The sequence below is a fragment of the Gossypium raimondii genome, chromosome 5 (assembly GCF_025698545.1).
Source record: "Gossypium raimondii isolate GPD5lz chromosome 5, ASM2569854v1, whole genome shotgun sequence".
NCBI lineage: Eukaryota > Viridiplantae > Streptophyta > Magnoliopsida > Malvales > Malvaceae > Gossypium > Gossypium raimondii.
The window spans coordinates 28,322,641-28,378,318 of record NC_068569.1 but is presented as its reverse complement, the minus strand read 5'-3'; the positions used below and the strand labels follow the sequence as shown (position 1 = coordinate 28,378,318).

At 32.0% G+C, this 55,678-nt stretch overlaps 3 protein-coding genes across 4 annotated transcripts; 1 reads left to right on the top strand and 2 right to left on the bottom strand.

Annotated features, from left to right (window-relative positions):
* Positions 1-25,703: 25,703 nt before the first annotated feature.
* LOC105770798 (cold-responsive protein kinase 1) lies at positions 25,704-28,640 on the bottom strand. Of its 2 annotated transcripts, none has more exons than XM_012592140.2 (7): positions 28,400-28,640; positions 28,148-28,288; positions 27,928-28,035; positions 27,188-27,278; positions 27,011-27,069; positions 26,438-26,873; positions 25,704-26,359 (listed from the first exon to the last, which is right to left on the bottom strand). In XM_012592140.2, exons 6-7 carry the CDS (start codon positions 26,841-26,843, stop codon positions 25,878-25,880), a joined length of 888 nt encoding a protein of 295 aa, XP_012447594.1. In that variant the 5' UTR covers positions 26,844-26,873; positions 27,011-27,069; positions 27,188-27,278; positions 27,928-28,035; positions 28,148-28,288; positions 28,400-28,640; the 3' UTR covers positions 25,704-25,877. The 2 variants fall into 2 exon arrangements, with proteins under 2 accessions (XP_012447594.1, XP_052487415.1); XM_052631455.1 differs by having other exon boundaries at positions 27,011-27,064.
* Positions 27,863-29,758, bottom strand: LOC128041022 (putative E3 ubiquitin-protein ligase XBAT31). Its single transcript, XM_052630305.1, has 5 exons — positions 29,667-29,758; positions 28,400-28,543; positions 28,148-28,288; positions 27,928-28,035; positions 27,863-27,869 (listed from the first exon to the last, which is right to left on the bottom strand). The coding sequence occupies exons 1-5, from the start codon at positions 29,756-29,758 to the stop codon at positions 27,863-27,865; spliced, it is 492 nt and encodes a 163-aa protein (XP_052486265.1).
* On the top strand, positions 29,683-32,547 carry LOC105770797 (probable phytol kinase 1, chloroplastic). Its single transcript, XM_012592139.2, has 6 exons — positions 29,683-30,073; positions 30,173-30,240; positions 30,370-30,501; positions 31,449-31,564; positions 31,729-31,843; positions 32,325-32,547. The coding sequence occupies exons 1-6, from the start codon at positions 29,795-29,797 to the stop codon at positions 32,509-32,511; spliced, it is 897 nt and encodes a 298-aa protein (XP_012447593.2). The 5' UTR covers positions 29,683-29,794; the 3' UTR covers positions 32,512-32,547.
* Positions 32,548-55,678: the final 23,131 nt, after the last annotated feature.

Here is a 55,678-nt window from a genome sequence, read left to right as displayed (position 1 = left end):
TAATTGAATTAATCGAGCTTTTTAATCTTTTAACTGTTAACTGAATCGAAATTTTTTCAAAAAAAAATTAACTGAACCAAAATATTTCAGTTAACCGATTAATCAAAATTTATATGGTTTTTTTTGTTAAAACAAGTATATAAAACATATAAAAAAATGATAATGTTCATTTGACCGAATTAACTGAATTAGTAATAGTCTAATACATATAATATAATATATAATATTATTTATTAAATTTGGTTAATTATCCGGTTTCAAACTGAATTAACCATTAACCAAAATTCCAAAAAATCTTTAACCGACCTCCAACCGAACTAGATCGACTAACCAACCGATTAACCGAATTAGACCGGTTCGATTGATTAATTCAATTTTAACCGAAATTTGAACACCCCTACCCCTACATATGGTTTTAGGTTTAAATTTATCCCTTTAAGTCGAAATTGAAAATAATTTAATTTGTGTAATAATACAATATTTATATTTTATATAATAATTGTTGTAAAATCAATTAGCATATTAGTGAAATATGCTGTTTTAATTATTTTTAATTATATAAAATTATTATCATATTAATAAAAATATAAGTATGTGTCTATAAACAACTCAATTTTATAAAATTAAAAGGAATATTGAAAAGAAAGATAAAGACACAACTTCCCCTTAACTGGGTGGTTCTATTATGTTAGACATACATTCCAAATGCACCATTATAACATTTCTAAGTTAACTATAAGAAAAACACTTATACATAATTTTGTAATGCGTATGCTTAAATCATATTTTTTAGTTTTTTCCTTATTTTTATTGATCACTTTTCTTTTCAAACTGTACTCTATTTTAATTATTTTTATTAATAATTTTGTTGGTAAGATTTAAAGTAGAGGTGCTTATGGTATTATTATTATTATTATATTTGAGTCAGTCAATTTTATTATCAAAACTAAAATATTGAAAAATATTATTTTATATTTTATAATTAAATTTTAATAAATGTATTAATTTTAGTGTTAAAATTTTAATTCAAGGCAGACCGATACAAAATGAAAATCAATTTATCCATGGCCAATCCGAATGGGCTAGGCCTACTGGAATAGGCGGTGTTGAGAAAAACGTTGACTTACTTACCTTTCTCTCTATAATTTACTCTTTCAAATTTCTTCCCACATAAAATAATAAATTTGACAATTCATGTATTCTTTGTGTTATAATCAGGCCCAGCCTTGGGTCTATGTAAGTACGGTCGCCCAGTATCTAAGGTTGAAATGGGTCTAAAATATTATTTTTTAATTTTTAAGGGGTTCTTTTTTTAATTTTTAAGGGCTCAAAAACTTTTTTTTACCAACTTTTAAAAGATTTAAAAAATTCTCTAACTTTTAAGAAATCTAAAACTCATTTTATTGTTTTACCTAGGGCCCAAAAATGTTAAGAACGAATATGATTATAACCAAGAGTTGAGAGATTTTATATTAATATAACTTTTACACAACATTAAAATGTTGGTTTCATATTGAGTTTTAAAAAATTGTGTAATCCTAGAACTTTTAAAGGTTAGTTATTTCTCAATTTGAAATATACGAGAGTTTGGATAAAAATATGAGATGCAAACATTAAGTTTACGTAAGATATTGTAACATTTTTATTCGAGCGAGCTTTGAATAAAATAATCTCAATCTAGGTCCATTCCAACTTGGTTATATATATTGATTATCAGTGTAGTAAAAGAGTTACACAAGTATGAAGTCATTTGTTTTTAACGTATAATAAAATAATTGAAAATAACATTTGGTTTCATCTTAAATCTAATTTTAATTTTTAATAGATAAAAGAGCGGTGAATAACACTCGATTCGATTCAAAAAATCAAAATTTCTTTTTAAATTTTGAGTTAATTGAATTGAGTTATTTAATTTATTTGATTTTTTCGAGTCAATTTGAATAAGTAATTTGAGTTTTGATTTCGAGTTGAGTTGATTTTTACAATTCGAACAACAGATTAGTATAAATACCCCTTTGGTCATTGTCAATTTTGAAAATTAGCCAATTGGTCTCTATCTCAACAAAAATTACAAAAAATAAAATAAAATGATTTTAAAAATCAAAATATTTATAAATTCCAAAATTTATATATTTTTAAAAATCATTAAAATTTTAAAAAATCTAAAGAATATTAAGAAAGTTAAAATTTTAAAATTTTTAAAATAATAATTTTGGGACCTAAATAAGTTAATTAATGATTTAAGTTTATCATACTAAAATATCTTATTTATTATTATTATTTTGCTTTGAAAAGGTTTTCAAATATATATGGTTTCAAATTTATGTACTCTAACATGAAATTAGTTATATTGTAACAAAATTTAATTTTTAAAAAAATTCAAATTGAGTTAAGATGATAAAATAGGACTTGTCAACTCAATTAACTCAAAATTTTTTCACTCCATTCGATTGAACGCTCCTAAGATAAAATATTAATTTTTAAATATATCAATATAGTTAAAGAATTATAAATAAAAACTAACTCTATTATCTTTAAATCAAAACCTTAATGTGCTGTTTGGTTCAAGTCATTCCAAGTGTATTCAACCCGCCACAACGAAGCAAGTGTTTAGTTGATTGAATGGACATTTAACCAAATAGCTTAATTCGGGGCCAAGCGGCAAACTCTTGTAGTCACCATTCAATACACCCACCTCTGAATGGGTTATTCAGTAATTCCCAGAATAGATTTTTTTTACCCAATTTACCCATGCAGAAAATCATCTAAAACTCTAAAATAAAACAAAGAAAATCAATTAACATATCCCAAGTGATCATCCAGCAAAACAACGTTTTAATTTGAATATTGCAGCAAGTAAACCATAGTAGAAAAAAATAACAAAATTTTATAACATTTATCTTTAAGAAAGGAGACTCAATCATGTCAATCTCAAACACTCAAACAAAATAGAAAGAAAAGAAACAAGAACCCATCTATAGAAATACCTAAAGGAACTAAATCTGCTTAAATTTTCAAAGTAAGTACCTTGCATCTTTCTTCATCTTTGTTATTGTTTGGTCTTTAAGGCAAAAAACTATGGTTAGTTGCTCTCTGTGAATTTTTTTTGGAATCCAAAATTTCCAAGCATAACAAGTAGATAAGAATCGAAGGGTAAATATTTTATCATTTTAGATAAAATAAAAATGTTGGAATGAAGCAATTTTAAGAACAATTATTGATGAGAAATTTGGGTGAAAGGAAAAGAATTATCGTGAACTGAAAATGGGAAAGAAAGTGATGATGGCTGGTAGGTTTTGGGATTTTGGTGTGCGAGTGGGCTTGGGTATTTGGTGGGTTTTTATAGGTAAACTACACCCAAATTCATTAAACTATTAGTAAATTTACATTTTGGTCATTTAATTTCAAAAAATTATAAAATAATCACTAAATTTAATTAAAGGGTATATTTGTTATTTTAGCATTTAACGTTGTTGGGTTTTTAATATTTTTACAAAAATAAAAACGCAATTTAATTTATTAAATGGCATATTCATCATTTAAGTATTTTTTTTGCTATTTTATATCTATTTCCTCTCAACAAAATACATGAATACTATTACAATATTCATTCCATCCTATCCAACCAAACCATTGTTATACCTATTCAATTCTATTACAGTCCTATTTCATTCTTATAGAATAACTATTTTATTATAATTATATTCCATTCCAATGAACCAAACGTTCCAAAAGTCCATTGACTTAAAAACCCAAACTCAAACTCAAATCCCAATACTTAAAACTTTAATATCACGTTTGCTTCACTAAATGGGTTAAACGGTAGAATAATTATTACTGCCTTATTATTTAACAGCCTATTTAGTTGAATGGAATGAGCCATTCATTTAGGCCTAAGTCAGTGGGCCCACTACAATGCACATGTTTGGTTCATTGTAATATGTTATTACAACCTAGTCTATTTAGCTTATTATTCCCCAAAAGCATCGAATGTCATTTGTAATAACTAATTTTTGTCCGGGCCCAACAAGCAGATACCAAAACCCAAACAGCAAACCCAAACTATTACCCAGCCCAAATGAAATTACAATAGCCCAAAACCTAGCCCAATACCCAACTAAACCCTACAGCAGCCCAACACCAAATCAAAAAAAAAGAAAAAAGAAAAAGAAGAAACCCTAGCCACCTAGGTCTTCTGCCGCCGTCGCATCTTCTGACCCTTCTGCTGCCACCACCTCTGGCAACCACCAACTCTGCCACCTACTCCATCAACATCAATCCCTCTGCAAATAAGAAGAAAACACGCAAGAGCAAAAAAGCAAACAGTGTATGGCTAAAAAAAGAAAAAGAGAAAGAAAGGATTGTCATATTGGCTAGGGGTGAGCATTCGATCGAATCGAATTGAATCGAAAATTTTCGAGTTAATCGAGTTTTCGAATCTCATTTTATCATCCTAACTTTATTTGAAGTTTTCTCGAATCGAGTCGAGTGAGATGGAATTCGAATCGAATCGAATATATTTGTTCTAGTTAAATTTTAAAAAATAATTTTGGGTCCTTGTAACCATTGTCATTCATCGTAATAAAATTTGTCCACTTTAATCAAATTTTTTATTAACTTTCATCACCTCATAATTTATTTATTAATTTTTTATATCTTGGTTAGCTTATTTGTTTGCTTAGTTGTTTCAATTATCTTGATTCTTGTCACTATGTATTTTGGAATTAAAAATATATTAAATATAAAATATGATTTTTAATAAAAGTTATTTTAAAAATAAAATGTGAAATTGATACCAATATAAAATTTTAACACAAATATTTTATGGCGTAATTAAGAATTCAATTTTAATATAAATATTCAATATGACAAAACAATTCAATAATATAAATAATATAAAATGTGAAATTTAATTTAATAATATAAATAGTATATATAAATAAAATTATTACTATTTATGTTTAGTGATATTTTTTTGGATAATTTTGATTTTTTATTTGAGAGTAAATGGTGAGAAGTAAAAGTTTAGGGGGAAAATAAAAATTTTTGGGGAATAAAAGTTTGAGAGAAAGTAAATAGGGGGAGTAAAATTTTAGAGGGAAAATATTAAAAAAAAAATTTGGAGGGGGGAGGGTTTGGGGTAGATGGGAGGTGGGATGGGAAGAGAATAAAAGTTTTAGGGGAAAAGTGGGAGGGAGTAAAAATTTTAGGGGAAAATAAAAGGTTTTGAAGGTTTTTAGGAGTAAAATTTTGAGAAAAAGTAAATTGAAGAGTAAAATTTTGGTGGGAAATGGATTTTGGGTAGATTGGGGGGTGGGAGGGGGGAGTAAAAGTTTTGGGAGGAAAGTGGGAAGGAGTAAAAGTTTTGAGGGAAAAGTAAAAAAGTTTGGGAGTTTAGGGTAAAAATGTAAAATATTATAGTTTGATATTCGAATTATTCGAATTATTCGAGTTATTCGAATTCGAAAACTCAACTCGATTCGAACTCGAAATTCGAAAAAAAAATTCGAGTTGATTCGAATAACTCGATTAACTCGAATAACTCGATTCGTTTAACTCGAAATTCGAATTTGTTTTCGATTTTTTCGAGTCGAATCAAGTTTTGCTCACCCCTAATATTGGTTATAAAGCCACAACCAAATGTAATTTTTGGGGAGGATGGAAATAAAAAAAAAGGTTCAAACAGATTAAAAAAAAAGAGGTGCTTTCCTTATTTTATTTTTTATTTCGAAATAAATAAACAAATAGTAAAAAAAATGAATAAAGGGGCGAATTTTATTACATTGGAAGCCATAGTCGGAGGTTTTCTCCGGTCTTGAGGGCGGTTGAGCCAATGGGTTCACTGAAAGCCCCACCGGCGGCAGTGGGAAATCAGAAAGTCCCTAACTTTTTCTTTTTTTTCTTCGTTGTTTTTGAATTCGGAGGGTCTTTGGACTTTTTTAACCCCAAATCGGGGCTTTACTCAAAAAAATGAGCAAAAAGGGGTATTTTTATTTTTTCCGGCCACCACACACGGCGGCGCCGTCGCTGGCGACCAAAGGCCGGCACGGTGGCCATCGGCCGGAGCAAAGATCGGAGGGAGGGGGGCTTGAGAGAGTTTTTAGTGTTTTTTTTTAGGAATGGTTGAAGAATGAAATTTTTTTAAAAAATTTTAACTTATATATATATAATTTTTATATTTTATAATTTATATATATATATATATATATCTTTTTACATTTTTATATTTTATTCATTTTCTTTATTTATTTATTTATTTACATTTTCATTATTATTTTGAGAGAATGTTTTAATTTTATTTGTTTATATACTTGTTATCTTGCACAATATTGATTTATCATTTTATTTATTTTATTTTATTGCTAGTGCTCGTATTATTTATGCTCACATTATCGTATCCATAATTGTCATTTATTAATGCGACATTTATTCATATATCAAATTTAACATTGCATTAATTTTTACCCAAATTCATAAAAAGAGAAAATTTTGAAAAATAAAGGCAATACTTGATATTTGGGATTTTCGAAAGGATTGAGCCCTAACGTATTGGGTTTCAATTTTCTTCGTTGAATCTAAATAATTGAGAATGCTCTTTAATAAAAAAAATATAAATAAAAAGCTCATTATCGAGAATTCAATACGTTATGTCCTAACGCATTGGATATGACACGTTTTCTCGAGATGAAGATTTTTCTAAAAAATAATAAAGGCAATATTCAATGTTTAGAATTTTGAGAAATTGTGCCCTAACGTATTGGGCTACGATTTCTTCATCTGACTTAAACAATTGAATATCCTTTTGAATTTTATTGCATGAGTTTTTTAAGGACATGCTCATTTTTGAAGATGTAAAATATCATGCCTTAACTCATTGGGTATGACATTTTCTCGCTCTGAAATGAGATGGTCTTAACATATAATTTGATTTATACAAGTTTTTAATATAAGGACCGTATTTCAAATCTCTTTAAAGTTTTCAATCTTCGACACTAAGACATTAATTAATCAACTAGGTACCAATTTTGGGCGTTACGAGTGCGCTAATCCTTCCTTGTACGTAACCGACTCCCGAACCCTTTTTTCTAAATTTCGTGGACCAAAATCGTCAATTTAATAAAGTTAAATTGTTTATTAAAAACAACCACTTTTCAAGGTGGCCCGATCACATCTTATCAAAAAGGATTGGTGGCGACTCTCGTGTTCGTTTTCGTTTTTAAAATTCAAGTCGACCCCATTTTATCAAAAAAATGGTGTCAACAGTTTGGCGACTCCACTGGGGACCAAAATAAGAGAGTCAAGCCGTAAAGTAATTAATTTTTGTCTTTTTTTTGTCGAAAGTTGAAATTTTGGTTTTTAACATATAATCCTCTCATTGCTTTTGGGTATTGTTTTTTTAGCCATTTTTATTGCATTTGAATTTGTTTTGAGGGAAAAATGTAGTTTTTGAGTGACTGTTTAAGCTTGAAAATATCTACTTGTTAATGTAGATCTTTTCTTCTTTTTTTGGTACTTCAATTTTAGTAAAACAAAAATAGGAATTAACTGGTTTCTATTTGATTATTTGGTGACAAATTAGTCCTTTTTAATATCTAATTTCATTGTTTTAAGCTTGAAAGTATCTAATTGTTTGTATAGATTTTTTTTCCTTCTTAATCTATTTTTAGTAAAATAAAATGGGGGTTTACTTTTTTTTCCCCTTCTGATTAGGCTTTTCAGTTTGTTTCTTTGGTGACAAAATAGCCTTTTTTGAAAAGGAAAAAAAAGCTTGAAAGTGTTGAAATCAACATTAGTTGAGCCTTTGTTTCAATTTATGATCTGGGTTTTGCTTAGTTCTTCATTCTGGGTGATTAACTTGAAATTTCCTTGTTATTGATCTTTTTAATGTTCTCTTGTAGAATTTGAGTTGTTTAACTTAGCTTTATCCTATAAGATATTACCCTGACATGCACATTGTTCTGCATCAATGTGGTAAAGATATCATCGAATGGATTTTTTTTATTCAGGTAATGGTTGGCATAAATATATTTATCTTGGAATTTGGCATGAAGTGCAAATTTACTGGTTTTAGTTACTTTTCTGTTTCTTTCTTGCATAGGGCTTCTCAGTTTGCTGCAAGATTAAGTTATTATGTATCAAATCTGTAATCGTAAGTATGTTTGTCTCGTCTAAGACTAAACAAGTCCTTTGTGATCTTTAGATGTTTGTTGGATCTAAGACTAAAATAACCGAATAATTAATGTTATCTTCCTATGCATGTTCTTTTTAACACGGATTTATGTTTAATGTTTAAAGCTTACACCATGTTTAATGTTTCCTATACTATCAACTATTGTCAAATCTTAGCTCAAATAAGTTCTCTGCTCTTTTTCTGAAGCCAAATTGATTTATGCATAAAGTTTCAAGGCTAATTGCATTTTTAAGCAAAACATATAAAAAAGTTAATGTACTACTAATGTTTTGATCTACCTCCTTTATTAGCATTTATGGATGAATTTATTATTTTACTTTAATTGCTTCACTGAAATAGTTGTCTCATGTTTAGATACATATATCATATCTTCCTTTGGCACACATTTGTGAACGAGGTTATCAGGTTACTTTATCAAGTAAAAAAATCATAACTATACTTAATAATAAAATATTGGGAAAAGCCCACATACGACGAAGATTTTTTGCTACCGTCGAAAAAAGTAAGAGTCCCATTCCTATTAATATTTTAATAGGAATGGGGGTTGGATTCTACCAGGGGTATGAGAATAAACCTAAACATCTTCCCTCTTATATAAGATCTTTGATTGGTTCTATGTTTTTCCTTAAAATGTTTTTGGCCCACTTTTGGATTGCATACTTCAAGCTGCCGAGTCAATGAAACCCTATACTTCTTGCTTAATGTAAATTCTAGAAAAAAAACTTTATCTACGATTATTTAGATGTTCACCATTAATTTTGTGAATCCTACTTTCTCCTGTTTGGAACTTTAAACTGGATGAGGGTCAACTTCTATTTAAGAGCTAACTGGTCTTAACAAAATCTATTGAAGCTTTTTCTTAGTTCTTTGTTGAAGATGTCATGTTTACAAATCCACATTACTTATAACTGTTCTAATTTATCTAAGAACTCCGTCTTATCAAAGGCATTAGTCTTACCAATTTTCTCCTCTCTCTATCCTTGGCTGAAATTTTTTTACAGAGCACTCCTTTTTCTCTTCGGTTGAAATGTAATAAATTTTGAACTTAGAGATTAAGACATATTGCAGTCAATACCTTTTATTTATTTGCAGTCATGGAAGTAAAAATGTGAAAATGGGCCATCTTAATCTAGTTTATACAAACATACACTAGTTATAAGTTGAAAATCAGTAACTCTTTTTGACATTTTTCTTTTCAGAGTCGAGGCTATGCACTTTTGGGTATTTATGCTACGCCAACTTAATCTAGTTTTGTTCTTCTAATGGGCTATCTTGCTCATTTTTTGTAATGTACAATGACCATTTTGTTTATTTTTCAAACAGAGAGATTGAAATGTAATTCAATATCTAAGACAATAACTTGTATAATATTGTTACCATTGGTAATTCATTTTACAACTAGTGGGTTTAATTTGTTAATAATTATATGGTAATTCCCTGGGTATATATTTTGTGAAAGAAATATTAATTTACATTTATCTTGTCTTTTTTCTTCTTTTTATATAGTAATATGTATCTTAGTTGCTAAGTTTTAAATCTTAAATAAAAATTGAATCTTTTAATTAGCCCTAAGACTGAAGGCCATTCCCGGCGCTGATAATTAACGTAACCCAATCAATTTCATGGGCTATTGGAACGTTGGAGTTTATAATTTTTGGTTATTTTAATTTTATTTATTTATTTACATTATCTTTAAATATTTTAAAGTAATTTAGTATCTTTAAATATAATTTTTAATACAGCTGTAATTTTTTTCAAGACATTATTATTTGCTAAATAAAGAGTCGGTTTTGTTGAATGAAATTTGATAAAGAAATGAATTTTATGTTTTTTACTTGAAAAGATATTTGTAATTTCTATTTTGTGCTTTGCAAAGATTCTTAATATGTATTGTTCATTTTTCTTTGGTAGTGTGCTATTGCTTCCTCTTCTTCTTTGGCTTGCTTGATTGTTTCTGTCACTCACAGCTGAGCCTCTTGTATTCACTGAATCGCTGTAAGTTCTTTTGCAATTAAATTCTTTGATTTTGTTTTACTGTTATTAAGATTGGTATTGAAGAAATGTGACTCTTTTACTATGATTTGAAGATATGTAACACTTTAATATCTTGTAGTAATGGCTCGTCTGCGTTTAATAGTACAAAGTGCGAGGCGTAAAAGAATTGGTCTTGCATTGACAATATGGTTGTAAATGTGTACAATTGCGAGTTGGTTCTTAGTTACATTAGGTGTTGTCCATAGCCTACATACTTATAGACCAAGGATTAGATAATATAGTTTAGAATTTTATGTAAAATGAGATTATGTGAAAAGATTTGCATATGCTAGTGACAAGACCTATATTGAATAAGTTAGGATGAATAGAATTATTTTTTAAAAAAACTATGTGAGATGTTACAAATTTTAGGAGGATTGAAGTCGTCAAGGAATATGCTTGTTGATGAACAAGTGACAATTTTTTACATATCATTTTTCACCACCTTAAAAACCGAGTTATCAAGCATCACTTTAATAAGTTCGGGGAAACCATTAACAGATCATTTCACAATGTTTTAAATGATGTCATACGCTTACAAGACGTGCTATTTAAAAAGGTAGAGTCAATTACAGCTAATTCTACAGACCCAAGGTGGAAATGGTTCAAGGTATTGGAGTAAGTTCCATATATAGCTCATACATGATTTAGTTTATTTAGATTTAAATATAGTATCCCAACCCGAGGTTTTATACATGTGATGTAGAATTGCTTAACCGCGTTAGATGGAACCAACATCAATATTAGGGTTCCAAAAGTTGATAAACCTAGATATCGAACGCGAAAAAGTGACATAGCAACAAATATGTTAGGTGTTTGTACACTTGATATGCATTTTGTTTATGTCCTTCCTGGTTAAAAAGATTCTATTGTTGATGGACGGGTTCTTCGAGATGCCATTAGTAGGAGACATGGACTAAAAGTTCATCATGGTAAAGTGCAGAACTAGAGGAATTTGAATTAATTTTTAAGATCATACTTTTTTGGGAAAATTAACCTTGATAAATAGTTTTTTTTTCTTTTTTATAAGTTGTTATTATTTGGTTGATGTTGGTTACACAAACTGTGAGTGATTTCTTGCACCTTTTAAAGGAAAAATATATTATTTGAATGAGGGGTGTCAGGGTTACCAACCAAGTACTCCAGAAGAATTTTTTAATATGAAACATGCTTCAGCGTACAATGTTAGTGAAAGATGATTTGGGTTATTAAAACTTAGATGGGGAATACTTGGGAGTTCATCATTCTATCCTATGAGGGTGCACAATAGAATCATTATGGCAAGTTGTTTGCTCCATAATTTTATTCGATCCTATATGAGTCTTGATCCTATTGAAGCGGAGTTAGGAGAAGGATTACCTAGTAATGTGATAGATGACGATGAACCAAATATCATAAATATTCGTCCATCGAATACATGGGCTACTCGGAGGATGAAACTAGCAAATCAAATGTTCAATAAATGGCAAGCATCTAGAAATATTTTAGGTTTATTAAAACATAGTAGAAGGTTAATTTGTTTATGTTATTTCATGTATCTAGTTTACGAAACTTTGGTGTTGTTTGAATTGTCTTTATGTATTGTACTAGACTTGTTGAATTACAACTTCAATTTATTTTCTTTTGATTCGTCGTGTGTTATAATTTTATAAAGTGTCAACTTTCTAATTCATAATATCGTACCTAGTTTTAATTTACGTTTTTTCTTAAGATAGTTATGTTAGGCTTTTCACAATCAAGTTCTTCTTCCCAAAATTCTCGAGGAACCAAAAGGAAATAGGTTCCAAAAGAAGATGTTGAGTTGGTTGCCTGTATGGTAGACTTGTACAATGTTGGAACCTATAACGCAAATATGAGATTCAAGGTCGGTTATTTAAATGAGCTGAAAAGAATGTTAGAAAAAGTTTTACCTCATGCTACGTTGAAGGCTAAACCTAATCTTGAATCAAGGATTAGGACATTTAAAAGAGATTGGGAAATCGTTTACAACATGTTCAGTGGAAAAGACAATAGCGAATTTGGTTGGGACAAGCATAGGCAGATGGTTGTTGCTAAAGATGTTGTGTGGAAGTCATATATAAATGTAAGAATTATTTCCTGTCTTTATTATCTTTTTTTGACCAAACTTATATCTAATGTGGATTCATTCTTTTTTTTATAGTCATAAAGCAGCCGATCAATTTAGACATCGCAATTCCCCTTATTGTAGACCAACTTATTTCCATATATGCAAAAGATCGAGCCACTAAGAAAAATGCTCAAATAGCTGTAAATATTGTTGAGGAAATAGATGCTGAGGATGTAGCTACTGCAAATAACCTTGAAGAAGGAAACAATTACCATGGATGCGAAGATGATGTTTCTTTGGATTAAATGGATGTCTCGGCTACACAATCTCAACCATCGAAGTGCTAAAAAATTGCCTAAGAGAAAGTGCTTTAAAAAAGTGCTAAAAAATTATATCCGGTCTTATGTGAAGTAGAAGGCTTAGCTGAGGATGAGCGCTATCGTGTGTTGAGCAAAATTCCAGACCATCCAACACAAATGCTCATTTTCTTTAGTCTTCCTTCTTCTGTAATATTATCCTTTATATATATATTCTTTCCAAATTTTTGTCTAATTTTTTGTTTATCTTCACTAGCTACGCAAAGCTTGTAATTTCTTATTCTATTTTCTTTTAAAATTTTATTTGTTCAAACATCTTGGATTTCTATTCAGCTGGTGCATAGTAGAACCTAGCCTCCCAAGTGTTATTTATCATATTTTTGCCTTTGTTCAAACATTCGGTTTGGCTTCCCATCGTCTCCCATCGTCCATATGTCCACATTCATTCAAGACGATTTTTGTACATTATATAAAGTTAAAAAATATTAAAAAATAATTTTCTTTAAAAATTTGATATGTGTATCGATGTTTTAATTCTATAGTATAGATACCTTTTAGGATTTATAAAAATAAAACAATTATAAAATAAATATAAATAATTTTAATTCTATTAATCGTATGTGTAAAGGTGCCTTTTTAAATGTATGGATATATTCAACTATTTAAAACCTTTAGGCTATAAAATAATTGATACACCTTTTAATTGGATATATTCGTACATTTGAAAAAACAAGCTTTATACATACGATTAATAAAATTAAAATTAAAATTATTTATTTTATAAAATATTTTTATTTTGTATTCATCCTAAAAGGTACCGATAGTATTAAAAATTAATATGCATATCAATTTTTAAATAAAATTAATTTTAATATTTTTAAACTTTATATAGTTTAGAAAAATCATCTTGAATGTATATGGACAATCATCTGTCTAGATTCATTTTGGACTTAACTTTTAAATTATTTTTTAGTTTTTAATTTTTGAACTTTATTTAATATTTTATGAATTTTAATAATGTTTTACAAATTTATTATTTTTATACAATATATTTTTTATTTTTTAAAAAATTAAGCTTTGAAATGAATGAACCTAAACAATTCTAGTAGAAAAATTAAATATTCCTTTTAATATTTTTTTCAAAAAATTTGATTTTTTGCTGACATGACAGTTGATGTGGCATTGCCACATCAACAACTGTTGTTGACATGGAGCACTACAACAATGTTGTTAACGATCATACCAGCACCGTAACGATCAACGTTGGTCAAATGGCTTATTTGGCCCATTTTGTTAGTTCAAGGGCTCAATTGGGTACAAAAAGATAACAGGGGCTTAATTGGTTTTTTTTTTAAAGTTTGAGGCTTTTTATACCATTATTTTTAATATTTTTATAATGAATTTCAAATAAAATTAAAATTAAAAGTAATACGATATACTAAATTGAAGAAATAAGATAATTACGTGAAAACATTTTAAAGGAAATAAAGTTATAAGTACCTTAATTTGAATTTTTTTTTTCCAACTAAATTGCCTCTACCACTTGATTTCACCCCTCTCGATGATCTCATAATCAGCAACATTCACCCAATTCCATATTAAGTATTGGTTCCTACACTGTATTGCTAATACTTGTCATAGCACAACTCTCAACAACTTGGTCAATAATTCCACATTTGTAGCAGAAAATAAGAGGTCTCTCATATTTTATAATCACCACTCAATGAGAGCCATCATGGTTCATGCCCTTCAAAATAGCTTTCCTCAAAGGCTTCGAGATGTTAATCACCACCCTAAGCTGAATATACTCACTCCATCCCCTTGGAACTGTTGCTGCCAATTAATTGCCAAATTCATCCAATGCCTCTCCTAGTTTATTGCTACCTCCTTACTCATCCAACCCAATGGAATCTCAAATATGAATCCAAAAAGCAGTTTTAGTAAAAATCATAGTCATTAGGACCAAACACTACATTGAATTTGTTGGGAACTTTAATTGTTTGTGTGTTTCTGTGATGTTGGAAAAAATTCGATTTGGAAACTATTTTTTTGCACAACAAAAAAATAATTTTTTTGAAAACCAAACCAGTTTGTAATATTTATAGTGATAAGCTTCTTACCAAAATCGCACTTGTGTTTTTAGCTAGACGGATCCTTGTCATTCTTGGCTTTCAATCGAATGACCTTCTCCTCTATCGTCGTACCACGAACTGTTTCAAGTGTGGGCTCGAACGATTCGAATCAAACACAGAATAAGAAATAATTTTCTTTTCTTTCAATGTGAAAATGAAATATCTCTTCTCAATAGAAACCGACAGAATTGTCATTCGAAAAAATAGGTTTAATACTTAGAGAATAAAACTCTCTCTATTTTCAGGCAAAGTAACAATATCTTAAAGTTCTGTATTTTGCCTTACTAGTGCCATCTATTTATAGGAAGAAGAAGTAAAACCCTTGTTGAATTATAGAAGGTTATTTCAACTAGAAAAACGAACTCCTAATCTAAGCAGAAGTATAGGGGGCGACAACCCTAATTAATAACACTAGGGTTTATCGTCTCTCCCTTTAACCTGAAGGGCTTTTGAATCTCTCCATATCGGTTCCAATTACAACTTCATGGACTTTTAACCTAATACTTTATAATTCGATAAAACCTGATATTTGTTTTTCTATTTCCCAAAATAAACATATCAATTTATTTTTAATTAAATAATCTTCTCAACCCAATTCTAATTTTGTTAAAATCATGACAACTTTATAGTAAAAGAACATATGAAAAAATATATTTAATATTTCTACATTCAACGGGTTTACCATGAGTACATGATTTATTTCCATTTTCGAATTTCATTTAAATCGAAAAACATAAATTCTTTCCAGGTCCTTTTCATTTTTTATTTTCATTTTGGAGAAAAATATATTCATTTCCAAATAATTTCATTTCTCCATTTTCATTTTCACCATTTCTATCCATTTTTGTTCGTTTGATTCAACATACAATTCATTTCTGGGTTCAATGAGCTAGCAAAGGGACCAGTTGGGGGTTTTTTACCTAATTAGGATAGAAAAAAAAATTACTGAAATAGTATGTCAGAAAATTTTTTTACCAAAATAGGTTACTTTTTCATTGGAGCCTATTAGATAGGCGCCAATGAATAAAATAATAATAATTTTTTTGATTAAAATATAATTTTATATTTTTTAAATATTTTTTTAAAAAAATACGGGTCCAAATACGGTTGGGTCGGGTCGGGTCGGGTGGCGCCTATCAAGTAGGCGCCAATGAAGGAGCTCAGTAGCCAGCGCCAATGGTGTGTTCTCGGTCTTCTTCTTCTTTGCCATGGCATTGAAATGTCCCTTCAAAAACATTTTATTTTAGCTATAAGTAATAGCAAATGCAACCAAGCTCCAGACGGTAGAGAAAAAAAAAGAGAGAAAGGAGAAGAAGAGGAGGAGAAGAAGAAGAAGAGAAGAAGAAGAAGAAAGAAAGAAAAAATGTAATGTATTTTTTTAATAAATAATTTTGTTTATAATTTAAAAAGTTTATAGTTTGTGAATTTTTTAGTATATATTTTAGAAAATATTGTGAATTTTATGTTATTAATTATTAATTATAAATTATCTATATTTAGTGTTTATAGTTTAGATTAGAATTTTGTATGAATATTTTAATTTTTTGTATGAATATTATAATTTTTTATGAATATTGTAATGTTGTATGAATATTGTAATTATTTTATAATTAAATTTGTATTTATAGTTTTGGATTAGTAATTTTTGTATGAATATTGTAATTTTGTATGAATATTATAAATTTTTTGTATGAATATTGTAATAATATTATAGTTTTGTATGAATATTGCAATTTTTTGTATGAATATTGTAATTTTGTATGAATATTATATTTTTTGTATGAATGTTGTAATATTATAATTTTGTATGAATATTGCAATTTTTTGTATGAATATTGTAATATTGTAATTTTGTATGAATATTGTAATGTGAGGATATATTGTAATATTGTAATTTTTTTATGAATATTGTAATTATTTTATAAATAATTTGTTAGTAATTTGGGAAAAATTCACAATATTTTGTGTTTGTAATTATTTATAATTTAATTTATTAGTAATTTAGGATTAAGCTATAAGTTGTTGTGTTTAGTTTAGTATTTGGTGAGTTTAACATATAAAGTTTATAAAAAATTAAAAATCATTTCATTAAAAGTTTAATTATAAAAAATTAAAAATCATTTTATTAAAAGTTTGGGTTTTTACACCAATAATATAGAAAAAAAATCTGAAATAGGATGTCAGAAAAAAAATTTACCAAAAATAACTGACTTTTTTAATCATATAGTTGTTGTTAACTTATTTAATTTTTATATAATGTAACTTTTATATAATTAAATTTTATTTGATTTTGTATTTATTTAACAGTAATTATTGATTTTTGAAACAAATTAATCGAATTCATTTTTTTATTGCGATTTGCAGAAATGGGTTCTCTAATTAATAATAATAATCACATATCAAGTACTATTAATGAGATGGTAATAAAATTTATTTTTGATAATCATGTTATTTGTTGAATTAAATTATATTGTATTAACTATTTTGCTAATTTAATAATGTCAGGGTCCGTACCGCGCATTGAGGGGCCGTGTTAATAGTGTAGGGTTTCAGCCAGATGAACGCCTAATACCATACTTAGAGTTAGCCGGGTTCGGATCAGCGGCATTGATTCGGACTTTTGATCTGCGATACGACTTGATTTCCGCTTTAGTCGAGCGATGGCGTCCGGAGACCCACACATTTCATCTGCCGTGCGGAGAGTGTACCGTCACTCTAGAGGACGTTGCAGTACAGCTTGGGCTTCCAATAGACGGGAATGCGGTCACGGGCATAAGTTCAATCTCTACGCCGGCTACCCTTTGCAATGAATTACTTGGGCGCCGCCAAGTCGGGAAATTACCGCTTGAGATTTTCATGGCTACATGCCAATTTTGAGCATTTGCCAAGTACTGCTAATGAACGGGAGGTGATGCAGGCTGTTCGAGCTTATATTATGCACCTTATAGGGGGTGTACGCATGCCGGATGCAAACGGCAGTAAGGTCCACTTGATGTACTTACCCTTATTATCCAATTTGCATAACACTCGTTCATACAGTTGGGGGTCCGCAGTTTTAGCCATGCTGTATCACGAACTTTGTCGGACAACAAATCGTTCTGCGGTTGACATTGGCGGATGCCTCATACTGCTGCAGTCGTGGGCACTTTACCGGATGCCATTCTTGGCATCCATTAGTCATCAATCATATGTATTTCCACTTGTTAATAGGTGATGAATTTTTACTCATTATAATAATTAGTTGACTTTTTTATAATATATTATTCTAACAATTTGTTTTCGTAGGTGAAGAAGTAATCCGGGGATCGGGAGGTCACCGTCGGTTCCGATATATCGTCTAATGATTGAGAATCATGCTGGAGAAGGGGTAAGTTTTCCGAATATAAACTTAATTTTATTATTTTATCTCACTCGACCCACGTTAATATAACAACGTTATTAATTGTGCAGTTCATTTGGATGTCGTATTCTGCTCCAGAAATTATGGCAGTTATGCCATCATCGGCCCGCGTCCACTCAAACCTATGGTGCATTAGCGCACCCATTATCAATTTTAACGTAGTGGAGTGGTATCATGGCAATCGAGTACTCCGACAGTTCGGTTGCATACAGTATATCCCGACACTGCCAGTACAATTGGGGGAGATCCATGGGATGAGCAGGAATGGGAGGTATGGAGATAATTGGGAAGAAGTGCACGAAGAATATATCACGATATGGAACAACTGATTCGGGATGGTACCTCAGATGGATCGTGCTCCGGATTTGCAGCCCTCGTTAGAGTATATACAATGGTACTGTGAGACAAGGAAACCATTTCTGTTTGGTGGGCGGTCGATTGTAGTCCCTCCGTATACGACACGAATTACGCAACCCCTTCGAGATCTGCATCATGCATGCGAGCGAGCGAGCGAGGGCGAGCGAGCGAGCGAGCGAGCGAGCGAGCGAGCAGAGCGAGCGAGCGAGGCAGAACTACATTCTAGGGATACTTCTTATCATCCAGAATTAGGGGCCGATGACTATTTTGTGGCCTCGTATCCACCTCAGTACTCTGCTCCTTCCGGCCAATATCCGCCGTCGTACTCCTCTCCTCCCGGATCAAGTTCATCGATGGCATTTGAGACATATGATTATTCGTCTATGTTTCACACACCCCAACATACTGTTGAGGAGAATGTTGATAACCGTAATCGCCCACAACGTCAGCGTCGAGCTCCACAAAAATATACCCCTAGAACCACACCATCAAACCATCAATTTTAGGGGTTTTTGTAATAAACAACAGTATATTTATGTAATAATAGTTCTTATCTAAATAAAATTACAATGGTTTAAAAATGTCTCCATAACTGCAACAAATTGTAGACAATTTTGTGATTCAAACCATATCTATGTAATGAAGTACAGATGAAATTGGAAGATGCCGTGTTTTTAATAACACAGCGTTGATCCCCTCCACTAAATTTATAGTCATTTGACCATAACGAAAGCCCTCGTCAAAACTTTGAGCCCATTGCCACGGCTTCATGGTACCCAGCCACTGCCGGAAAGATGTGTTGGTTTGACCCTCCATGTCACTCTCAAGCCGGGCCATTCTTTGGCAAAAAATGTGTGGCTCTAGCTCATACGCTGCATATGTATTGAAAAAAATTTAAGTTACAGTATTGCTCTAAAACATTAAAACTTATATTTAAAAGATAAGGTAATTCTTTACCCATTCTCACAACTTGTCTCTTCCATCAGCATTCTTATAATCTCATTTGGAAGTTAGCGCGATGTCTTGGGATGCGATAAGCAGATCGCCGAGGTACACCGTAACGCCTAATGGTCGCAATTAATCCTTTTCTTCTATCGTAAATGATGCAAATATTATCATTGCTAATCACATACCTCCGCAGGTTGGTAAGAAAGAACTCCACGATTCCATGTTCTCCTTATCAACGATGGCAAATGCTATCGAGTATGCGTTCTGTTGTAGTCTTGAGCAACCGCAAGAAGTAAGATCGTGTGTATTTTCCATATAGCGTGTTCCATCTACTTGCACAAATGGTTTGCGATGGGGAAATGCGCACACATTGATCAAAAGTCCGAACATCCGATGGAAAATTCTTTTCTCGATTGTAGTTGGTCATTTGGACCGTCATAAGATCGTGTTCGCAACTCAATTACTGATCCCGACACGTGTTCCTCATGGCGGCTATCCATCCTCGTAATTCATTGTACGATGCATCGAAATCTCCATACAATTGCTCCATTGTCATCTGTTTAGCTATCCATGCCTTCCGGTATGATACTCGAAATCTGGAATCGTGCTTGTATTTCAAAGAATCGATCAAACTTTAATGGTCGGCATGTCTTTCACCATTGGCATGATGCATGTACGAGATAGTTTTGGAGTCAAGTTTTCGATGATCTTCATCATACGTGTTGAAGTGCATGTGGGGCTCCACAAATTTTCAGATTTCCACATCTGCGACTCGCATAAATGCAATTCGTACCGCCAATTGCGACCTTACATCGACCTCCAACACTCTCCAATATATAATGTTGGTTTAGACTCGATGACTTTGTAATCTACTGATATATTCATGCTATACCGCTTAATCGCAAACATACATTCTTCCTTACTTTCAAATCTCTAGCCCACGCGTAACTCATCTGGATCAGAATATACGCCCATTCAGTAACCATGTGGTATTTCAGGATACTCCGGAAACTCAGCTGCCCGTGCCGCATCGGGGTCTATCCGAAACATGTGTGCCCCAGGATTATTGTGTATCACAATACGATGAATCTGGTTTCCGATTGAAGACACATTAATATTTCCATCCTCATTCACCCCTTCGTCATCAATATCATCCGGGACCTCGTCTGCGTCGGGATCACTCTCACTATCCACTTCATAATCAACAAGATCACTACTATAGTATACATCATCACCAACCACATCAGTCTCGGCTGCAGCATTAAGATCAATTTTATCCCATGTATAGGTGATTGACTATCAACATACGATACCGGAACCACCATACACGGCGCTTCAACTCCATCTTCTTCACCTAATGGAGTGGGATCTTCAGTTGCCTCCACACTGGCTAACTCAGCAAATAACTGAATCGGTGCATTTTTGTTACTTGAAGTCCCACAATAAAGAGCGACCATTGTTTCCACGTTTTCATCGTCTTCAAGTTCCATTTCGGTAAATTTTATTGGATCTGTTGATATTGGAAACTTGTAGAAAACTTTTGATATCCTTCTCCCACAACGTCTATAAATTTTTTCACTAATTTTTTCCTTCATATCATCAAACAAGATATTTCTATCAAATCTCATTGCTATTTGTTTGCGACATTCAAATATACATCCTACAGTTGTTGTTAAAATTTCTCCATCGAAATAAACGCATACAAAAAACTGATTCTCCATTTTCAATACTAGATCTGTAAAAAAAGAATTTCAAATTTCTTAAAACAGTTTCAAAATGTAAACAAAATACATAAAATTGCAAAATTACAATATTACAATATTCATACAAAAAATTGCAATATTCATACAAAATTATAATATTACAACATTCATACAAAAAATATAATATTCATACAAAATTACAAAATTACAATATTCATACAAAAAATTGCAATATTCATACAAAACTATAATATTATTACAATATTCATACAAAAATTTATAATATTCATACAAAATTACAATATTCATACAAAAATTACTAATCCAAAACTATAAATACAAATTTAATTATAAAATAATTACAATATTCATACAACATTACAATATTCATAAAAAATTATAATATTCATACAAAAATTTAAAATATTCATACAAAATTCTAATCTAAACTATAAACACTAAATATAGATAATTTATAATTAATAATTAATAACATAAAATTCACAATATTTTCTAAAATATATACTAAAAATTCACAAACTATAAACTTTTAAATTATAAACAAAATTATTTATTAAAAAAATACATTACCTTTTTTTTCTTTTTTCTTCTTCTTCTTCTCTTCTTCTTCTTCTCCTTCTCTTCTTCTCCTTTCTCTCTTTTTTTTTCTCTGCCGTCTGGAGCTTGGTTGCATTTGCTATTACTTATAGCTAAAATAAAATGTTTTTGAAGGGACATTTCAATGCCATGGCAGCAGCAGCAGCACCAGGGGGGGCAGCCATTGGCGCCTGGCTACCAGGCTCCTTCATTGGCGCCTACTTGATAGGCGCCACCCGACCCGACCCGACCCAACCGTATTTGGACCCGTATTTTTTTAAAAAAATATTAAAAAAATATAAAATTATATTTTAATCAAAAAAATTATTATTATTTTATTCATTGGCGCCTATCTAATAGGCTCCAATGAAAAAGTAACCTATTTTGGTAAATTTTTTTCTGACATACTATTTCAGTAATTTTTTTTTCTATCCTAATTAGGTAAAAAACCCGACCAGTTGGACATATGCGATTAGGGCTCAAATGATTTATAATTAAGTTTTAAATTTTCGCCTAGTAATTATAAACTCATTTTGTCACAAAGTCATTCCACTATAGTATCGTGACTAAGCTCTCCCTAACAACATACCATTATGAAAGCAACCCGATCAGTGCTCGTCCAATGAGCTTGTCATAAGTGTGTTACCCTCATAGGATATCTTTAATCTCTTTGGGATAATATTTGTTCTCCTAATATGATCCTATTTTATCTCATTGTAATCATTACATCTTCCTTCATGAAAAGTAAGTTACTATCAAATAGTAATCAAGTCATTCATCACAAAGACGAACGACCCGTGGCCATGTTTACTTTTCATCAACCATGTAATGCCAATGAAAGGATATCATTCACCCATGTTTCGGGCTATGAATTTCACTGTTGTGAACGACACTACATACTCAAGAATTCGTATACCCAATGCACTAACTTTCAGTTCCTTGTCTATTTGAACTCAGGATTTTACTTATGTAACGTCTTTAACTTGACCCGATTCATCAGGTTCAAATATCAGGTGTTACTATACAATATACTTAATAAAATTCAAAACAGTAGACAAACACTCTTTACTTCAAACCTTATTCTTATCACTTCTTTTAAAGACTTAATTTCAAATAAACAAAAGTAAGTATTTAGAATTGAATTATTACATCACATTTAGTACAACACATAAATTTACTAAAGACAGACTCTTAGGACGTAATCCTACAATATGCCACTTTTGCACTGTATGCATGATAATCCGCTTCGTCGCTACCTTGGCGAACTCTTGGCATAGTCCCTCTTAGCGCATTCTCTTACCACATCACTTGAAACAATAACAAGCATTGTAAGCTCAAGAGAACTTAGTGAGAGTTAATACAAAATACCTTGGCAGATAATATTTGAAGAGCATCTGTATGCCAACTACCCTTTTTAACCACTCACTTTTGTTTGAGCGGATACTATCGCAATTTCAAGCTTACACTTACACGCCAACTACTATTCTCTTAATAGTACCTATTCTCTCTTAACTACCTAACTTAAGATCCTTCTAGGCATTACCTTAATCTCTTCTGTTTCTTAGAACCATACAAGTACTTTTCAAAGAATATCTCTTTAGAACCTGCTACATACAGACCATCTCTTCATACATACATTGATTTCAAAATGGTTGATCACATATATTGTTCACTGGCTGATACATACATTTGGCGGATACTCACACAGATTAAAACACTATCAGCTTACTAGTCAAATCATTTTCTCGTTTGATACCATACAAGATCACACTGATAAGGAATTATATATATCATCCAAATGAATTTCACACAATTTTATTTCAGAACCTTAGATACTCAGAAATACGATGATTCAGATTCCATAAGATTTCAGAAGAATACATGATACTGTTCAGATATGGCAGATACCAGATAACTCTGATTTGACCCTGCAGAGTATAGACAAACTTAGACTAAGGGATACTTATCTCATTCACAACTACAAACACGCCCAAATTCCAAACTAACTTGTTATTATGGCGGATACCCTTTCCGAACATACAGATACGCACTTCTTTTCAAGAAATTCCCTTAAAATTTATTCAATTATATCACATATCTTATTCAACTACCTTAGCTCCAGACGTATCTTAACCTTATCATAGCAGTACAGAGCAATCAAAATTTATCCAGAACTTACCATAATAGCAAAAAATCATATTCTACCAGACAGACTTAACAAAGTATGCCACAAGGGCAACATACAAAATCACGTGTTTAATGTCCCGACAGACTTTCACAGAAGGTGCCATGGGTTTCTCCCTCATGGACTTACGCATAAGTTCATGTATTGTGATTTGTTCGTTCGATCTACACATTATCGAAGGCTACACCATGAAGATTTATACATTCACATATTACAAGGGCTTCGACAAAAAATTAAATTACAAGGGTTCAATCAATTGCACTTTTCAACTATGAGTTCAATTGATTTTTTTAATTATTTTACATGGACATTTTTAGTACTTAAGCCGAAATTTTAACAAACAATTTTATTTTATTTTTTACTTTTTAGTATTTTTATTTTAAATTATTATGATTCAAAATAAAATCAAGTTATATTATTAAGAAGTCAATAAAGCCCAACTTGTTTGGGGTATCATTTTATCTTGCGTGAATATTATGTGGAGGTCGTATTTCGATAATGAAACTTAAAAAACAAGATATGCTACCAAGAAAATTTAAATTTAAAGTCACTTATATAAAAACAAACAACTTAATAAAAGAAGTTAAACTTAGAACCAATACATTAATTAATTAAAAATTGCTTTTTAATAATTATATCTAGTACAATCATTTAAATAGATTTATTTATGCTTTTATTGATAACAAAGCAGTAAGGGCACGTTTGGTTCGCTGTATTGGATTAGAGGTGTATTGGATTAGAGGTGTAATAGAATAGAGGTGTAATGGAATAGAGGTGTAATAGCAAATCAACTGTTTGGTTGAATGTAATGGAATAGAGGCGTAATAGTAATCTTGTGTTTGGTTGAATGGAATAGATGTGTAATAGCATAATGGAAAAAACTAAAATGACTAGAATACCCTTAGCATAAATTTATTTTGGTAAATGATTATTGTTATTGTTATTTAAATTTTAATAAGATTATTAATATCAATAATAAATAATTTAATCATATTTAAACATAATTATTAATAAATATATTATAATTAAAATATATAATTTAATAAAATTCTTAATAATCAATATTCTTATATGAATTTACTCAAATCATAATATATGATACTATAAAATATAAATTAACATAATTATTATTAAATATGTTATAAATAAAATATATAATTTAATAAAATTATTAATAATCAATATTCTTATATGAATTTACTCAAATCATAATATATGATACTATAAAATATAAATTAACATAATTATTATTAAATATATTATAATTAAAATATATAATTTAATAAAATTCTTAATAATTAATATTCTTATATGAATTTACTCAAATCATAATATATGATACTATAAAAGATAATTTGAAATAATTAATATTAAATATATTTTAATTAAATATATGATTTAATAAAATTTAAAATAATTATAACTAATAAATTATCTTATATGAATTTTTATAATTTAAAATAATTATTATTACATATAATTTAATAATAATATATAATTTCATAAAATTCTTGATAATAAATTTTCTTATATAAATTTATACAATTTAAAATAATTAATATTAAATATAATTTAATAATGATATATAATTTCATAAAATTCTTGATAATAAATTTTCTTATATGAATTTATACAATAGATATTTAATTGAGCTTGAACTGAGAATCAAGCTACAAATTTAAAGTTTAACTCAGGCCTGCTCGGTTACACCCTAAAAAATATCAGTATAACATATAAAGCTTACTTTCAAGCACAAAATTAAAAGAGTGAATTAAAAAAGCCTAGAAATAAATTCTTGGATAACAAAATAAAAATAGCGTTTACGAGGTTGAATTCACATGAACAAAATTCACAAAAGCATAGTCCTTAACAAAAGGACACAAATTTAAAGCATGCCCCATTCATGCATCAGTGAGTAGTTAAGTGACAACATCATCATCACCATTTAAGGACGGCCATTGCAGTTACCCAATTTTTGGACCACTTCCTCCATTGATGGTCTTTCTATAGGACATTCATGAGCGCAAAGCCATGCTATTCTTGCTAGTTTAGCCGCTTCGTGTTCAAAGAACCGACCGTGAAGGTTCGAGTCTATGAAATCTTGGTACTTACGAGTTTCAGCTCCTAAACGTACCGAGCTGGTCACCTTTTGTTTACCTGAAAGGAGTTGGAGAACGAGTGTCCCGAACGCGCAAACGTCGCTCTTCTCGGTGAAACGACCCGTGTTGGCATATTCGGGTGCGAGATAACCCATGGCAGCACTGGCTTTGAGTGAACCAAAGACAATGTCAATGGTGAGGATGTTGTGTAAGCCGGAATCTGAAAGTAGGGGATTAAACCGGTGGTCGACGAGCACTTTCTCGGCTGATATGTTTTGGTGAACGAGAGTCAGTTTGTTTACTTTGTATTCATGTAAGTATGCTATCCCTGTTGCAACAAACATGTCTAGTTAGCTAATAGGAACCACTTAAAACAAGGCAAAAAAAAACATAACTAGAGACCAACCTTTGGCTATGCCTTTAACAATGGAAACTCTAGTAGACCAATCTAGGACTGTGCCGTCACCATCCTTTACGTCGAGATACTGTAGCAAATTTCCGTTAGGGATGAAATCATAAACGAGGAAGCACCCACCGCGTGCTTTTGAGCAACAAAATCCTCTTAACTGGACTACATTCTCGTGTTTCAACGATGCTAAAACATTCAATCCTTTCAAGAATTCGGAATCATCTGATTTACAACTAGTTTTGCTAATGCTTTTAATCACAACAGCTGATCCATCTCTAAGGAACCCTTTATATGTAGCAACAAAGTTACTTTTTCCCAACAAATTCGACTCCGAAAAGTACTGAGTTGCAGTCTCTATTTCTTCTAAATTGAACCTAAAACTTTGCCAAATTTCACTGTCCATCTAGAGCACAACGAGGAATGCCAAATTCCACTGTCCAAACATTGTATTTTCTTAGCACAACTTGATCAGTATATAAATACAGTAGTTTCAAAATCTTGTGTTAAAATACATCTATGGTATCAATAAAGGAAGGAAGAAAACATCATGAAATACAAACAAGATCTTACATGGATCAAATGAGAACTTCTCAATTTTTTCTAGAGTGACATCAAGGACTCGCCCTGGCCTTGTATGGATGGATATATGTTGTGAGATTGTAATGATTTAGATATAAGGAACAGCAAACAAAGACGACATGAGCCGATGATTGAGCCGAGGGAAATGAGTAATAAAATGAAGCTTACCAAGGGGACTCATTTTATCTAAACCCTCTGAGTGCACAACTAATGCTCTTTTCATGCCAAACCGTTGTAGTGCTTTGGCCATTTTGAAGACCTACAGTCACAACTCATCTCAGTGATGAATTCAAAGGAGCAAACTATCAAATTACATAACAATGCAAGTACTTTAACATATGTCTTTAACTCTTTCGAGCAACATAGTTAAACATAAGATCACATGTATAGCACCACTCCAGTTTTAATGTGCTCAAGCAGCTATGCATGTATTACTATTTTTCCTTAGTAATATCAGCAATTACTTTTATTATCAGGGAGGTTAATGGACACAATCGTGGTTACAATATCTACTACTCAACTTCCAAAAGAAAGCATGAGTCGTAATTCTAATAAAATCCTTTTACTACTTCAACGAAAAACTTAAAAGAGAAAAGGCAGAATTGTTTCGACATAAATTCGCCACAAGCATGGGGATGCAAATCATATGAACCAAAGTATGAAGTTTATGCTGTAAATTGGTATAGCCTCAAGACTTTGTATTACATCTCAATTTCGTAATGGACTCAACTAATATGATGCCAAGAGGAGCACCATTGAAAACCTAGCTTGAAGGGCTAGTCTATTCCCAGATATGTAAATAATAAAATTATCTTGGTAAGAGAAAATGAATGAAACAAAGGATCAAGGCCTGGGAATATAAAAGCATGTAGATATCCATATATGTAAATAATAAAATTAAACTATACCCAGATGCATCTCTTTGAAGACGATCTGCACCCCAAGCCAACAACATACGAATGCAATCAAGAGAGCCCCCTCTAGCAGCCAAATGAAGAGGAGTGCTTCCTGGGAAACTGAAAAAAGCAACAAATTTTCAGTCATTTTTCCAAGCAATCATTCTATCCATCTGACAAAAAAAAAATACAGATACTCATGAATTATCAACTTAACATGAATTTTTATTACCCATATCGACCAGTTGATGCACAAACAAGAGCACCATTGTATAACAGGATATGTACGCATTCAAGCTGCTTCTGGCGTGCTGCTAAGTGCAAGGGAGTGGCTCCCCTACCATCTCTTATATTCACAAACCGTGCATATCCCCTGATATCAAATCCAACAAAAGATATACATATAAGAACAAATGAAAACAGAGATCTCTATCCAAATGAATCAAAAAAAAGTCAAGCAATCTTGAAAGAAACAAAAGACCACCATAAAACAGCAACAGGGCTGAGCAGATGAAGAAGAAGAAGCAGTCTGCTAATGAGTGATGAAGAAGAAGCAGTTGTGGCGGCCGAGAGGAAGGAAAAAGTTATGGAATCAGAAGAAATCAGAAGAAGCAGTAGGAGGGTAAAACTGGGTAGAAGAAATCGGGAGAACTTAATACGCAGCAAAACTGAGCTTTCATTCCGGAATAGAAATCGGTGGATTTTGAGGATTAGGTCTGTAATGTATTAGACCCATAATAGCAATACACTGAACCAAACAAAGGATTAAAGGGGGATTAAGTGGGGCCCACCGATTAGGGGTGTAATGGCTATGCCAATACACCCAACCAAACATGCTGTAAAAAGTAGAGGAGTTGAAGTTAGGGTAAGAAAAACTCAATTTGATTCGAAAAAATTAAAAAAAATTAAATTTTGAGTTAATAGAATCGAGTTATTTGAGTTTCGAGTTTAAATCGAGTTGAATTTTACAATTCGAATGATTCGAATAATTGATTGATGTAAATACACTTTTGGTCCCTGTTAAGTTTGAAAATGAACAAATTGGTCTCTCTTAACAAAAAATACAAAAAAAATTTAGAATAATAATTTTGGGGACCTAAAGAAGTTAATTAATGATTCAAGTTTATCATACTAAAGTTATTTTTTATTATTTTTCTTTAAAAAATTCAAATATATATGGATTTAAATTTATGTGTTTCAACATGAAATCAGTTATATTGTAATAATATTTTAATATTTTAATTTAACTTAAACAATTGTACTCGATTTAGAAAAAAATTCAATCAAATTAAGTTGATAAAATAAAACTCATCAACTCAATTAATCGTGGATTCCAACTTTCACCCTTAGTTGAAGCAGCCTTCTTCAAGGGGGGCACTTGCTCAATTCACAAGTATTCATCCGAGTATACCCAACTATCTTCAAAAGCAAAGCTTTTTAGAGTTGGATCAATAAACAATTTATTTACATGAATTTGATTAAATCAATCAATTTTTTAATTAAAAAATCATAAAAAGAATCAATTCAACTAATTATGTTTTAATTATTATTTTAAACTAATTTTGATTGATTTTGGATTCAACCCCTTGAATAAAATCCATTTGGGTCACATGTAAGTTACACGGTTTCCACTTAAAAGGTAAAAAAAGTAACTTTACAGTTGTAAATCCTTTTGGAATCTGACATCATCAATCTGAGTAAAATTAGTCGATTTCTCTCACTTTCATTCATTGGTCCTCCTTTTAACTTACTCTTTTCTTTTTCTTTCTCGTTTGCAAATTTTACCCAAGTGGTCAACAAAATATACATCAAAAGCAGAGAGCTCGGCGGTCTCGTTCCACATTCTCTCTTCTATTTCATCAGTTTCTCCGCTGCTACCATGAGCCTCTCCTTATCCTTCACTCATCCAATCTTAAGCCGCCACGTCTATTCCGCCGTATTTCCTCCTCCCCGTTTTCTCTTCCTCTCTCCTCTCATCCCCACCACGTCCCGTTTCCCTATTCTCTACCGCGCGCCCCAACGCGCCACCGCACTCTCAGCCACCGCTGTAACCGCCTCTATCTTCCGAGATACCGCTGCTTCCGCCTCTGTCTTTGCTGGCGCTTATGCTCTCGTCTTCACCTTCGATATTCTCACTCAAAAGGAGCTCATTCAGCAGGTTTTTTTTTTTTTTAATCTTTTTCTTAAAATCTCTCTTACACTTTATCAGAATTTTTTAATTTCATTTATCGGTTCTTTTTGTTAATTATTTTAACAGAATTTAAGTAGAAAATTGGTGCATATATTATCTGGATTACTTTTTGCCATTTCCTGGCCAATTTTCAGGTGAACATGTTATTTTTTTCTATATTTGAAAGATAATTTAAAAAAAAAAAAACCGGGTTGCATTATTTTGTTAATTAAATTGATTAATATTATAGCTGATATATATATATTTTTAATTTTAAAAAATAGCAACGCCGATGAAGCTCGTTACTTTGCATCTCTGGTTCCACTTTTCAATTGCTTAAGGCTTGTAATTCATGGTCTCTCTTTGACTGATGATCAAAGCTTGATCAAATCTGTTACTCGAGAAGGAAATCCCAAGTAATTTTTCTATCACCATAATATCAATTTTTTACTCCAATTTGATTGTTTTATTTTTTATTCGAATAGTATGTTAGCTTATTTTATTTTATTTTTAATTAGTATTCATTAAAAAATTAATTTGCACTCATTTTTAATAAATAAAAAGCTTAGTCGAGACCTCAAATCAAGCAGAGATTAGTGTAGAGATCCTTCAGCAGCTTACTACTGTGTGAATTAATTAAATTAAAAGGGAGAGATGTAGCGTAAAAATTTAAAAGTAATTTTAGATACGTTGGTAATTATTTATATTATTAATATTTTAATGATTTAACTGTTAAATGTATCAACATAATTGTATTTACAATGCATGTAAATTAAAAATACTTTATACATTAATACATATTTAATGGTTAAATTTTTTTTAAGTTTTAAATTTATATCAAATTTAAGGTGCATTAATGACTATGAACTATAATGATAGTGTCATTAAAATATTATAAATTGATCTTTAACATAAATAAATTCCAAATCTAAGAATAGGTATGGATTGAAGTGGGGGCGGAGAGCAGAGATGGTCTTGGTTGTCTTGGTCCCACCCTTGGTATTAATGTTGAAAACAAATAGGTCAGTTTTATACCAATCGTTCCACACTTATTTACTAATAATTCTTAATTTCATATCCTAAAATATATAATATAGGCGTACTGGAAAACCACAAAAGATACATAGGACATGGAAGCAGTAATTTTAAATGGCGTGGATTGGATTTATCATTCTTTCACACATTTTAGGTTTTTTCAATGTACATAACTAGTATTTGTAGAATTGTTAAGTATATATTAACTTAAAAAAGGAAAGCAGCTAGGGCAGGCATTTCTACACTAAAATCCCACTTATATTGGTTTGATTGTGCAAATTCAAATTTAATCTTCAAATGGGTTATTGTGTTTTTACTAAAACTGCAGGGAATTGCTTAGGGGGCCTTTGTATTATGTTGCGATGTTGATGTTATGTGCTCTTGTGTTTTGGCGTGAATCCCCTGTGGGTGTCATCTGCTTGGCAATGATGTGCGGCGGAGATGGTATCGAATCTCTTTTTCCTTTATTATTAGTAGTAAGGAGTGTGGTAAAACCCACGTTGTCCTTGATGCATTTATTGAGTGAAATTGTTAATGCCATTTTTTACTTTTGTTACGGAAGAGGAACAGAAATATTAAAAACTTATAGAAAGGACTGTGGTGGACAGGTGTTGCAGATATAATTGGAAGAAAATATGGGTCGTCCAAGATTCCTTATAATCAAAGTAAGAGTTGGGTTGGCAGCATTTCCATGTTTGTTTCAGGATTCATCATTTCTATTGGGTGAGTTCCATTAATTTCCTACAATTTAATATTATATAAATTGCAATTTTGATCTTTCTTAAAAATTAATATTTCAATTAAAGCCTCTTAGTTAAATAATGGCTATTTTAAAATTTATTAATTCAATTTAAGCCTTTTTAAGATAAAACATTTAATACAAAATTTTATAATATTATCTCAATTTCCAAAACAAAATAATTGGTTCCATATAAGTATATTTTATTTTATTACAAATTTTTCATGAATTTAAAAACATTATATCTCTAAACTAATGTTGCATTGACTATGAGTGTCAGGTTAATTGCACTTTTGATTATGGTACTAGGGAATAAAATAATTTTATATGTTAATTGTACGTAAAAATTAAATTAAATCAAATCAAGTTTTTATATATTGAATAAGAAATCATATGGTATATATATTCCAAAGTTTTGTCCAAATATTAATGCTAATAAAAGTTTGTGTTGGTGAATGAATGTAGGATGCTGTACTACTACTCAGCTCTGGGTTATTTACAATTGGATTGGGGATATACACTGCATAGGGTTGCTTTCATTTCTCTAGTGGCAACTGTGGTTGAATCTCTTCCAATTACCATGCTAATAGATGATAATATTTCTGTTCCTCTTGCTTCCATGCTTGCTGCCTATTTAACTTTTGGTCACTAATTTCTTCCTGGCTAATCTACTTTTATATTCATTTTATTTCTTTTACTTTTTTAGAAAATAAGATTATCGTACTCGAGTTTAGATATGTTAAGTGTAAGAGCCCAATTTTACTCGGGCCCAATAATAAAACAACAAAAAATAATAATAGTCCATTTACAAGGCTCAAGAGCCCAAATACAAATAGAGACCCAATGGCCCAAAATCCTAATCTTTCAGTAGAAACCCTAGTTGCCCTAGCCCCTGCAGCGCCGCTCCTCGACATGTTAGCAGACGCGACGTCCGAAACCTTCCCCTTACACCAAAACGGCAGTAGCAACTAGGGGTGTTTATTCGGTTAACCGACCCGAAATAACATTAACCGAATTAACCGACCTTTCAAAATTTTTAACCGTTAACCGAACCAAAAATTTTTCAAAAAAAATTAACCGAACCGAAAATTTTCGGTTAATTCGGTTGGTTAACCGAATTAACCGAATTGAATCATTACATAATTAAATTATTTTTAGACTTTTAGACTTTTAGACTTTTAGACTTTAGTTTTAGTTTTAGTTTTAGAATTTTATTTTTATTTATTAAATTATTTTTAATTTTTATTGGGTTGGGTTGGGTTGGGTTGGGTTGGGTAATTGGGTTGGGTTGAATACTTGGGTTTGGATTGGATTTAGGTGAATAGTGGGCCTATTTATATATTATAATTTTATTTATTAATTTTTCAGTTAAACCGAAAAAAATTGGTTAAGCGACCGGTTTCGAACCGAATTAACCGTTAACCAAAAATTAAAAAATAATTAACCGGCCCCCGACCAAAAAAATTCGGTTAACCGACCGATTAACTGAATTCAGTCGGTTAACCGAATTTTTTTGGTTTTACCCAAATTTTGCACACCCCTAGCAGCAACCCCGTTGACTTCCACCGCCCCTGCAAGAAACTCAAAAAAGTAAAAGAAGCAGAAGCAAGCAATTGAAAAAAACATATATTGTAATATTATTTCGGTTATAAAAATTGATCTTTGTAACACGCAAAAGAGAAAATACAAAAAAAAAAAACAGAGTTTTAAAACGGATGGTGCGACCCATGATAAGATCTAAATATAAGTTGGAGTCCTAAATAAATGGTATTTTGAAAAGTAGTAAACAATTCTAACTGTTAAATACTAACATATCCAAATTAACTAGCTTAATAGATTAGGATTTTATTCAATTAGAACCATATCATAAAAAAAAATTTCTGGTCCGGTCAATAAGATCATGAAAATCATTTGATTTATTTATCTCTTATTTTACACATAATGGATTTGTTTGGACCAATACACGATTTTCTTTTAGTTTTTTGGAATTGTGTCTTATATTAGGAGGTTTGGGAGTGATATTACTTACAAATCCAATTTATTCTACCTTTTCATTAAGTTTAGTTCTTATTTATATATCCTTATTTTATATTCTCTCAAATTTAAAAATATACAATAAAATTAGTGTTTTAGTAAGTAGTACATATCTTAGGATAAATTATATTTAATTAAAACGTTGCATATTAAGAGTGTAAGTATTATTTGAACCATTAAGATAGTTACTCATATCTCTACTAAATAAAGGGGTATATTATTTTTTATTAGGAACAACGCATAAAAATATTAATATCTATGTGGGAAAATAAGATTTTGTTGTTCAATGGGAAGATGAGAATTAGAATGTAGGAAAACTAAATAAAAGATAAGAGAAATTAAAATTTTTACCCTTATAAAATGCTTGGCAGAAATAGAGAGTAGTAGTGATCAGAAGATTTTGTAGTGAAATTGTTGAAAATTACTGATAAATTATACGTCAAGATGATACGTTAGCAAATAGGTTCATGAAAAAATTACCCAAACTTGGGGAATTTATTTGAAATTTATCCCCTAACATGAGGACACAAATCATTCCTTCAGTCAATCATTCAGTGGATAGAACGCAATCCCTCCGGAGATATAATCTAATCCTTCAAAGAATATAAGCAAACCTTTCACCACACTCCATCCTTTTTGGGATCTTTATGTTCTCACCACGTTAATTTATAACTTGTCTTAGGCCTAAAAGAGAATATATTGATATACTAGCTAACCAAAAAGAAAAAACCCAAGATAGCCAATGGGTCATATGGCCCAAAACCTCAGCAAATACAAATAAAGCAATTCGACTCTAACATAAAACAGGCACTGGACCTGATAGATGGTATTAGTGAAGGATTAAGATAAGCTCATATGCAATAGACTTAGAACACAGCTACTGAGAAAGGATTTCCAAGTAAAGGTAAGACCCATATTTTTACACTCTCGTTGTCTTCCTTACCTTCAAAAAAAAAAAATTCATCAAACCACCATTAACTTATGCATTGAAGAGTATCCATAGCATACATTTTGGCGCCCCATGGTTCACCTTTCATTTTGCAAGTTACGCCCGTTTGGCCCATTTTTCCGTCAGTCCAATATTGTCCTAAAGCGGTTGGAACAATCATTTATTAAAGTCAATATTCAACTGGTTTAAAATTAAAAAAAAAAACTCTTTTTTTTTTCTAATAAAAAGGTTTTTTACCTTAATAATATAAAATGTAATTACGAGCAAATTATTTATGAGAATAGTATAGTTTGAACGATATTCTTAGGTGTCGTTAATGTGTCAAGGACAATAACCCAAAAACACCCTCAACATGAGTCAATCATTCCAGATGAGAAAAAAAAAATTTAAGTGATGTCGCGAGACCGCAAATTGAAAACCGTATTATTTGTATTTTCTTAAAATACTGAAGAAATACTAAAAAAATATTATTTTTAACTGGTGTCACCTGACACATTGGAGGCACGGATTGGCATGTGTAAGGGTGTGTGTCGATCAGTCACATCAGCAGTAGTGGTGCCGCTTGATAGGGTAGCGACACCAAATTAGTATTTTAAACCTTGCTTCCCTACCAAAAATAAATAAATACAAATCTCTTATTGTTTTTTAGTTCTGAAACAAACCGAGAGAAAAAAAAATGAGTTGTTAAAGTTAAACGGGAGAAATCTTATGTTTAAAGCGGTGGAAAAAAGTCTCAAACTTGGTTCCCGACAGCTATTAGAAATCAAGATTGAAGATCGAGAATATTTGTTTTTCATTTTAAAAATTAAGTTTGAGTTGGTAACGTTAGTTAGTATTTTTTTTTATGTAATTTCATTTTATTTTACTGTTATGTATAATTATGTGACCATAAATTGATAATAGTTTTTAGTATGACATGCAAATTATTTTGTTTGATACAAATTTTTTTATTGCTTTAATATGGTATGTATGGTTTTAATAGCAACTAATATATATTTTTATTTTTAATATATTTTAAAGGTTTAGTATAAGAGATGAATTATCAATTCTTTGTTTATGTCCATTTCGATTGGGGTAATTTGCCATACAGAAGTTGGTAGTATATTTGAATTGCGCTATCAAATAGGAACGAGGTTTAACAAAAGTGTAAAACTTGATGAAATCAAACAAAAGATTGGTGCAAAAATCACTCGACGTTGTGGGAGGAGGATGTCCGGATTATTCTACAAATTTCCAGTTCAGTCAAATCCATGCAAAATAAGGAGATGTGACAAGGATGATGACGTGGATACTATGATCGCACTGTATTACTCAGATGGTAATGTTGAACCAATTGAGTTGATTGTTGAGTTAGCGGATGTTGAGTCGTTACAGAATATCACTCCATTAAATCAACAACATGGAGTTCATGACCCGTATATAGAGGTTCCAAGAGTGTCTGTGGGTAAACGATCTTCTTTACATGAGTTTGACTTTGATATGAGTATTGGGTGGGTAGAACCTTGCGATTATGGAGTAACATTGACATCAGGCAGTAACCCACACAGTGCTTCTATTTTGTATAATAACACAGGGCTATGTAGAGTGTCCAAAGGTTGGTCGCAAGCAAAAAGGATTCAAAATCAAATGGACTTGAGGGAGAAGGGTGAACCATAATGTTACGATCTATGCAGAACAGTTGGTTACAATCAAAACAAGTGCCTGCATCAAGAATTTCATCTTGGACAGTCGTCGCGGTCGATGCAAACATAAATCAACGTACCTGAAGTTCAAATGTATTTTAAATATTATCTGTTGTATTTTAATAACGTTGACAAGTTATGAAAATTGTATTACTATTCACCCAAAATAAGGTAACCTTTTGAATTGTACAAATAAATTAATAAAGTAATCCATAAATCATATTGAAATTAATTAAAATACAAACGAAACTTAAATACTTTATATTCTACAAAATATGTTAACCTTTTGAATTCAGCCTCAAATTAACCAACAAAATTAAAAGAAAATCCATGTGCACTAATGGTGAAAAAAAGCCATGTGCCGTTGCAAGCTAGTATTGTACTCAACCAGATATGCATGCATCAAATTTTTTAATTTAAAATATTTTTTTTCCAAAATAAAGAAAAAAAATAAAACATTTTCATGTATAGTATAATGAAAATAGAAGTTGAAGTTGAAGTTGGAAAAGTATCTAGTGTTGGACCTACATCATTAATTACATTTATATACAATATGCTAATATAAACCCAACCCATGATAAAATATAATCTAAATTAATAGTAACAACTAGCCCAAAATTTGATAAATACAAATTCAAATAAATTTTACAATTTACATTAATTAAAATTGATAGTTGGATGAAGTTGTTTGTGGGGTGAAACGTTGCGATGCCCTTCGTTGACGTCCAAATTTTTGGCGATGGTTTATTGGGAGCTCAATATTTTCCTCCCCCAAACTTGCATTTTTATCATCCAAAGACGAATCTTAGGGTGTAAAAAAGTAAGTCAAAAAATTATGTCGCAAAAGTTTGACCAAGAAATGTGGAGTATTAGGGTGTAGAGCTAAATAATTCATCGATCATTGATGACCCTGGTTGCTAATAATGGGAACTGAAACGGGGCATCTCCGGACAATAGGAATAGCCTAGAAACTGCGGCTCAAAATTGTCACTGTCCAACTTCAAATCGTAAGAACTAGCTTGGGATATTGATGTACTCAGAAACTCATATGCAGGTTGCGATTGTGTTTGGGTCTGAACAGAGTATTCATTATCCTCTACATTCTCTTTGACGACTGCAAGTTCGGGCTCGGGAGCAGAAGGTGGATATCTTCGACAAGGATGAAAGTGACTTGGTGCACTTTGCTGATGTCCTCGTCGATGCATGTGTCTAAGGACTACCGTCAATTGACTACCAAACAAATGTGATTGGCCCATCCACCGGTAAACCGAGTTATAAAGCTACATCCTCGAGTGTGATTGTACACTTGCCACATGAAAGATGGAAAGTGTGTGCCTCGGGCCTCCATCTTTCCTCCAACGCACTGATGAGTGTAGGATCAAGTTTGCAGCTCTCGAGCATACGAGACGCATGCAAGAATCCTACGTCTTACAAGTAACCACAAATTTCGGTGATTGAGTCCTTTGACAAATTATTTATGAACCCTCCAAAACACGATCCTCCACCTATTTATATCGACAAAAAAAAAACTTAAAACATAAAATACTTTAAAATTAACTTAATTGAAAATAACAAAAATTTAAAATTTCGTCTTATTATTATCGCTTGAGCGGTGGAAATGTGCTTGTCATTGAAATAAATCAGAGAGGCTGCAATTCATGAAAACTTAATCAAAACAAATAATATATTAAATAATTAAATAAATCTATAATATTTTTTAAACAAACAAATCGGGAAATTTAGAACAAAACTTGAGAAAATTGAGAGAGTTGAGAGTTTAGAAGGAATTGAGAGACTTGGATTTGAATAAAAAGAATGAAAAATGACCTCGTATTTCTAGGAAAAAAATTACCATTAGAGACCCAATTTAGTCCGGGCCCCAAAAAAAACCAAAAAATAAAAAATAACAGTTTATGTACATTGGGCTAAAACGACCCAATTTTTAAAAAACCCTAACCGGCCCAATAAGGCCCAAAGTTAAACAGCATCACGGAACCCTAGGGTTCCCTGCCTTGCCTCGCACCGTTGCTACCCCATGTGTGCCTTCAGCGCGCACCACGCCCGAGGTCTGCCACCGCCAGCCGGCCTTGCACCAAAACGGCAAGCCACTCCTCTACCTTCACCAAGACCTGCAAACAAGCATGAAAGAAGACACGAGCAGCACAAAAAGCGAAAACAGTAAAAATAATGTGAAATGTATTCTCTTTCGGCTTTATAAGCCCAGAAACAAAACGATGTAAAGAGGGGGAAGCGATTCAAAATACAAAAAACAGACGCAAAACAGCATCGTTTGAGGCCTGCTCCAGTGGCCCCAAAATGACGCCGTATAGGGCACCCAAGCGCGACCCGACCCGACCGTGAGGATCCGCGCGTTTTGGACTTTCGGGACATTTGCGCGCGTGGTCCTTCCGCATTTTAAGCGCGTTTCGATCCGGTCCTTCTTTTATATTTTATTTCCTTTTAAATTTTATCTCCCATTTTATTTCTATTTCAATCAAGTCCGCATTAAAGCGTTGCGTTTTGAGGGTGGGGAAATTTCTCCTTAGGCCCTTCCATGTTATGCGCGTCTTCAGAATGCTCCCCCTTTTTATTTTATTTCTGATTTTACCCCAATCTCGGTTTTAAAATTCAAATTAGTCCTTTTTTTTATTATTCTTGTTATATTATTATTATTATTATTATTATTATTATTATTATTATTATTATTATTGTATTAGTTTATATATCTATTTACCTTTTGTATATTATTTTATTTTGTTATGTACTATTATTTTAATTCTTTTTATCATAAATATATCTAATTTCATAATGTGTTAGTTTATGTTTTATACTAATTCAATATTGTCTATATATTTTTAATGATTTTACTTTATAATACATTTTTAAAATTTTTATTTATATATACTTCTATACTTTAAAAGTTAATAATATTTTATACAATACTATTTTATATATATAAATTGTAATAAATTATTTTATTCTACATACATATCTTTGATTTATGTACATATACATACTTATATATATTTTTATATATATTTTATAATTTGTTTACATACCTATATATATATTTATATATGCATTTTTATTTTCATAAACACATTAATACATACTTATATATATATTATACTTTATAATTTTAATATACATATGTATATATACATACTTATATATCTTTTACGTTTTTATTCATTTTCTTTATTCAATTATTTATTTATGTTTTCGTCGTTATTTTAAAAGAATGTTTTAATCTCATTTGCTTATATGCTTGTTATCTTGTATGTTGTTGATTTGTCCTTTTTATTTATCTTATCTTTGATGCTATTGCTCGTATTATTATTTTACTTACATCATCATTATTGTTATTCCATTACACCCATTTTTACTCAGATTTGTAAAAAGGAAGATTTCGAAAATAAAGGCAATACTCTGTATTTGGGATCTTCAAAAGGATTGAGCCCTAACGTATTGGGTTCCAATTTTCTTCGTTGAATCTAAATAATCGAGATACTCTTTAACCAAAAAACAAAAATAAAAAGCTCATTATCGGGAATTCAATACGTTGTGTCCTAACGCATTGGATATGACACGTTGTTTTCTCGAGATGAGGATTTTTCTAAAAAATAATAAAGGCTATATTTTGCGTTTGAAAATTCGAGAAAACATGCCCTAATGTGCCGGGTTTTGATTTTTTCGTTTGACCAAGTAGCCAAATATCCTTTTAAAATTTCAAAGTAAGGCAATATTTTGCGTTTGGAAATTCGAGAAAACGTACCCTAATGTGCTGGGTTTCGATTTTTTCGTTCGACCAAATAGCCAAATATACTTTTAAAATTTCAAAGTAAGGCAATATTTTGCGTTTGGAAATTCGAGAAAACGTGCCCTAATGCGCTAGGTTTCGATTTCTCGTTTAGCCAAATACCCTCTTAAAGTTTCAAAGTATGGGTTTTGGAAACCATAAGGTGATCTTGGTTTCGAGAGTTTAAAGTATCGTATCCTAATGTGTTGGATGTGATATTCTTTCGAAACAAGAGAATCTTAAATTCCAACCCATATTGTTCGAAAGTTTTTAGGATCGTATTTTAAATCTCTTTAAAGTTTTCAATCTTCTACAGTAAGACATTAATTAATCAGTTAGGTACCAATTTTGGGGGTTACGAGGGTGCTAATCCTTCCTCGTACGTAACCGACTCCAGAACCCATTTTTTTGAATTTCGTGGACCAAAATCGTTGTTTTAATAAAATTAAATCGTTTATTAAAAACAACCACTTTTCGAGGTGATCCGATCACACCTCATGAAAAAGGATTGGTGGCGACTCCCGTTTTCATTTTCGTTTTCAAAATCCAAGTCGACCCCATTTGTATACAATAAAATGGTGTCAACAACTTGGCGAATCCACTGGGGAGCGAAAATAAGAGAGTCAATCCATGAGTTGATTATTTTTTGTCTTTTTGTCGAAAATTGAAAACTTAGTTTAAATGTACGATCCTTTCATTGCATTTCATTGGTCTTTATTACAATTTTCATCGTTGAGGTTTATAATTGTTGTGTTAGTTTAAGTTTTGGTATCTTTCTGCATTGCATTGCATGACCGTTGGTCACACCCTTTTAAGTGGAAGTGAGAAGCTACACCTTCGTGAGGTTTTCACCTCCGTGCAGGATAGTGAATCGCTTTTAGGATACATCCGTACCTATGTCTTCGTGAGATTTTCATCTCCGTGCAGCCATAGGGAAATGTATTCCCCTGAACCGAACTAGGTCTGTATGAGCCTATAATGGGTGAGAATCGAGGAATCTGCTGGTTCGGGTACCTTTACTTTAGAGTCAAACCGTATATAGTGAACCTAAGAGCCTACCTTAGGTAAAACCACTTCAAACCCTTAGTGGTCACCCGAATAGGTGTTCTATTAATCTTGCTTGCTTTTTCTTTGTACTAACCTGTTTTATTTTGGTTTGGTTATGATTGCATTGCATTTTCATCATAAAAAAAAGAGGTGTTGATTCACGTTCAGTTGCTAAATAGAGAGCTTGTCATAAGAAAACGAATTTCTTGATACAGTGGAAGATAATATGGCTGCCTGAATACATTCCAAGAAACACGACAAAAGAAAGGTGATGGAAGAGTACATGATTTTACTTCGTGGCCCTAAGATTCAAGCTAATTATTTGAGAGTCGTTGACATTCTGAATTTCTTAAAGAAGCTGATGAGCATTACGAGGATGGGCAGACGATGGATTGCAACCAGGATCTAGCAAGAAGGAGCTAGTAGTGGCATCCATTGGAAATGTACAAGATTTATCTTAAACATTCAGAAGATCAATGTTGTTTCTTGGAATATGAGGGAAAGGCCGTATATATATCCATTTTATGTAAAGAGATTTGTTTTCTAGAAAATTTATTCTAATGGAATTGAATCAGAATCAACGCCTCTCTTCTTTTGCATTCATGCATTTGCATTACATGACATCATACGCATTAATGACCATTAAAAGACCCTAATTGAGTAAAATTATTTCAGCTAATCTGGAAAACCAACACCCTTACGGTATCCGAGCAAAAACCAAAGAAATGGATTAGAGACTAGAGAGATTAGAGCAATTGCAAAAACAGATGCAAGCCCATATGCAAGAACAACTAGAAAAGATCCAACAAGACATGCAAGAATCCCAAAAGAGTTTAATGAGCCAGTTGGCACAGCTATTGGCTAGAGATAAAAAGAAAAACCATGTAGTCAATTCTGGGGATGAATATGAAGACCTTACCTATCCCCTAGGTTTTGCCCTAATAGGCATCCAGGCCCAACCCGACGTGCATCTACAAGGGGCGCCTACTACTAACAGACCCCAACGATATCAGGCCGGTACCTCGGCACCAATGAACTACCCGACAGGCTCAGGTTCCAATCCAAGGAATGAAACAACCAATCTTGTAGTTCTTAATTTAGACGAAATGGCAGAAGTAAGGGTAGAACTACCAAAGCAACTCGAAGATCGGTATAGATGGTTGGAAGAAAAACTCAAAGCAATAGAGGATGCTGATTACCATTGCGAAGTTGACGCCAATGATCTAAGTTTGGTCCCAGATCTAGTACTCCCGCCGAAATTCAAGGCTCCAGAATTCGAAAAATATAATAGGACTAGTTGTCCTGAAGCTCACATCATGATGTTCTGTCGAAGAATGACAGGATACATTGATAACGATCAACTGTTAATTCATTGCTTCCAAGATAGTCTAATCAGGTCGGCTGCCAAATGGTACAACCAGTTGAGCCGTGTCAATATCCACTCATAGAAGGACTTGGCACAGGCTTTCATGAAGCAATATGGCCACGTGAAAGACATGGCACCTGACAGAATTACACTGCAGAACATGGAAAAAGAACAAAGTGAGAGCTTCAGGCAATATGCCCAAAGATGAAGAGAGGTAGCGACACAAGTCCAACCACCTTTTCTGGAAAAAGAAATCACGGTACTTTTCGTCAACACTCTAAAAGCCCCATTCATTAACCACATATTAAAAATGCCATAAGAAGTGGGAAAATAGATACGGGAGAAAGCGTCAAAAAATTAACCCCAAAGAACAAAGAAAATAAAGTAAGCAACCTGAACATGTATAATGAAGGGTATTCCAAATCGGTCACTGTGGGCCAACCGAGGGTCATAACCGCCGGCTATCAAAGTATTAACATCTTATCCAAAAAAGGGGTTGGTGAGGAGAACACACTTGGAAGTGTTTTGAATAGTGGGACTCCGGAAGAGATCCTTGTATTTGTAGATTCTTTTATTCTTTGGATCTACTTTCGTCCTATAACAGGTCTCCAGATATCAATGATATGAGCGACACTGCTATTGCATCAGAACCTCTTTTTGAGCAAGATATATGTCTAAATTAAACCTCAGAACTTTGGAGATAATTGAGACTGTAGCTTATCTCCTAATTTGTTAAAGACGAGAGAACAAGATTCTACCTTACACAGAATCAATGGAAGCCAAGGCCTTTCTCTATGTGGGGCACAAATGTCATAGGGCCGATCTCACCTAAGGTTTTTGACGGTTATCTTTATGGTCATCAATTACCTCACTAAGTAGGTAGAAGTTGCTTTGTATGCCAATGTCGCAAATTCAACAGTCTGCGAATTCTTGAAAAATCATATGTCAGTATAAAACGCCAAAAAAGAGCATATCTGACAAAGTACTAAAATTGAACAACGGCACGATTTCAGAAGTTTGTAGTCTGTTCAAAGTTAACACGTTTCGCCCCAAAATGCACGGTGCAGTGGGAGTAGAGGTGACGGCCCGCCCGAAATATGGGAGGGTTTGGGTAAAAATATAGGCCCGAAATATGGGCTTGGGCAAAAAATGAGGCCGATTTAGAAAATGGGCAGACCTCGGGCACCACTTTTTGGATGGGCACTACTTTACCGATATAATAAATATATTTATTTTAAAATTTTTTAATTATAATTTTTTAAAATACTTTTTATTATTTTTAATTTTAAAATATTTTTAAAATACTTTTAAATTTTTTTAATTTTAAAATATTTTTAAAATACTTTTTTAATTTTAAAATAAATTTTGGTATTTATTAAAAAATAGGTCGGTAAAAGTGGGCCGAGCTTATGATTTTTTTCTGGTGGGCAGGTAAAATTTTAGGCCCATATTTCGGGCCAGGCCGAGCCCGAGCCTAGGACGCAGGCTAAAATTTTTTTTATGGGCCCGACCTGAACTCAGCCCGGCCCGGCCCATGAGCACCTCTAAGTGGGAAAAAAAGAGGAAAAACTGCTGCCGGGGTAACATACTGGCTTATCATAGTTTTTCTCATTTGGGTCAAGATTCTCTCTTCGAGTGTTGGATCAGATCCCGATTGAAGAGAAATGTTCAAAGTTATCCGTCTGGGTCAAATGCACCAAAAACAAAAGATGCGAGCTCACCAAAGAAGGTTCGCTCTAGAGAGTTCCATGAGGAGGACCTAGCGTCGAAGAAGTTCCTCTCCATACAAAAGGACTTTAGGAGAAAGAGGATATCAAACTGAAAAGAACCGTATGTGGAAAGCTTTATCTAGAGATGTGTTAACTTCGACCGGAAAGGATAGCAAAGACTTACCTGATCCTACGAGTTCGAATTCAACCAAAGAATGTTAAAAAAAATAGAAAAAAGAAAAAAGAAAAGAATAAAAAAAGAAAAAAGAAAAGAAAAAGAAAAATGAGAGGCCAAGGTGAAAACCCACAAAGGGCGCCTTGAGGCCAAAAGGGTTTTGCATTGAAAACCCAGGAATGGGCGATTCAAATTTTGATCAAAGGTGGGGCATGCGGTAGCCTTTTCCTCTCTAAATTAGCAAGATGGTGAGACGCTACATTTCGGGGCATCAACAAAGTCTTCTAGGACTTCTAGACACATATCAAGTTCAAAAGGATCCTCAAGAAGTTTGGGGCAGAGAAGCTCATACTAGATACCTAGGGCACCTACTTTCATTTTATTCATTGTCACATTTTGACAAGTACATCATCTTGATTAATTTATTATCATTTTTGTATTCTAGCAAAATTTGCTATCTTGATTAATCTATTCGTCTCAAGCTTTGCTCTCAACAAAATTCCATCTTGTCCATTGTGATAATCTTTTTCATCTTATTCACTTTGAATTTTAGCAAAATTTGCTATCCTGATTAATTTATTTGTTTGGAGTTTTGCCCTAAATAAAATTTCATCTTGTCATTGTGATAATCTTTTTCAAGCATTTTTCATTGAAATAACGATTAATGGACTGAATATTCAAGCAAAAGGAGTTTTGCATATTACTCTGAAAGCTTCTAAATAATACAGGAACCTGAAACAGGACTATTGTTTAGAACACACCAAGTTTAAATGTTTAAATGTCTAAGAAGGAAAAGTCTAAATTAAGACTATCCTTTCAAATTTTGTTGTCCAAACATTGGTTGAAGAAAATGACAAGATGTCGTGTTGGTGACAAAGCTTCAATGAACAAAAAAGTAATGATTATCGAGTGATAAGAAGAGGTTTTCTCGGAGAAGAAAATTTTACAATTGTGCATAAACATTTGGTACGACACCTTGGGAAGGGTAAAGCCAAAGAGATTCACATCCTGTATCATTGAATTGCGGTAGGAGAGGATTGAGAAAGAGCCATATTTTATACTCCTAAATTACAAGTGGGAGGAAGATAGTTCAAATTTTATGTCCCAAAATTACAGTGGACTGAACCTTGAAGATTACAGCGGATTAAACTTTGAAGATTACAGTGGAGGCAATCCGTTTAAGTAAGAGATGAGTGTTACCAGCCGAACAAGATGGCGTTCTGACGTGTTGGTAATGGAGCCTCAATGAATAATGAGCAATCACAACTCAAACATTAAAAATGGATCATTCTCATGACATTCTGCATTGATGCAAATATCATTCATACACATCTAGTTAGGAGCATTTGATTCATTCTGATCATGTCATCCTAAACATTAGGCATAAATAGGTCCATAAAATGGATTCTGCAGGTCATGTTCCCCAGAGAACAGATCAGCGAAGTCACAAACCTTGTCTCTTTGAAGTTGCAGTAGAGCAGGTTGAAGTCACTAACCTTATCCCCCTGAAGTTGCAGTGGGGCAAGTTGAAGATACGAGTCCTATTTCCCTGAAGTTGTAGTGGAGCGGGTCAAAATGATGGATCTTATCTCTCTAAAGTAACAGTAGAACATATCACATCAGAATTTATTGAAAATTATAAGTCCTATCTCCCTGAAGTTGCAGTGGAGCAGGTCAAAATGATAGATCTTATCTCTCTGAATTTGTAGTAGAATGGATCACGTCTGACTTTATTGAAAATTACAAGTCTTATGCCCCTAAAGTTGCAGTGGGGCAAGTTGAAGATATGAGTCCTATCTCCCTGAAGTTGCAGTGGAATGGATCAAAATGATGGACCTTATCTATCTGAAGTTACAGTAAAACAGATCGCATCAGACTTTATTGAAATTACAAGTCTTATCTCACTGAAGTTGCAGTAGAATAGACTGAAGATAGCAGATATTATCTCTCTGAAGTTGCAGTAGAACAGACCACGATGAATCTTATCTCCCTAAAGTTGTAGTGGAGCGGACCAAAATAATAAATCATACCTCTGAAGTTGCAGTAGGTTGGATTAAATTTACCATAAAAAGTCTTATCTCCTTAAAGTTGTAGTGGATTAGACTGTAGAAAGAAGATCATATCAAACCTTATCTTCCTGAGGTCGCAGTGGAGCAGGTTGAAGATACAAGTCTTATCTCCCTGAAGTTACAGTGGAGCAGACTGAAGCTACTAATCCTATCTCCCTAAAGTTGTAATGGAGCGGATTAAAACGATAAATCCTATACCTTTGAAGTTGCAAAGGGTTGGATTAAATCTTATCATATCAAACCTTATCTCCCTGAGGTCGCAATGGAGCAGGTTGAAGATACAAGTCTTATCTCCCTGAAGTTACAGTGGAACAGACTGAAGCTACTAATCCTATCTCCCTAAAGTTGCAATGGAGCGGATTAAAACGATGAATCCTACACCTTTGAAGTTGCAGAGGGTCGGATTAAATCTTATCATATCAAGCCTTATCCCCCTGAAGTTGAGTGGGGCAAGTTTGAAGATATGAATCCTATTTCCCTGAAGATGCAGTGGTATAGACTGAAAACAACAAGTCGTGTCTCCCTAAAGTTGTAGTGGAGTGGACAGTAGATAGCGGTTCTTATCATGTCGACTCTTATTTCCCTAAATTTGCAGCGGAGTAGGTTGAAGCATGGAGCAGATTAAGACACAAACCTTATTTCCCTGAATTTGCAGTGCGGCAGTTGCAGTAGAGCAGATTAAAGCTACTAATCCCATCTCTTTAAAGTTGCAGTGAAGTGGATCGAAGCAATAAGACGCAATCGACTGGAATGAAGCCACTTGAAGCACAAAAAGAAGTCAAGAACTCGGCGAGCCCGGGCAAAATTGGCCCTTTTGAAGTATTTGCTTCATTCTCGTTACACGATAAAGAGCAAAGAGGGGCAGCTGTAGCGGCCCAATTTAGCCCGGGCCCGAAACAAAACCAAAAAATAAAAAATAACAGTTTATGTACATTGAGCTAAAGCGGCCCAATTTTTAAAAAACCCTAACCGGCCCAATAGGGCCCAAAGTTAAACAGCATCAGAGAACCCTAGGGTTCCCTGCCTTGCCTCGCACCGCTGCTACCCAATGTGCGCCTTCAGCGCGCACCACGCCCGAGGTCTGCCACCGCCAGCCGGCCTTGCACCAAAACGGCAAGCCGCTCCTCTGCCTTCACCAAGACCTGCAAACAAGCATGAAAGAAGACACGAGCAGCAGAAAAAGCTAAAACAGTAAAAATAATGTGAAATGTATTCTCTTTCGGCTTTATAAGCCCAGAAACAAAACGATGTAAAGAGGGGGAAGCGATTCAAAATACAAAAAACAGAAAAATACGAAGCAAGGCTTAATAAAAAATAGTTTGTTGAAGGTGATTCAAAAAACCTTCTTCTCTTGGTTATTTTTCGTCTCTGTTTCTTTATTTTTTTCATTTTACTTTTATTTCTTTTATTTTTTTACTTAGATTGTGTATAAAAAAAATAAACTACTCGACGAAAGCCTTATCTGCGCCGCGCCGGAGGAGGAGAGACTGAACGGTTTCTCCTCGTTTTTTTAGGTTTGGGCTCACCTTTCTCGAGATTTGAAGTCAGATCCATGCTCTAGAGGCCACCAGGTTCAAAAAGGTACCTAAAAGGCTCGATTTTGCACCTCCGGCTGCCACCTACAGCGGAGCTACGGTGGAGGTGGGTCGAAGCACTTGGCCGGAGCTTGACTGAAGAAAAGGAGTTGAGAGAATGAGAGTTTTTTTTTGTTTTTGTTTTTGTTAAAACAGAATGGAAGAATGATTTTTTTAAAAAAATGTTTGGTTTTATAACAGATGCAAAACGGCGTCGTTTGAGGCCTGCTCCAGTGGCCCCAAAACGACGCCGTATAGGGCACCCAAGCGCGACCTGACCCGACCGTGAGGATCCGCACGTTTTGGACTTTTGGGACATTTGCACACGCGGTCCTTCCGCATTTTAAGCGCGTTTCGATCGGGTCCTTCTTTTATATTTTATTTCCTTTTAAATTTTATCTCCCATTTTATTCCTGTTTCAATCAAGTCTGCATTAAAGCGTTGCGTTTTGAGGGTGGGGAAATTTCTCCTTAGGCCCTTCCATGTTATGCGCGTCTTCAGAATGGTCTTCCTTTTATTTTATTTCTGATTTTGCCCCAATCTCGGTTTTAAAATTCAAATTAGTCCTTTTTTATTATTCTTGTTATATTATTATTATTATTGTATTAGTTTATAAATCTATTAACCTTTTATATATTATTTTATTTTGTTATGTACTATTATATTAATTCTTTTTATCATATATATATATATCTAATTTCATAATGTGTTAGTTTATGTTTTATACTAATTCAATATTGTCTATATATTTTAATGATTTTACTTTATAATACATTTTAAAAAAATTATTTATATATACTTCTATACTTTAAAAGTTAATAATATTTTATATAATACTATTATATATATATATATAAATTGTAATAAATTATTTTTATTCTACATACATATCTTTGATTTATGTACATATACATACTTATATATTTTTATATATATTTTATAATTTGTTTACATATCTATATATATCTATATATGCATTTTTATTTTCATAAACACATTAATACATACTTATATATATATATATATATTATACTTTATAATTTTAATATACATACATACTAATATATCTTTTACGTTTTATTCATTTTCTTTATTCAATTATTTATTTATGTTTTCGTCGTTATTTTAAAAGAATGTTTTAGTCTCATTTACTTATATGCTTGCTATCTTGTATGTTGTTGATTTGTCATTTTTTATTTATCTTATCTTTGATGCTATTGCTCGTATTATTATTTTACTTACATCATCATTATTGTTATTCCATTACACCCATTTTTACTCAGATTTGTAAAAAATGAAGATTTCAAAAATAAAGGCAATACTCGTATTTGGGATCTTCAAAAGGATTGAGCCCTAACGTATTGGATTCTAATTTTCTTCGTTGAATCTAAATAATCGAGAATACTCTTTAACCAAAAAACAAAAATAAAAAGCTCATTATCGGGAATTCAATACGTTGTGTCCTAACGCATTGGATATGACACGTTGTTTTCTCGAGATGAGGATTTTTCTAAAAAATAATAAAGGCAATATTTTGCGTTTGAAAATTCGAAAAAACGTGCCCTAATGTGCTGGGTTTCGATTTTTTTGTTTGACCAAATAGCCAAATATCCTTTTAAAATTTCAAAGTATGGAAATATTTTGCGTTTGGAAATTCGAGAAAACGTGCCCTAATGTGCTGGGTTTCGATTTTTTCGTTTGACCAAATAGCCAAATATACTTTTAAAATTTCAAAGTAAGGCAATATTTTGCGTTTGGAAATTCAAGAAAACGTGCCCTAATGCGCTGGGTTTCGATTTCTCGTTTAGCCAAATACCCTCTTAAAGTTTCAAAGTTTGGGTTTTGGAAACCATAAGGTGATCTTGGTTTCGAGAGTTTAAAGTATCGTATCCTAATGTGCTGGATGTGATATTCTTTCGAAACAAGAGAATCTTAAATTCCAACCCATATTGTTCGAAAGTTTTTAGGATCGTACTTTAAATCTCTTTAAAGTTTTCAATCTTCTACAGTAAGACATTAATTAATCAGTTAGGTACCAATTTTGGGCGTTACGAGGGTGCTAATCCTTTCTCGTATGTAACCGACTCCCGAACCCATTTTTCTGAATTTTGTGGACCAAAATCGTTGTTTTAATAAAATTAAATCGTTTATTAAAAACAATCACTTTTTGAGATGATCCGATCACACCTCATCAAAAAGGATTGGTGGCGACTCCCGTTTTCATTTTCGTGTCGACCCCGTTTGTATACAAAAAAATGGTGTCAACAATCTGAAACTCCATAAGTTAGTTCGTCATAATCTTTAAATTTATTGCAATAATAATTATATTAATTAAATTAATATCCCATCAATAGAAGTTTAAATTTTTTTTTAAAGTAAGTTAATTTGACATAAAATTGACATATATTTCGTAAATTTCCAATTTGCATCAAGTCAAAGGTTTCGTGTACTACACACCTTGCCAATTTACGATGAACTTTAACTCATATGAATGTGTAAAATATAATAATTTTTTTAAATGTGATTAGTTACTTATTTATATTAATTTTTATGGTAAGTGGATTATATTTTTATTTTTATTTGTGGAGTTATGTCTTGCATTTATCAACTTTTCTTCTCCTAGTTAATTTCTTTTGTAGTTTTTACTTAAACTCTAATTCATGTAGGTTATTTTAATATTATTTGACCTACGAATTTAGCCATTAAATATGCCCTTTTTCCACCCTAGAAAAATAACTCATTACACATTTAGGTATTAGTTTTTACAAACTTTTAGAGAATTTTGTGTTTACGTTTTGAGGGTTTTTATTTTTAGGTTTTGGGGTTTAGTTTTATCTCATCTTTGTACTTTTCATTTTTGCCGTTATAGTAAAATTATCTTTACTCGTGGTTTTTAATACTCTTCAGAGGGATTTTTTCACGTAAAATATTTGTGTGCAATATTTTCAATATATTTGTTGTTTTACTTGTTCCTTGCTTAATCGGGGTTTATCTCCAACAAACTAGTATCAAGAGTTAGTTCAATTTTTGGAACCAACTCGTTTAGAGATGGCAGCAACAATGTTTGATATTGATAAGTTCGATGGCATCACAAATTTCAATCTGTGGCAAGTTTAGATTGCAACAATTCTAATTCAGAGCGATCTTGAGAAAGTCCTTATAGAGAAGAAGCCTGCATACATGGATAAATAAAAAATGGATAGGTTAGATAAAAAAGCTCTCTCCATGGTTCAATTATGTCTAACAAATAATGTGTTGCAGGATGTTTTGATGGAGAAAATGACAGTCACCTTATTGAAAAGGTTAGAAACCCTCTACGCGATAAAGTCTTTGGCTTACCAATTGGTATTGAAACAACGTCTATACATGCTCCACTTGGATGAAAGTGAGCACATTAGAGATCACATCAATCAATTTATTACACTTTTGAATGATTTAAAAAATGTTAAGGTTCAGATTGACGATGAAGATAATGTTATGTTATTATTATGTGTTTTTCCCCCTCATACAAGTCTTTCAAGGAGACCTTGATTTATGGCAGAGATAATCTCTCATTCGAGGATGTGAAGGGTCATCTGTTGAGCAAAGATAAACTCAACAATGAGTTTAGTTCGGATGGCAAGTCAGATAGGCAAGCCTCAATTTTAGTAACATTAAGGAAGCGAGATAAGAGATGTCGCTATTGTAAGAAGTTAGGTCATGTCAAGGTAGATTGTTACAAACTACGAAATAAAAGGGCTCTGAAAACAACAAGAAAATTTTGGTTGCTGCTAATTTGGCCAATGACCAGGGTAATGATTTCTTGTTGGTGTCAACAAGTGAAAGCTCCAAGCTTACATCCGAGTGGACTTGGATTCGGGGTGTTCTTTCCACATGTATCCCAACATGGACTGGTTCTCTACATACAGTTTAGTTGAATGTGAAGTTGTGTGCATGAGGAATGTTTCATCCGATAAGGTAACTATATTGGTACTGTTCAGATCAAGATGCATGACGGGACAATTAGAACACTATCAGATGTCAAGCATGTGCCTGACTTAAAGAAAAATCTCATCTCATTGCGAAATTTGGACTTGAAGGGTTATAGAATTAACATCGAGTCAAACGACATTAAGGTATCCCATAGGGCTCGTTTTGATGAAAGGTAAAAAGATTGGTAGTCTTTATGTTCTGGAAGGATCAACGGTGATTGGTGAAATCGAACGTCCCTCACTCGTTAAGGAGTCAAAATTGACTTGTTTGAAGCGGAGGGAACTTGGTCATAGGAGGGAAAAAGGTATGATTATTTCGTATAAGAGAGGTTCTCTTTTGGATGTAGGTTTTGAGATGATAGGGCACTGTGTTCGTGAAAATCAGACTCGAATCAATTTTAATTTGGCAGTGCACAAGCCGAAGACTAGAAGTCTTCTACCTTCTAAGCACAGCTTCGACTCAGTTAATATCTTGTATAGTTCGAGATAAGCCAGTGGCAGGCTTTGGAAAAAAAAACGTTGTAGAAATACGAGTCAAGGTGGAGATTTGTGGAGTTATGCCTCGCATTTTTTTGGCTTTTCTTCTCCTAATTAATCTATGGTTTTTAGTTTCCCACTTAAACTCTGATAAGTGTAGGTTATTTTAATATTAATTTCCCACTTAAACTTTAATTAATGTAGTTTATTTTAATATTATTTAACCTATGAATTTAGCCTATAAATAGGTTCTTTTTCCACCCTAGAAAAATAACTCATTACACATTTCTACGTTTTGAGGGTTCTTATTTTCGAGTCTTGAGGTTTAGTTTTATTTCCATCCTTGTACTCTTCGTCTTTGCCATTATAATGAAATTATCTTTGTTTGTGGTTTTTTATCCTCTTCAGAGAGGTTTTCTCATATAAAATATTTGTGTACAATCTGTTCAATTTCTTTGTTATTTTACTTGTTCATTACTTAATCGAATTTTTCTCCAATATTATTATTTTTAAAATCCCGAATAAAATTTCCATTCTATTATAGGTCAGAGATTGTTTTGATTAACCAAACAAAATTACATATACAAAAGTTATCCATCTAGCAAACTCGTAAAAAATGCATTAATGTTAAAAAATAATAAAATATATGTCAAATCTTAATTTAACTGTTTTTCAGTGAAAATGCCCGCAAGAGTATAATAACATAAATCAAACTGAACAATATCCGCATAATCCAATTCAAAAGATAAATCAACGTTCTCTTCAAGAGGTCGATAGGTTAGTCTATGTGCAATCTTATTTACTGACCCATGAGCTGAAAAACCACACAATCAAAACAATCACACAATTCGTAAACCTCCTCAACGGTTCGATCATATAAAAATTAATCCAAAGCACGATTATTAACAATGATGCGATGATAACCATGCTCCCGTGCTATTTTTAGAGCACCAATAATGGCTCCATCAAGGTGTCAAGCACAACCATTAGACATAAAAGGAGTGGGTTTTTATGGTAAATGCGATTAGTTATTTATATAAAGATTCATTTTTTTTTAAAAGAAAAGTAAATCTAAGTTACATAGTATTTTCTAACTCTATGTGGGTATAATCGAGTTGAGCTGAGTCCTAATATTGTCAGGTTCGAGTTCGATTTGAGATTTGAAGCTATTGATAAAAAATCTATTTTTAAATTTGAGCTCAGTTTGAGATCTAATCGAGCTACTCGAGTTCGACTCAATAATTAAACTTAAGGTTGATAACATTTATTAAGGGAAATAGTGTTATTTAATCATATAAAAATATAAAAAGCTCGATAAAAATTTCGAGTCAAGTATTATTAAGCTCGAATTTAGCTCAATTGATAGTTTGAGCTCGATTCAATAATTACCAAATTGAATTTAATTTTTTTGAATTGAACTCAAGTAACTTACAAGTACCAATGTCACATTTACACATCTACCTAGAACTGAAGTAGGTATTCAATTACGTGAGGAAAGCATCCACATCCCTCCCTACTTTTAAAGACAATACCTAAACAATAGTGTTATCACAAGGGGCAGAATGTTGTTGATTTTGGCCTTCCATGTATTCTTTTTTCTACTTTTCCTTGTAATTCATCAAAGAGTTGATTTTGTTTAACATGAGAGATAAATTTTCTCTCCTCCTCATAAAATTACAACCTACAAACAAATAATTTAGTATAAGTTTATAGCTACAAGCCTATTTGTTGATAAAAAATGCAACCACTAGTACAATTTTACTAAAAGGAAACAATACTTCACATAATATTATTTCAACCTATGCATTGAAGTACAACCATTAATGAATCTATTAATATGGTGTTGAATTATCCCCCAAGCCGAGCTAATTCGATAAGGATGCGTACGAGCTGAAGTTTCCTATGAGAGCTTTTTTTTTTACAATCCAAAAATAAACAAAAAAATGAAAATTTTTATATGAATTTATTTATAAAACTATTAATAAAAATATTTTTAATATTTTATTATATTGTAGCGATGAGATTAAAATCAACATTACAATATATATTTGGATTCGAACACAGTGATGATGGCAAAGTCAAAATAAAAATATTTTATTTGAAATCTATAAAATTAAAAAATCATTAAAATTATATTTATTTTATATAATAATTTTATTAATAAAATATTTTAATTTTCTAGTAATATTGATTGTCATTAATTTATAATAATTTCATAATAAATATATAATAATAATATAAAAATAAAATATACAAATTTATTATGTATATATTTAGAAAACACTCGCCCAAAAGAATTATGATATGTTTAGCATAGATGGAATTACATTATTAGGAGGATAAATAGATGAATAAAATGGAAGTGAAGGCTTTGGTACTGTATATAGTCGTATAAAAGTTATTAAAAGTCACTTTCGATTAGGCACAATAATAAATTGAACGATGGAATTAATTGTCTTTTATTTGATTTATCTTTTAGTAACTTCAATTTAAAGCCAGTGGAAATCTTCATTTTAATTCATTATTTTCAATTTTAATATATTTTAATAATTACTTATATATTTATGATTATATGATTTATTGTTGCTGTTATAATAAATGGCGATAATGACTATAGAACGACCGCAAAGCAATAAGAACACATAGATTTTACGTGAAAACCCTTTCGAGAAAAAATCACGGGTAGAGGAGAAGAAATTTGTTAATGTTGAAAAACGAATGATACAAGAGGAGTTTCGACTACATCTATTTAAGGGTTGAAAAACCCTGTTCTAATTAAAGTTAAATAGTAGAAGTATAGTTCTATACAGACTCAACTTGTGCGGTATGGTCCACTATATTTATTTCTTCAACAAATGACAAGATCCGGGTCACACAATCTCTAACGGTTGCTTTTTTTTTTTTTTTGAATTGTAACCATGAATATATATTAAAAATAATGAAAAGGAAATTTAGAGATTTCAATAT

Coding starts and splice junctions, on each gene's coding strand:
- LOC105770798 (XM_012592140.2), bottom strand. CDS start 26,843: ATGGACAGTGAAATTTGGCAAAGTTTTAGGTTCAATTTAGAAGAAATA. Junction 26,360..26,437: donor TGTTAAAGGCATAGCCAAAG/GTTGGTCTCTAG, acceptor TTGTTGCAACAG/GGATAGCATACTTACATGAA.
- LOC128041022 (XM_052630305.1), bottom strand. CDS start 29,758: ATGTGGAACGAGACCGCCGAGCTCTCTGCTTTTGATGTATATTTTGTT. Junction 28,544..29,666: donor CGAGAAAGAAAAAGAAAAGA/GTAAGTTAAAAG, acceptor TCTTCTACCCAG/TTTTACCCTCCTACTGCTTC. Junction 28,036..28,147: donor GCATCAACTGGTCGATATGG/GTAATAAAAATT, acceptor TGCTTTTTTCAG/TTTCCCAGGAAGCACTCCTC.
- LOC105770797 (XM_012592139.2), top strand. CDS start 29,795: ATGAGCCTCTCCTTATCCTTCACTCATCCAATCTTAAGCCGCCACGTC. Junction 31,565..31,728: donor AATGATGTGCGGCGGAGATG/GTATCGAATCTC, acceptor TGTGGTGGACAG/GTGTTGCAGATATAATTGGA. Junction 31,844..32,324: donor GGATTCATCATTTCTATTGG/GTGAGTTCCATT, acceptor GAATGAATGTAG/GATGCTGTACTACTACTCAG.